The sequence below is a fragment of the Triturus cristatus genome, chromosome 2_2 (genome assembly GCF_964204655.1).
Source record: "Triturus cristatus chromosome 2_2, aTriCri1.1, whole genome shotgun sequence".
Lineage (NCBI taxonomy): Eukaryota > Metazoa > Chordata > Amphibia > Caudata > Salamandridae > Triturus > Triturus cristatus.
Genome location: NC_140582.1, coordinates 682,350,314 through 682,422,402, shown reverse-complemented (window position 1 = coordinate 682,422,402; position 72,089 = coordinate 682,350,314).

Below are 72,089 nucleotides of genomic sequence, written 5' to 3'. Positions count from 1 at the left end.
CAGAGGTCAGATTGGGGATACTGCACCATCTGCCCCCCAGGGGGCAGAAAGACTGACATTTCTCTCTGGGAGGGTCATTGCCATGCCCTTTTTGGGCAGCCCCCACCCCAATGTCAATAGAAAAATAAAATTCCTGGTTCCTAGTGGGCTTTCCGCCCCCCCAGGGGGGGTTGATTGGGGGCTTCTTCCCCATCTGCCCCCTAGGGAGGTAGGAAGACTTACATTTCTCTGGGGGGTGGGGGCAGTGCTGTGCCCTTTCGGGGCAGCCCCCACCCCACCCCAACATCAATAAAAAAAGAATCCCTGGTTTCTCATGGTTTACTGCCCCCATCTGCACCCCAGGGGGTGGAGAAAGACTGATATTTCTCTGGGGGGGGCATTGCCATGCACTTTTTTGGGCAGCCCCCACCCCAATGTCAATAAAAAAAAAAATCCCTGGTTTCTAGTGGGCTTACTGCCCCCCAGAGGGGCAGAAAGTCTGTAGCCTTCAAACAAATATGGGGGGAGTAAAGTCCCTTGCCCAAGGGGCTGCTCCCCCCTCCCTGTTGCTAGTGGGTGGATGCCTGCTTGGGGATTGCCCTCCTTGGGTGATTCTCCCCTTTCCAACAATACCCCTCCCATCTTTTTCGGTGCTCGGGGGCCGAGATAGCCCCACAAGCACCGAAACTGATGCCATGCGCGATCGTCATTGTAATGAAATAGCAAATAATGCCTGGGGAGGTTGGGGAAGCTCTTCCCCGCCTCCCCAGGCAAAAAAAATGGGAAATCCCTCTGCTGTCTGCAGCAGAGGGATGTCATGAGCATGTGCTCATGAAAGAATGGTTCCGTCATGAGTACACTAGAACTTGTGCTCATGACGGAACCATTCCATCATGGGCACTGAAAGGGTTAACAAGAAATGAAAGAGGAGGGAACCGTACTTTACAACTGAAAAGACTTGAGTCACGACTTATCATGAGCTTTAAAACAAAGACTCCGTTTGGCCTCAAAGGGGACGAAAAATTACATATACATTTATAACCAGATATCAGACAATGAGCCCCGAGGAGTGAAGCCGCGCTCAATCCATGCACCGTGCTCCACATTGGGCCCCACATATTCGGAGCTCGTGGCCCCCTTCACATGGGGTGGTGCTTGCTCAGAGGCAGGTCTACCGCTTATTACATCAAGGCTCAGTGGGGTGGCCAAAAAGGAAGCAGCACTTGAACACGGCACGAATAAGAGAACGTTTGTGACTGTGACTCCGGGCTCACTTGGCAGAAACACCCCCTGACCCTCCACCCACCCATCGCAAAATGTAATGCCCGTGAAAAGGGTAGGTGAACGCAGTGTTATATTGAACATAGTCCTGAGAGTACGTTTGAAAATGAAAACTAGATATAGTGTATGGTATAAACTATGCACCAAAAAGTGTGATATAAGATGAACCGGGGGGGGCGTGGCTTGGACGCCGAGGGAAGATGGCGGATCTCCGTTAGCTCCGCTTGGACGCGGTGCTATGTAGCTGTGTGGAAGGCTTCCCAGCGAGCTGCGGTTGCTGTCTCCAGAAGAATCTGCCAGCGGAACATGTCGTGATTCGGAATTGCCCTTCATCGGCTGTTTTCATCATTCTTATCACCCGGAGACGTGGCGGTCTGAATTCCTAAGGTAATCCTCGACGGCGGCCATTTTGTATCGAGGCGCCCATATCTTATTCCTGCAGCACCGCGCACGCATTTTCTGGATCCAGTCATGCCTTGATGCTTTAATGCTTCATTTTTCTCCGAGAGGGAGTCTGTTCTAAGTTCAACAGTTGCCAATATCCCCTGGCCATGCTTGTTCTGTACCGTTTTTCTCTCAGGTGAAGGTCTCATAATTTTGTCTTTTCTTCAGAGGAGCCGTGATTCCGGTATTTTCAGAGCTACAGGCTGGATGCGATACAGCTTTATTTATTTTATTTGTTCTAAGGTGATGCTGTAATGGCTTTATGAGACTCTTCGTCAAATTTTACAGCTTATGAGAGAATTCCGCATATTTTTTCCCGCCAAGAAGGTGTCTAGTCAAATTGCCAAGATGTCTAGTGACTCCCATCCTCCAAGTAAACCGTCTTTTTCTGGCGCAAAGCCCAAAAGGCAGAAGAATGACCCGCCTTCTCCTATTCTTTCATCACAAAGTCCAGTTCTAGATAATATACTAGAGGAAGTGCGTGGTCTTCAACCCTTTATGGTCGCCACGAACGAAAAATTGCAACAAATAGAGGACCGATGGATTGTCATGGAAGGTAGGGTGACTGAGTTAGAACAGCGCGTCAGTGACGTTCAGGATGTTGCCACAAAAATACCGTTATTGGAACAAGAGATTCACAAACTAAAGCTCCATACTGAGGACTTGGAGAATCGTAATCGAAGGAATAACCTCCGTCTTTTTGGCTTGCCAGAGAATATTGAGGGTCCTGATATGGTGCTTTTCCTTCGAAAATTCCTTCATGATCTCTTGGGCCTTCAGTCATCTACACCCTTGAATATACAGAGAGCTCACCGCTTAGGTCGCCTTCAACCGAATTCCACCAAACCCCGTGGTATTATCATGCTTTTTCTGGAGTTCACAAAACTTATGACTGTACTTAAGGCAGCTAAACTTAAACGTCACCTATCGTGGTCTGGTCACAATATCTTTATCTCACAAGATGTCTCCAATGCGACCAACGCTCGACGCAAGGAATTCCTTGCACTGCGTCCACAAATGAGACACTTGAACGTCCAGTATGGCATTCTCCATCCCTCCATCTGCAAGATCACCCACGACGGCCAGACGAGATCCTTTGATGACCCGGGAAAATTGAAACTGTTTCTTAATAACATCTCCTCTCGGAATATGGACACTAATCATTGAGTGCTTCTTCTTATTGCTGCTTTAGTGTGATGTTCTCAACAGCTTTTTTCTGGTTACCTTAGATACTTCGTATATATAGCTTTCCATATGCTCTATTACGTATTGTATGTTTGTTAATCACGTTTCTTCTTCTTCGTTATTGGCTCTTCCTGTTCAATTCTTTCTTCTTTCCCTCATATCGTCTTTTCTTTGCTCCTTTCTTACAAGTACCAAGTTTATTCCTGCTTCCAATCTTATCCATGTGGTTTATACCGCTGTCTTCTCTCCGGTCTCATCACGCTCCAACTTCACTTTTTTATTGATGTCTTTCAGGTCTGGACTCTTTTCCTTGACCTGTTTTCTTTCTCTGCTTTCCTATACTCTCTACGTCTGCTTACCTTCTTTCCTTCCCCTGTTCTTTCTCACACTTTCTTACTTCAGTCTTCCTTTGGTTGGTGCGTCACTCTTTTCCTCTTTCGAGATTTCCCATGTTTCCTCTTTGCTTTTTTCCCTTCATTTCTCCTCGTTTGTGAAGCTTTTAGACCTCTCTTTATTTATTACATTGCTAAAGGCTTGTTGATTTTTCTTAGTAATGTGGTTTTATGTTCTGTTGCTTCCTTTTGTAACCTCTATGCGCATTTTGTCTTCCAGTGTCGTTTTGTCTTTGAAGTATTTCCACACCATGTGTATCACATTCCCCTGACCCTCGCGTATGTGTAATTTTGTTACGTGGAACGTCCGTGGTCTTGGAAATCCTGTTAAAAGACAAAAGGTAATTTCTCATTTATCTAAACTCAACTCTCAAATTTCCTTTCTTCAAGAAACTCATTGTAATGATGTCGAGTCGCTGAAATTAAAAAGGCAGTGGGTAGGCCAAGTCGTTTTTTCCCCTGCTGTTAACAAAAAAGGGGGGGTTGCCATATTGTTCCATAGAACTTTACCTGTGCAAATTATTTCTTCTCAAAATGATGATGCAGGTCGATGGGTAATGGCCAAGATTGTTTTATACAATAAAACGCTAGTTTTGTTAAACATTTATGGCCCTGTGAAACCGGATCCAAAATTCTGGAATGATATCAAAATTCTCCTCTTCACCGCTGATTGTCCTAATATTATTGTAGCAGGCGACTTTAATCAGTGGTTGGATCCTTTTTCGGATCGCTTATCAAAGAACAAATTTCAACCGGATAAGACCCATAAATCCTTTCAATCGGCCATTGCCTCTCGCCCAATGTATGATGTCTGGAGAACCTGTAACCCTGATTTGTTGGAATATACGTTCTTTTCTAATGTTCACCAAACCCGATCCAGAATTGATTATATCTTGGTTAGCAAATCCCTTCTTCCATCTATCCAAAAATCTGAAATTGGCTCTATCTTTATCTCAGATCATGCCCCTGTCTATGCTGTTTTTGACCTTTCACTTACCGCCACCAAATTTAATCGCTGGAAGTTTAACACTCACCTGTTATCGGATACAGTTTTTCTTAAAGAAGTCACCTCCTTTATTAATGAATTTTTTACCTTTAACAACCCATCAGACACTTCCATTCCTAACAACTGGGATGCTTTTAAGGCGGCTCTCCGTGCTTTCACTATTTCCTTTGTGTCCCGGAAAAAGAAGGCCAATGTGAAAAAGTATGAGGACCAATTACAACAGCTGAAAAAATTAGAGCATGATTATTTCTCCTCCAAAAATGCTGACTCACTTAAGAATTTAATTACAGCCAAAACCAACCTTAACAAAATTGCGACTGTTGATGCCTGCAATGTTTTACTTCGAATTAAGTCTAAATTTCACGGAGGGCAAAATAAAGCAGGTAAAATGCTAGCGAATTACTTAAAAATTCGCTCTGAACGTAAGACCATTGGTCAGATCATGGATGAATCCACCAATAATCTGGTGTCCTCTGATGAAGAAATTGCAGCGGTCTTTCATGACTATTATCGATCTCTTTATTCAGATGACACATTCCCCTCCTCTCACAACCTTGATAAGTTTTTTTCCGGACTCCCTGCTCCCCCGTCTCTCAATGCTGAGTTTTCCGCTTTAGAGGCGGATATTACTTTACAAGAGATACTTACTGCTCTACAAGCTTTAAAGAAGTCAAAAGCCCCTGGTCCGGACGGATTACCGGTGGAGTTTTATTGTACTTTCAAATCTTTGTTTGCCCCTAAATTATTGCAGCTGTTTAATTCCTTCATTACTGATGCGAAAGCATCTGGCTCCTTTATGGATGCCTTGATCGTCATTATCCCTAAGCCTGATAAGGACCACTCTTTTTGTAAAAATTTTCGCCCAATCTCCCTAATCAATTACGACTGCAAGATCTTCGCTAAGATTATTGCGTCTCGGCTTGATTCTATCATACCCCTTCTGATCAAGACTGACCAGGTGGGTTTTGTCAAAGGTAGATTGGCTTCCGATAATGCTAGAATGTTCATGAACATCCTGTCCCATGGTAAAAATTATAAAGATCCTCTGGCTGCTTTGTCTCTGGATGCTGAAAAAGCATTCGATCGTATAAATTGGCAGTTTATGTATCATACACTACAATGGTTTGGTTTTGGCCCTAATTTTATTTCTTTTATCAAACTGTTATACTCTTGTCCGAGGGCTAGTATTTTTGTTAATAACCAATTTTCTCAATTTTTTCCCCTATCTAGAGGCACCAGACAAGGTTGTCCTCTCTCCCCATTACTTTTTATCCTGTGTTTGGAACCCTTCCTTGAGCGTATTAGAACCAATCCCAAAATTAAAGGTTTTGCCTCTGCTTCTGTTGAAACTAAATTATCTGCCTACGCGGATGATATATTGGTATACATGTCCAATCCTAGTGAATCCCTTCCCCCTTTTTTAGAGGAAGTCCGCCTTTACTCTTCCATTTCTGGGTACAAACTTAACCTATCTAAAACAGAGGTTCTCCCTTTAAACTCGATATGTTATCAATTTATGTTTGCGGATACTGCCTTTGCATGGTGTCCCTCCAAAATTAAATACCTTGGCATTTGGTTTGCCTCTAATATAGCGGATACTATTAAATTTACTTTTAACGCACTAATGAATAAATTAAAATCTCTTCTCCTCGTGTGGTCCCCTTTATTTTTATCATGGTGGGGTAGACTAGATACTATTAAGATGATGGTCACTCCTCATATCCTTTACACGGTTTCTATGCTCCCTGTCAAAATCCCTAACACATTCTTTTCCCAATTAAACTCTCTATGTATTAAATTTTTATGGAACAATAAGCACTCCCGCATTGCTTTGAACAAACTTATTCGCCCCAAAGAAGAGGGGGGAGTGCGCTTCCCTAATTTTAAAGTATACCACTCTGCTTTCTTGATTAAACAATCTTTCTCATTGGCCTTCGATTTCGGGGATACGCCTATTCCTCGTTGGATTATCTTTGAGCGGTCGCTTCTAAAAGAGTTTCAGTTTCAGCATGTTACATTTATGTCCAACTGCACCTTTTTGTCTAAAAGCCCTGTATTAAAATACTCCCGTGAATTGCTGTGCAATACATTTCTTAAAGACCTATCCCCTATCCAATGTTTTTTAACTTCTATCCTATTGTAGAACAAATTTCTTAAATTTAAAGGTAGATCTTTTTACTACAAATACTGGAAGGAAAAGGAGATTTTTTTTGTGCATCAGTTTTTGAATGGGTTTTCTATCATCTCCTTCCAAGAACTACAAATACGATATCAGCTCCCTGACTCCTTTTACAAGGAATACATTATTATCTCTAATGCTATACAAACCCAATTAGCTACTTACTCTCTCCCATCAGTTTCACCCCCTTTAATACCCTCTTCACCATTATATTCTCTATTCCCGGCGCATAAACTTAAAGCTGCCACTGTTTATAAGTTATTGTTATCTAATGCCAATGTTCGTTCTAAATCCAACATTGAGAGTGCATGGGAAATGGACCTATCCATCTCTCTTTCTATTGATAGTTGGGACAAATTATGGTCGAAATTATTTAAAGTTTCGGCTGCAGCCAGGATAACCCAATCTCTGTTTTTTCTGTATCATAGAGCCATTATTACTCCTGTTGCTATTTGTAAGTTTTCCCCTACATCCTCTCCCCTTTGCTGGTCCTGCTCTACCGAAACTGGTACATTAGTTCATCAGCTATATGAATGTGCATCTGTTCTATCTTTTTGGAATTCAATTTGGAATGTATGCATGTCAGTTTTCAACTTTAATGCAACCTTAACTTTTGTAAATATCTTTTTAGGTTCTTTAGCTCCTGATATGGAAACTGTTTTACCTAGTTCTAGGTTATTTGATCTTTTTATTGCATTAGCATTTAAAGTGATCCTGTCTGCATGGAAAGACAATTCTAAACTGTCGTCAATTACTTGGTGGAATTTTATTTGTGACGAACATAGGATTGCTTCCGTTTCCTCCTCTTCTGTTTCCCAAAAAATCAAAGCTGATCTTCTTTGGCTCCCTTTTACTACTTATCTCTCCTCGCACCCTCCCATGTGATAATTCATTTTCTTTTCATTTTCTTCTCTCTCTGGCTTTCTCTTTTCTCTTTCCCTCTCCTCTCTTTGGTCTTTTCTCTTTTCTTCCCCCCTTTTCCTCCTATCCCATTTATCAGTGCCTTTTCCTTAAATTGCCCTATTATTGATCCTTTTTTGTCTGCCCAGTTATTGTAAACCAACTTCGTTTATATACTATCTCTTTATGGCGCTATATTGGAATATTTGTTTATTGTATCATTTGTTTTTCTTTTTCTTTTTCTCTGAAAATTCAATAAAAACTTCTTAAACAAAAAAAAAAAGATGAACCGGGGCGTGAAATATAATATGCAATACATTGTGCACAATGACAGGTTCATTTGAGAGTGCGAGATAGCACAGGCACTAGCGCGTGCTATGCGATATGCACCTTGGAGTGTAATATGCACTGGGCAGTGTTGTGTAACCTAACTAGTCTCTAAAGTTGTAATATAAAATATGTGCTGGGGAGTGTAACGTTGCATATGCACTGTGACAAAGATATGGATCCCAGATTGTAATATGTATGGCATAGCACTGTGCATTAAAACATAGGCATCAAGGAAGGCACGTTAGATGGGGCAAAATAACCCGTGCGAAGGCAAGTGTGGCATGACATATTCACGGGGTGGTGTTACAGTGCATATGGGCTAGAGAGTGTCATAGCATATGCACTAGATGGTGGAATACAAGACAGAGGTGTGTGGCACTCGGCGGGCACTGGTGGGTGTAACACAGCATAGGGCTCTGCCAGGAGCGTGCTGTGACTCTCAAGTGAGGTTCGTCTCCTTTCCAGAGAGTAAAATAAAAAGTATTACACATCCGGCGGTGGATGTGTATTTTATTGACCGTGAGGGGAGTTTCTTGCATAGTTTTGGTTGGATTTTTGTTGAATCCCCTTTGAATGGCTTGGTGTGCGTGTGTATTAAATGTGCCCGTCAATAGCTACCCATGTTTGTATAAATAAACGACAAGGGTGTCTCCTTGGAAAGTACCCACCGGTGGGGGCGCCTGAATTAGGCACGGTAGGGCGTCAGACACGTCAGAGCTTCACTAGCGGTGTAAATACATTCCACATGGATTCATTGTATGCATAGTCGCCTTTTAATGAATATCACGCAAATCGTCATAGAGGGCTGTCTACTCCCCCTCCCCTAAGTGGCTATTGCCCAAGTATGCCTCCAGGGAGGGGCAGAAAGATTGTTGTAATTGTTTTTGTTGTGTGGGCATTATCATGGCCATTTTGGGCAGCCCCCTCCCCTACATTATAAAAAAAAATCCCTGGTGACTAGAGGGCTTTCTGCCCCCCTGAGTGGCAGATCAGGGGCTATTGCCCCCATCTGCCCCTGGGGAGCAGAAAGACTGTTGCGTTTTTGTGGGGGGTGGGGGCATTGCCATGCCCTTTTTGGGCAGCCCCCACCCCAACGTCAATAAAAAAAAATCCCTGTTTTCTAGTGGCCTTTCTGCCCCCCCGGGGGCAGATTGGGGGCTACTGCCCCATCTGCCCCCTGGGGGGCGGAAAGACTGACTTTATTCTGGGGGTGGGAGAATTGTCATGCCCTTTTTGGGCAGCCCCCAACCCAACGTCAATAAAAAAAATCCCTGGTTCCTGGAGGTCAGAGGTCAGATTGGGGATACTGCACCATCTGCCCCCCAGGGGGCAGAAAGACTGACATTTCTCTCTGGGAGGGTCATTGCCATGCCCTTTTTGGGCAGCCCCCACCCCAATGTCAATAGAAAAATAAAATTCCTGGTTCCTAGTGGGCTTTCCGCCCCCCCAGGGGGGGTTGATTGGGGGCTTCTTCCCCATCTGCCCCCTAGGGAGGTAGGAAGACTTACATTTCTCTGGGGGGTGGGGGCAGTGCTGTGCCCTTTCGGGGCAGCCCCCACCCCACCCCAACATCAATAAAAAAAGAATCCCTGGTTTCTCATGGTTTACTGCCCCCATCTGCACCCCAGGGGGTGGAGAAAGACTGATATTTCTCTGGGGGGGGGGCATTGCCATGCACTTTTTTGGGCAGCCCCCACCCCAATGTCAATAAAAAAAAAATCCCTGGTTTCTAGTGGGCTTACTGCCCCCCAGAGGGGCAGAAAGTCTGTAGCCTTCAAACAAATATGGGGGGAGTAAAGTCCCTTGCCCAAGGGGCTGCTCCCCCCTCCCTGTTGCTAGTGGGTGGATGCCTGCTTGGGGATTGCCCTCCTTGGGTGATTCTCCCCTTTCCAACAATACCCCTCCCATCTTTTTCGGTGCTCGGGGGCCGAGATAGCCCCACAAGCACCGAAACTGATGCCATGCGCGATCGTCATTGTAATGAAATAGCAAATAATGCCTGGGGAGGTTGGGGAAGCTCTTCCCCGCCTCCCCAGGCAAAAAAAATGGGAAATCCCTCTGCTGTCTGCAGCAGAGGGATGTCATGAGCATGTGCTCATGAAAGAATGGTTCCGTCATGAGTACACTAGAACTTGTGCTCATGACGGAACCATTCCATCATGGGCACTGAAAGGGTTAACAAGAAATGAAAGAGGAGGGAACCGTACTTTACAACTGAAAAGACTTGAGTCACGACTTATCATGAGCTTTAAAACAAAGACTCCGTTTGGCCTCAAAGGGGACGAAAAATTACATATACATTTATAACCAGATATCAGACAATGAGCCCCGAGGAGTGAAGCCGCGCTCAATCCATGCACCGTGCTCCACATTGGGCCCCACATATTCGGAGCTCGTGGCCCCCTTCACATGGGGTGGTGCTTGCTCAGAGGCAGGTCTACCGCTTATTACATCAAGGCTCAGTGGGGTGGCCAAAAAGGAAGCAGCACTTGAACACGGCACGAATAAGAGAACGTTTGTGACTGTGACTCCGGGCTCACTTGGCAGAAACACCCCCTGACCCTCCACCCACCCATCGCAAAATGTAATGCCCGTGAAAAGGGTAGGTGAACGCAGTGTTATATTGAACATAGTCCTGAGAGTACGTTTGAAAATGAAAACTAGATATAGTGTATGGTATAAACTATGCACCAAAAAGTGTGATATAAGATGAACCGGGGGGGGCGTGGCTTGGACGCCGAGGGAAGATGGCGGATCTCCGTTAGCTCCGCTTGGACGCGGTGCTATGTAGCTGTGTGGAAGGCTTCCCAGCGAGCTGCGGTTGCTGTCTCCAGAAGAATCTGCCAGCGGAACATGTCGTGATTCGGAATTGCCCTTCGTCGGCTGTTTTCATCATTCCTATCACCCGGAGACGTGGCGGTCTGAATTCCTGAGGTAATCCTCGACGGCGGCCATTTTGTATCGAGGCGCCCATATCTTATTCCTGCAGCACCGCGCACGCATTTTCTGGATCCAGTCATGCCTTGATGCTTTAATGCTTCATTTTTCTCCGAGAGGGAGTCTGTTCTAAGTTCAACAGTTGCCAATATCCCCTGGCCATGCTTGTTCTGTACCGTTTTTCTCTCAGGTGAAGGTCTCATAATTTTGTCTTTTCTTCAGAGGAGCCGTTATTCCGGTATTTTCAGAGCTACAGGCTGGATGCGATACAGCTTTATTTATTTTATTTGTTCTAAGGTGATGCTGTAATGGCTTTATGAGACTCTTCGTCAAATTTTACAGCTTATGAGAGAATTCCGCATATTTTTTCCCGCCAAGAAGGTGTCTAGTCAAATTGCCAAGATGTCTAGTGACTCCCATCCTCCAAGTAAACCGTCTTTTCCTGGCGCAAAGCCCAAAAGGCAGAAGAATGACCCGCCTTCTCCTATTCTTTCGTCACAAAGTCCAGTTCTAGATAATATACTAGAGGAAGTGCGTGGTCTTCAACCCTTTATGGTCGCCACGAACGAAAAATTGCAACAAATAGAGGACCGATGGATTGTCATGGAAGGTAGGGTGACTGAGTTAGAACAGCGCGTCAGTGACGTTCAGGATGTTGCCACAAAAATACCGTTATTGGAACAAGAGATTCACAAACTAAAGCTCCATACTGAGGACTTGGAGAATCGTAATCGAAGGAATAACCTCCGTCTTTTTGGCTTGCCAGAGAATATTGAGGGTCCTGATATGGTGCTTTTCCTTCGAAAATTCCTTCATGATCTCTTGGGCCTTCAGTCATCTACACCCTTGAATATACAGAGAGCTCACCGCTTAGGTCGCCTTCAACCGAATTCCACCAAACCCCGTGGTATTATCATGCTTTTTCTGGAGTTCACAGAACTTATGACTGTACTTAAGGCAGCTAAACTTAAACGTCACCTATCGTGGTCTGGTCACAATATCTTTATCTCACAAGATGTCTCCAATGCGACCAACGCTCGACGCAAGGAATTCCTTGCACTGCGTCCACAAATGAGACACTTGAACGTCCAGTATGGCATTCTCCATCCCTCCATCTGCAAGATCACCCACGACGGCCAGACGAGATCCTTTGATGACCCGGGAAAATTGAAACTGTTTCTTAATAACATCTCCTCTCGGAATATGGACACTAATCATTGAGTGCTTCTTCTTATTGCTGCTTTAGTGTGATGTTCTCAACAGCTTTTTTCTGGTTACCTTAGATACTTCGTATATATAGCTTTCCATATGCTCTATTACGTATTGTATGTTTGTTAATCACGTTTCTTCTTCTTCGTTATTGGCTCTTCCTGTTCAATTCTTTCTTCTTTCCCTCATATCGTCTTTTCTTTGCTCCTTTCTTACAAGTACCAAGTTTATTCCTGCTTCCAATCTTATCCATGTGGTTTATACCGCTGTCTTCTCTCCGGTCTCATCACGCTCCAACTTCACTTTTTTATTGATGTCTTTCAGGTCTGGACTCTTTTCCTTGACCTGTTTTCTTTCTCTGCTTTCCTATACTCTCTACGTCTGCTTACCTTCTTTCCTTCCCCTGTTCTTTCTCACACTTTCTTACTTCAGTCTTCCTTTGGTTGGTGCGTCACTCTTTTCCTCTTTCGAGATTTCCCTTGTTTCCTCTTTGCTTTTTTCCCTTCATTTCTCCTCGTTTGTGAAGCTTTTAGACCTCTCTTTATTTATTACATTGCTAAAGGCTTGTTGATTTTTCTTAGTAATGTGGTTTTATGTTCTGTTGCTTCCCTTTGTAACCTCTATGCGCATTTTGTCTTCCAGTGTCGTTTTGTCTTTGAAGTATTTCCACACCATGTGTATCACATTCCCCTGACCCTCGCGTATGTGTAATTTTGTTACGTGGAACGTCCGTGGTCTTGGAAATCCTGTTAAAAGACAAAAGGTAATTTCTCATTTATCTAAACTCAACTCTCAAATTTCCTTTCTTCAAGAAACTCATTGTAATGATGTCGAGTCGCTGAAATTAAAAAGGCAGTGGGTAGGCCAAGTCGTTTTTTCCCCTGCTGTTAACAAAAAAGGGGGGGTTGCCATATTGTTCCATAGAACTTTACCTGTGCAAATTATTTCTTCTCAAAATGATGATGCAGGTCGATGGGTAATGGCCAAGATTGTTTTATACAATAAAACGCTAGTTTTGTTAAACATTTATGGCCCTGTGAAACCGGATCCAAAATTCTGGAATGATATCAAAATTCTCCTCTTCACCGCTGATTGTCCTAATATTATTGTAGCAGGCGACTTTAATCAGTGGTTGGATCCTTTTTCGGATCGCTTATCAAAGAACAAATTTCAACCGGATATGACCCATAAATCCTTTCAATCGGCCATTGCCTCTCGCCCAATGTATGATGTCTGGAGAACCTGTAACCCTGATTTGTTGGAATATACGTTCTTTTCTAATGTTCACCAAACCCGATCCAGAATTGATTATATCTTGGTTAGCAAATCCCTTCTTCCATCTATCCAAAAATCTGAAATTGGCTCTATCTTTATCTCAGATCATGCCCCTGTCTATGCTGTTTTTGACCTTTCACTTACCGCCACCAAATTTAATCGCTGGAAGTTTAACACTCACCTGTTATCGGATACAGTTTTTCTTAAAGAAGTCACCTCCTTTATTAATGAATTTTTTACCTTTAACAACCCATCAGACACTTCCATTCCTAACAACTGGGATGCTTTTAAGGCGGCTCTCCGTGCTTTCACTATTTCCTTTGTGTCCCGGAAAAAGAAGGCCAATGTGAAAAAGTATGAGGACCAATTACAACAGCTGAAAAAATTAGAGCATGATTATTTCTCCTCCAAAAATGCTGACTCACTTAAGAATTTAATTACAGCCAAAACCAACCTTAACAAAATTGCGACTGTTGATGCCTGCAATGTTTTACTTCGAATTAAGTCTAAATTTCACGGAGGGCAAAATAAAGCAGGTAAAATGCTAGCGAATTACTTAAAAATTCGCTCTGAACGTAAGACCATTGGTCAGATCATGGATGAATCCACCAATAATCTGGTGTCCTCTGATGAAGAAATTGCAGCGGTCTTTCATGACTATTATCGATCTCTTTATTCAGATGACACATTCCCCTCCTCTCACAACCTTGATAAGTTTTTTTCCGGACTCCCTGCTCCCCCGTCTCTCAATGCTGAGTTTTCCGCTTTAGAGGCGGATATTACTTTACAAGAGATACTTACTGCTCTACAAGCTTTAAAGAAGTCAAAAGCCCCTGGTCCGGACGGATTACCGGTGGAGTTTTATTGTACTTTCAAATCTTTGTTTGCCCCTAAATTATTGCAGCTGTTTAATTCCTTCATTACTGATGCGAAAGCATCTGGCTCCTTTATGGATGCCTTGATCGTCATTATCCCTAAGCCTGATAAGGACCACTCTTTTTGTAAAAATTTTCGCCCAATCTCCCTAATCAATTACGACTGCAAGATCTTCGCTAAGATTATTGCGTCTCGGCTTGATTCTATCATACCCCTTCTGATCAAGACTGACCAGGTGGGTTTTGTCAAAGGTAGATTGGCTTCCGATAATGCTAGAATGTTCATGAACATCCTGTCCCATGGTAAAAATTATAAAGATCCTCTGGCTGCTTTGTCTCTGGATGCTGAAAAAGCATTCGATCGTATAAATTGGCAGTTTATGTTTCATACACTACAATGGTTTGGTTTTGGCCCTAATTTTATTTCTTTTATCAAACTGTTATACTCTTGTCCGAGGGCTAGTATTTTTGTTAATAACCAATTTTCTCAATTTTTTCCCCTATCTAGAGGCACCAGACAAGGTTGTCCTCTCTCCCCATTACTTTTTATCCTGTGTTTGGAACCCTTCCTTGAGCGTATTAGAACCAATCCCAAAATTAAAGGTTTTGCCTCTGCTTCTGTTGAAACTAAATTATCTGCCTACGCGGATGATATATTGGTATACATGTCCAATCCTAGTGAATCCCTTCCCCCTTTTTTAGAGGAAGTCCGCCTTTACTCTTCCATTTCTGGGTACAAACTTAACCTATCTAAAACAGAGGTTCTCCCTTTAAACTCGATATGTTATCAATTTATGTTTGCGGATACTGCCTTTGCATGGTGTCCCTCCAAAATTAAATACCTTGGCATTTGGTTTGCCTCTAATATAGCGGATACTATTAAATTTACTTTTAACGCACTAATGAATAAATTAAAATCTCTTCTCCTCGTGTGGTCCCCTTTATTTTTATCATGGTGGGGTAGACTAGATACTATTAAGATGATGGTCACTCCTCATATCCTTTACACGGTTTCTATGCTCCCTGTCAAAATCCCTAACACATTCTTTTCCCAATTAAACTCTCTATGTATTAAATTTTTATGGAACAATAAGCACTCCCGCATTGCTTTGAACAAACTTATTCGCCCCAAAGAAGAGGGGGGAGTGCGCTTCCCTAATTTTAAAGTATACCACTCTGCTTTCTTGATTAAACAATCTTTCTCATTGGCCTTCGATTTCGGGGATACGCCTATTCCTCGTTGGATTATCTTTGAGCGGTCGCTTCTAAAAGAGTTTCAGTTTCAGCATGTTACATTTATGTCCAACTGCACCTTTTTGTCTAAAAGCCCTGTATTAAAATACTCCCGTGAATTGCTGTGCAATACATTTCTTAAAGACCTATCCCCTATCCAATGTTTTTTAACTTCTATCCTATGGTAGAACAAATTTCTTAAATATAAAGGTAGATCTTTTTACTACAAATACTGGAAGGAAAAGGAGATTTTTTTTGTGCATCAGTTTTTGAATGGGTTTTCTATCATCTCCTTCCAAGAACTACAAATACGATATCAGCTCCCTGACTCCTTTTACAAGGAATACATTATTATCTCTAATGCTATACAAACCCAATTAGCTACTTACTCTCTCCCATCAGTTTCACCCCCTTTAATACCCTCTTCACCATTATATTCTCTATTCCCGGCGCATAAACTTAAAGCTGCCACTGTTTATAAGTTATTGTTATCTAATGCCAATGTTCGTTCTAAATCCAACATTGAGAGTGCATGGGAAATGGACCTATCCATCTCTCTTTCTATTGATAGTTGGGACAAATTATGGTCGAAATTATTTAAAGTTTCGGCTGCAGCCAGGATAACCCAATCTCTGTTTTTTCTGTATCATAGAGCCATTATTACTCCTGTTGCTATTTGTAAGTTTTCCCCTACATCCTCTCCCCTTTGCTGGTCCTGCTCTACCGAAACTGGTACATTAGTTCATCAGCTATATGAATGTGCATCTGTTCTATCTTTTTGGAATTCAATTTGGAATGTATGCATGTCAGTTTTCAACTTTAATGCAACCTTAACTTTTGTAAATATCTTTTTAGGTTCTTTAGCTCCTGATATGGAAACTGTTTTACCTAGTTCTAGGTTATTTGATCTTTTTATTGCATTAGCATTTAAAGTGATCCTGTCTGCATGGAAAGACAATTCTAAACTGTCGTCAATTATTTGGTGGAATTTTATTTGTGACGAACATAGGATTGCTTCCGTTTCCTCCTCTTCTGTTTCCCAAAAAATCAAAGCTGATCTTCTTTGGCTCCCTTTTACTACTTATCTCTCCTCGCACCCTCCCATGTGATAATTCATTTTCTTTTCATTTTCTTCTCTCTCTGGCTTTCTCTTTTCTCTTTCCCTCTCCTCTCTTTGGTCTTTTCTCTTTTCTTCCCCCCTTTTCCTCCTATCCCATTTATCAGTGCCTTTTCCTTAAATTGCCCTATTATTGATCCTTTTTTGTCTGCCCAGTTATTGTAAACCAACTTCGTTTATATACTATCTCTTTATGGCGCTATATTGGAATATTTGTTTATTGTATCATTTGTTTTTCTTTTTCTTTTTCTCTGAAAATTCAATAAAAACTTCTTAAACAAAAAAAAAAAGATGAACCGGGGCGTGAAATATAATATGCAATACATTGTGCACAATGACAGGTTCATTTGAGAGTGCGAGATAGCACAGGCACTAGCGCGTGCTATGCGATATGCACCTTGGAGTGTAATATGCACTGGGCAGTGTTGTGTAACCTAACTAGTCTCTAAAGTTGTAATATAAAATATGTGCTGGGGAGTGTAACGTTGCATATGCACTGTGACAAAGATATGGATCCCAGATTGTAATATGTATGGCATAGCGCTGTGCATTAAAACATAGGCATCAAGGAAGGCACGTTAGATGGGGCAAAATAACCCGTGCGAAGGCAAGTGTGGCATGACATATTCACGGGGTGGTGTTACAGTGCATATGGGCTAGAGAGTGTCATAGCATATGCACTAGATGGTGGAATACAAGACAGAGGTGTGTGGCACTCGGCGGGCACTGGTGGGTGTAACACAGCATAGGGCTCTGCCAGGAGCGTGCTGTGACTCTCAAGTGAGGTTCGTCTCCTTTCCAGAGAGTAAAATAAAAAGTATTACACATCCGGCGGTGGATGTGTATTTTATTGACTGTGAGGGGAGTTTCTTGCATAGTTTTGGTTGGATTTTTGTTGAATCCCCTTTGAATGGATTGGTGTGCGTGTGTATTAAATGTGCCCGTCAATAGCTACCCATGTTTGTATAAATAAACGACAAGGGTGTCTCCTTGGAAAGTACCCACCGGTGGGGGCACCTGAATTAGGCACGGTAGGGCGTCAGACACGTCAGAGCTTCACTAGCGGTGTAAATACATTCCACATAGATTCATTGTATGCATAGTCGCCTTTTAATGAATATCACGCAAATCGTCATAGAGGGCTGTATACTCCCCCTCCCCTAAGTGGCTATTGCCCAAGTATGCCTCCAGGGAGGGGCAGAAAGATTGTTGTAATTGTTTTTGTTGTGTGGGCATTATCATGGCCATTTTGGGCAGCCCCCTCCCCTACATTATAAAAAAAAATCCCTGGTGACTAGAGGGCTTTCTGCCCCCCTGAGTGGCAGATCAGGGGCTATTGCCCCCATCTGCCCCTGGGGAGCAGAAAGACTGTTGCGTTTTTGTGGGGGGTGGGGGCATTGCCATGCCCTTTTTGGGCAGCCCCCACCCCAACGTCAATAAAAAAAAATCCCTGTTTTCTAGTGGCCTTTCTGCCCCCCGGGGGCAGATTGGGGGCTACTGCCCCATCTGCCCCCTGGGGGGCGGAAAGACTGACTTTACTCTGGGGGTGGGAGAATTGTCATGCCCTTTTTGGGCAGCCCCCAACCCAACGTCAATAAAAAAAATCCCTGGTTCCTGGAGGTCAGAGGTCAGAGGTCAGATTGGGGATACTGCACCATCTGCCCCCCAGGGGGCAGAAAGACTGACATTTCTCTCTGGGAGGGTCATTGCCATGCCCTTTTTGGGCAGCCCCCACCCCAATGTCAATAGAAAAATAAAATTCCTGGTTCCTAGTGGGCTTTCCGCCCCCCCAGGGGGGGTTGATTGGGGGCTTCTTCCCCATCTGCCCCCTAGGGAGGTAGGAAGACTTACATTTCTCTGGGGGGTGGGGGCAGTGCTGTGCCCTTTCGGGGCAGCCCCCACCCCACCCCAACATCAATAAAAAAAGAATCCCTGGTTTCTCATGGTTTACTGCCCCCATCTGCACCCCAGGGGGTGGAGAAAGACTGATATTTCTCTGGGGGGGGGCATTGCCATGCACTTTTTTGGGCAGCCCCCACCCCAATGTCAATAAAAAAAAAATCCCTGGTTTCTAGTGGGCTTACTGCCCCCCAGAGGGGCAGAAAGTCTGTAGCCTTCAAACAAATATGGGGGGAGTAAAGTCCCTTGCCCAAGGGGCTGCTCCCCCCTCCCTGTTGCTAGTGGGTGGATGCCTGCTTGGGGATTGCCCTCCTTGGGTGATTCTCCCCTTTCCAACAATACCCCTCCCATCTTTTTCGGTGCTCGGGGGCCGAGATAGCCCCACAAGCACCGAAACTGATGCCATGCGCGATCGTCATTGTAATGAAATAGCAAATAATGCCTGGGGAGGTTGGGGAAGCTCTTCCCCGCCTCCCCAGGCAAAAAAAATGGGAAATCCCTCTGCTGTCTGCAGCAGAGGGATGTCATGAGCATGTGCTCATGAAAGAATGGTTCCGTCATGAGTACACTAGAACTTGTGCTCATGACGGAACCATTCCATCATGGGCACTGAAAGGGTTAACAAGAAATGAAAGAGGAGGGAACCGTACTTTACAACTGAAAAGACTTGAGTCACGACTTATGAGCTTTAAAACAAAGACTCCGTTTGGCCTCAAAGGGGACGAAAAATTACATATACATTTATAACCAGATATCAGACAATGAGCCCCGAGGAGTGAAGCCGCGCTCAATCCATGCACCGTGCTCCACATTGGGCCCCACATATTCGGAGCTCGTGGCCCCCTTCACATGGGGTGGTGCTTGCTCAGAGGCCGGTCTACCGCTTATTACATCAAGGCTCAGTGGGGTGGCCAAAAAGGAAGCAGCACTTGAACACGGCACGAATAAGAGAACGTTTGTGACTGTGACTCCGGGCTCACTTGGCAGAAACACCCCCTGACCCTCCACCCACCCATCGCAAAATGTAATGCCCGTGAAAAGGGTAGGTGAACGCAGTGTTATATTGAACATAGTCCTGAGAGTACGTTTGAAAATGAAAACTAGATATAGTGTATGGTATAAACTATGCACCAAAAAGTGTGATATAAGATGAACCGGGGGGGGCGTGGCTTGGACGCCGAGGGAAGATGGCGGATCTCCGTTAGCTCCGCTTGGACGCGGTGCTATGTAGCTGTGTGGAAGGCTTCCCAGCGAGCTGCGGTTGCTGTCTCCAGAAGAATCTGCCAGCGGAACATGTCGTGATTCGGAATTGCCCTTCGTCGGCTGTTTTCATCATTCCTATCACCCGGAGACGTGGCGGTCTGAATTCCTGAGGTAATCCTCGACGGCGGCCATTTTGTATCGAGGCGCCCATATCTTATTCCTGCAGCACCGCGCACGCATTTTCTGGATCCAGTCATGCCTTGATGCTTTAATGCTTCATTTTTCTCCGAGAGGGAGTCTGTTCTAAGTTCAACAGTTGCCAATATCCCCTGGCCATGCTTGTTCTGTACCGTTTTTCTCTCAGGTGAAGGTCTCATAATTTTGTCTTTTCTTCAGAGGAGCCGTGATTCCGGTATTTTCAGAGCTACAGGCTGGATGCGATACAGCTTTATTTATTTTATTTGTTCTAAGGTGATGCTGTAATGGCTTTATGAGACTCTTCGTCAAATTTTACAGCTTATGAGAGAATTCCGCATATTTTTTCCCGCCAAGAAGGTGTCTAGTCAAATTGCCAAGATGTCTAGTGACTCCCATCCTCCAAGTAAACCGTCTTTTCCTGGCGCAAAGCCCAAAAGGCAGAAGAATGACCCGCCTTCTCCTATTCTTTCGTCACAAAGTCCAGTTCTAGATAATATACTAGAGGAAGTGCGTGGTCTTCAACCCTTTATGGTCGCCACTAACGAAAAATTGCAACAAATAGAGGACCGATGGATTGTCATGGAAGGTAGGGTGACTGAGTTAGAACAGCGCGTCAGTGACGTTCAGGATGTTGCCACAAAAATACCGTTATTGGAACAAGAGATTCACAAACTAAAGCTCCATACTGAGGACTTGGAGAATCGTAATCGAAGGAATAACCTCCGTCTTTTTGGCTTGCCAGAGAATATTGAGGGTCCTGATATGGTGCTTTTCCTTCGAAAATTCCTTCATGATCTCTTGGGCCTTCAGTCATCTACACCCTTGAATATACAGAGAGCTCACCGCTTAGGTCGCCTTCAACCGAATTCCACCAAACCCCGTGGTATTATCATGCTTTTTCTGGAGTTCACAGAACTTATGACTGTACTTAAGGCAGCTAAACTTAAACGTCACCTATCGTGGTCTGGTCACAATATCTTTATCTCACAAGATGTCTCCAATGCGACCAACGCTCGACGCAAGGAATTCCTTGCACTGCGTCCACAAATGAGACACTTGAACGTCCAGTATGGCATTCTCCATCCCTCCATCTGCAAGATCACCCACGACGGCCAGACGAGATCCTTTGATGACCCGGGAAAATTGAAACTGTTTCTTAATAACATCTCCTCTCGGAATATGGACACTAATCATTGAGTGCTTCTTCTTATTGCTGCTTTAGTGTGATGTTCTCAACAGCTTTTTTCTGGTTACCTTAGATACTTCGTATATATAGCTTTCCATATGCTCTATTACGTATTGTATGTTTGTTAATCACTTTTCTTCTTCATCGTTATTGGCTCTTCCTGTTCAATTCATTCTTCTTTCCCTCATATCGTCTTTTCTTTGCTCCTTTCTTACAAGTACCAAGTTTATTCCTGCTTCCAATCTTATCCATGTGGTTTATATCGCTGTCTTCTCTCCGGTCTCATCACGCTCCAACTTCACTTTTTTATTGATGTCTTTCAGGTCTGGACTCTTTTCCTTGACCTGTTTTCTTTCTCTGCTTTCCTATACTCTCTACGTCTGCTTACCTTCTTTCCTTCCCCTGTTCTTTCTCACACTTTCTTACTTCAGTCTTCCTTTGGTTGGTGCGTCACTCTTTTCCTCTTTCGAGATTTCCCTTGTTTCCTCTTTGCTTTTTTTCCCTTCATTTCTCCTCGTTTGTGAAGCTTTTAGACCTCTCTTTATTTATTACATTGCTAAAGGCTTGTTGATTTTTCTTAGTAATGTGGTTTTATGTTCTGTTGCTTCCTTTTGTAACCTCTATGCGCATTTTGTCTTCCAGTGTCGTTTTGTCTTTGAAGTATTTCCACACCATGTGTATCACATTCCCCTGACCCTCGCGTATGTGTAATTTTGTTACGTGGAACGTCCGTGGTCTTGGAAATCCTGTTAAAAGACAAAAGGTAATTTCTCATTTATCTAAACTCAACTCTCAAATTTCCTTTCTTCAAGAAACTCATTGTAATGATGTCGAGTCGCTGAAATTAAAAAGGCAGTGGGTAGGCCAAGTCGTTTTTTCCCCTGCTGTTAACAAAAAAGGGGGGGTTGCCATATTGTTCCATAGAACTTTACCTGTGCAAATTATTTCTTCTCAAAATGATGATGCAGGTCGATGGGTAATGGCCAAGATTGTTTTATACAATAAAACGCTAGTTTTGTTAAACATTTATGGCCCTGTGAAACCGGATCCAAAATTCTGGAATGATATCAAAATTCTCCTCTTCACCGCTGATTGTCCTAATATTATTGTAGCAGGCGACTTTAATCAGTGGTTGGATCCTTTTTCGGATCGCTTATCAAAGAACAAATTTCAACCGGATAAGACCCATAAATCCTTTCAATCGGCCATTGCCTCTCGCCCAATGTATGATGTCTGGAGAACCTGTAACCCTGATTTGTTGGAATATACGTTCTTTTCTAATGTTCACCAAACCCGATCCAGAATTGATTATATCTTGGTTAGCAAATCCCTTCTTCCATCTATCCAAAAATCTGAAATTGGCTCTATCTTTATCTCAGATCATGCCCCTGTCTATGCTGTTTTTGACCTTTCACTTACCGCCACCAAATTTAATCGCTGGAAGTTTAACACTCACCTGTTATCGGATACAGTTTTTCTTAAAGAAGTCACCTCCTTTATTAATGAATTTTTTACCTTTAACAACCCATCAGACACTTCCATTCCTAACAACTGGGATGCTTTTAAGGCGGCTCTCCGTGCTTTCACTATTTCCTTTGTGTCCCGGAAAAAGAAGGCCAATGTGAAAAAGTATGAGGACCAATTACAACAGCTGAAAAAATTAGAGCATGATTATTTCTCCTCCAAAAATGCTGACTCACTTAAGAATTTAATTACAGCCAAAACCAACCTTAACAAAATTGCGACTGTTGATGCCTGCAATGTTTTACTTCGAATTAAGTCTAAATTTCACGGAGGGCAAAATAAAGCAGGTAAAACGCTAGCGAATTACTTAAAAATTCGCTCTGAACGTAAGACCATTGGTCAGATCATGGATGAATCCACCAATAATCTGGTGTCCTCTGATGAAGAAATTGCAGCGGTCTTTCATGACTATTATCGATCTCTTTATTCAGATGACACATTCCCCTCCTCTCACAACCTTGATAAGTTTTTTTCCGGACTCCCTGCTCCCCCGTCTCTCAATGCTGAGTTTTCCGCTTTAGAGGCGGATATTACTTTACAAGAGATACTTACTGCTCTACAAGCTTTAAAGAAGTCAAAAGCCCCTGGTCCGGACGGATTACCAGTGGAGTTTTATTGTACTTTCAAATCTTTGTTTGCCCCTAAATTATTGCAGCTGTTTAATTCCTTCATTACTGATGCGAAAGCATCTGGCTCCTTTATGGATGCCTTGATCGTCATTATCCCTAAGCCTGATAAGGACCACTCTTTTTGTAAAAATTTTCGCCCAATCTCCCTAATCAATTACGACTGCAAGATCTTCGCTAAGATTATTGCGTCTCGGCTTGATTCTATCATACCCCTTCTGATCAAGACTGACCAGGTGGGTTTTGTCAAAGGTAGATTGGCTTCCGATAATGCTAGAATGTTCATGAACATCCTGTCCCATGGTAAAAATTATAAAGATCCTCTGGCTGCTTTGTCTCTGGATGCTGAAAAAGCATTCGATCGTATAAATTGGCAGTTTATGTTTCATACACTACAATGGTTTGGTTTTGGCCCTAATTTTATTTCTTTTATCAAACTGTTATACTCTTGTCCGAGGGCTAGTATTTTTGTTAATAACCAATTTTCTCAATTTTTTCCCCTATCTAGAGGCACCAGACAAGGTTGTCCTCTCTCCCCATTACTTTTTATCCTGTGTTTGGAACCCTTCCTTGAGCGTATTAGAACCAATCCCAAAATTAAAGGTTTTGCCTCTGCTTCTGTTGAAACTAAATTATCTGCCTACGCGGATGATATATTGGTATACATGTCCAATCCTAGTGAATCCCTTCCCCCTTTTTTAGAGGAAGTCCGCCTTTACTCTTCCATTTCTGGGTACAAACTTAACCTATCTAAAACAGAGGTTCTCCCTTTAAACTCGATATGTTATCAATTTATGTTTGCGGATACTGCCTTTGCATGGTGTCCCTCCAAAATTAAATACCTTGGCATTTGGTTTGCCTCTAATATAGCGGATACTATTAAATTTACTTTTAACGCACTAATGAATAAATTAAAATCTCTTCTCCTCGTGTGGTCCCCTTTATTTTTATCATGGTGGGGTAGACTAGATACTATTAAGATGATGGTCACTCCTCATATCCTTTACACGGTTTCTATGCTCCCTGTCAAAATCCCTAACACATTCTTTTCCCAATTAAACTCTCTATGTATTATATTTTTATGGAACAATAAGCACTCCCGCATTGCTTTGAACAAACTTATTCGCCCCAAAGAAGAGGGGGGAGTGCGCTTCCCTAATTTTAAAGTATACCACTCTGCTTTCTTGATTAAACAATCTTTCTCATTGGCCTTCGATTTCGGGGATACGCCTATTCCTCGTTGGATTATCTTTGAGCGGTCGCTTCTAAAAGAGTTTCAGTTTCAGCATGTTACATTTATGTCCAACTGCACCTTTTTGTCTAAAAGCCCTGTATTAAAATACTCCCGTGAATTGCTGTGCAATACATTTCTTAAAGACCTATCCCCTATCCAATGTTTTTTAACTTCTATCCTATGGTAGAACAAATTTCTTAAATATAAAGGTAGATCTTTTTACTACAAATACTGGAAGGAAAAGGAGATTTTTTTTGTGCATCAGTTTTTGAATGGGTTTTCTATCATCTCCTTCCAAGAACTACAAATACGATATCAGCTCCCTGACTCCTTTTACAAGGAATACATTATTATCTCTAATGCTATACAAACCCAATTAGCTACTTACTCTCTCCCATCAGTTTCACCCCCTTTAATACCCTCTTCACCATTATATTCTCTATTCCCGGCGCATAAACTTAAAGCTGCCACTGTTTATAAGTTATTGTTATCTAATGCCAATGTTCGTTCTAAATCCAACATTGAGAGTGCATGGGAAATGGACCTATCCATCTCTCTTTCTATTGATAGTTGGGACAAATTATGGTCGAAATTATTTAAAGTTTCGGCTGCAGCCAGGATAACCCAATCTCTGTTTTTTCTGTATCATAGAGCCATTATTACTCCTGTTGCTATTTGTAAGTTTTCCCCTACATCCTCTCCCCTTTGCTGGTCCTGCTCTACCGAAACTGGTACATTAGTTCATCAGCTATATGAATGTGCATCTGTTCTATCTTTTTGGAATTCAATTTGGAATGTATGCATGTCAGTTTTCAACTTTAATGCAACCTTAACTTTTGTAAATATCTTTTTAGGTTCTTTAGCTCCTGATATGGAAACTGTTTTACCTAGTTCTAGGTTATTTGATCTTTTTATTGCATTAGCATTTAAAGTGATCCTGTCTGCATGGAAAGACAATTCTAAACTGTCGTCAATTATTTGGTGGAATTTTATTTGTGACGAACATAGGATTGCTTCCGTTTCCTCCTCTTCTGTTTCCCAAAAAATCAAAGCTGATCTTCTTTGGCTCCCTTTTACTACTTATCTCTCCTCGCACCCTCCCATGTGATAATTCATTTTCTTTTCATTTTCTTCTCTCTCTGGCTTTCTCTTTTCTCTTTCCCTCTCCTCTCTTTGGTCTTTTCTCTTTTCTTCCCCCCTTTTCCTCCTATCCCATTTATCAGTGCCTTTTCCTTAAATTGCCCTATTATTGATCCTTTTTTGTCTGCCCAGTTATTGTAAACCAACTTCGTTTATATACTATCTCTTTATGGCGCTATATTGGAATATTTGTTTATTGTATCATTTGTTTTTCTTTTTCTTTTTCTCTGAAAATTCAATAAAAACTTCTTAAACAAAAAAAAAAAGATGAACCGGGGCGTGAAATATAATATGCAATACATTGTGCACAATAACAGGTTCATTTGAGAGTGCGAGATAGCACAGGCACTAGCGCGTGCTATGCGATATGCACCTTGGAGTGTAATATGCACTGGGCAGTGTTGTGTAACCTAACTAGTCTCTAAAGTTGTAATATAAAATATGTGCTGGGGAGTGTAACGTTGCATATGCACTGTGACAAAGATATGGATCCCAGATTGTAATATGTATGGCATAGCGCTGTGCATTAAAACATAGGCATCAAGGAAGGCACGTTAGATGGGGCAAAATAACCCGTGCGAAGGCAAGTGTGGCATGACATATTCACGGGGTGGTGTTACAGTGCATATGGGCTAGAGAGTGTCATAGCATATGCACTAGATGGTGGAATACAAGACAGAGGTGTGTGGCACTCGGCGGGCACTGGTGGGTGTAACACAGCATAGGGCTCTGCCAGGAGCGTGCTGTGACTCTCAAGTGAGGTTCGTCTCCTTTCCAGAGAGTAAAATAAAAAGTATTACACATCCGGCGGTGGATGTGTATTTTATTGACCGTGAGGGGAGTTTCTTGCATAGTTTTGGTTGGATTTTTGTTGAATCCCCTTTGAATGGCTTGGTGTGCGTGTGTATTAAATGTGCCCGTCAATAGCTACCCATGTTTGTATAAATAAACGACAAGGGTGTCTCCTTGGAAAGTACCCACCGGTGGGGGCACCTGAATTAGGCACGGTAGGGCGTCAGACACGTCAGAGCTTCACTAGCGGTGTAAATACATTCCACATGGATTCATTGTATGCATAGTCGCCTTTTAATGAATATCACGCAAATCGTCATAGAGGGCTGTATACTCCCCCTCCCCTAAGTGGCTATTGCCCAAGTATGCCTCCAGGGAGGGGCAGAAAGATTGTTGTAATTGTTTTTGTTGTGTGGGCATTATCATGGCCATTTTGGGCAGCCCCCTCCCCTACATTATAAAAAAAAATCCCTGGTGACTAGAGGGCTTTCTGCCCCCCTGAGTGGCAGATCAGGGGCTATTGCCCCCATCTGCCCCTGGGGAGCAGAAAGACTGTTGCGTTTTTGTGGGGGGTGGGGGCATTGCCATGCCCTTTTTGGGCAGCCCCCACCCCAACGTCAATAAAAAAAAATCCCTGTTTTCTAGTGGCCTTTCTGCCCCCCGGGGGCAGATTGGGGGCTACTGCCCCATCTGCCCCCTGGGGGGCGGAAAGACTGACTTTACTCTGGGGGTGGGAGAATTGTCATGCCCTTTTTGGGCAGCCCCCAACCCAACGTCAATAAAAAAAATCCCTGGTTCCTGGAGGTCAGAGGTCAGAGGTCAGATTGGGGATACTGCACCATCTGCCCCCCAGGGGGCAGAAAGACTGACATTTCTCTCTGGGAGGGTCATTGCCATGCCCTTTTTGGGCAGCCCCCACCCCAATGTCAATAGAAAAATAAAATTCCTGGTTCCTAGTGGGCTTTCCGCCCCCCCAGGGGGGGTTGATTGGGGGCTTCTTCCCCATCTGCCCCCTAGGGAGGTAGGAAGACTTACATTTCTCTGGGGGGTGGGGGCAGTGCTGTGCCCTTTCGAGGCAGCCCCCACCCCACCCCAACATCAATAAAAAAAGAATCCCTGGTTTCTCATGGTTTACTGCCCCCATCTGCACCCCAGGGGGTGGAGAAAGACTGATATTTCTCTGGGGGGGGGCATTGCCATGCACTTTTTTGGGCAGCCCCCACCCCAATGTCAATAAAAAAAAAATCCCTGGTTTCTAGTGGGCTTACTGCCCCCCAGAGGGGCAGAAAGTCTGTAGCCTTCAAACAAATATGGGGGGAGTAAAGTCCCTTGCCCAAGGGGCTGCTCCCCCCTCCCTGTTGCTAGTGGGTGGATGCCTGCTTGGGGATTGCCCTCCTTGGGTGATTCTCCCCTTTCCAACAATACCCCTCCCATCTTTTTCGGTGCTCGGGGGCCGAGATAGCCCCACAAGCACCGAAACTGATGCCATGCGCGATCGTCATTGTAATGAAATAGCAAATAATGCCTGGGGAGGTTGGGGAAGCTCTTCCCCGCCTCCCCAGGCAAAAAAAATGGGAAATCCCTCTGCTGTCTGCAGCAGAGGGATGTCATGAGCATGTGCTCATGAAAGAATGGTTCCGTCATGAGTACACTAGAACTTGTGCTCATGACGGAACCATTCCATCATGGGCACTGAAAGGGTTAACAAGAAATGAAAGAGGAGGGAACCGTACTTTACAACTGAAAAGACTTGAGTCACGACTTATCATGAGCTTTAAAACAAAGACTCCGTTTGGCCTCAAAGGGGACGAAAAATTACATATACATTTATAACCAGATATCAGACAATGAGCCCCGAGGAGTGAAGCCGCGCTCAATCCATGCACCGTGCTCCACATTGGGCCCCACATATTCGAGGCTCGTGGCCCCCTTCACATGGGGTGGTGCTTGCTCAGAGGCAGGTCTACCGCTTATTACATCAAGGCTCAGTGGGGTGGCCAAAAAGGAAGCAGCACTTGAACACGGCACGAATAAGAGAACGTTTGTGACTGTGACTCCGGGCTCACTTGGCAGAAACACCCCCTGACCCTCCACCCACCCATCGCAAAATGTAATGCCCGTGAAAAGGGTAGGTGAACGCAGTGTTATATTGAACATAGTCCTGAGAGTACGTTTGAAAATGAAAACTAGATATAGTGTATGGTATAAACTATGCACCAAAAAGTGTGATATAAGATGAACCGGGGGGGGCGTGGCTTGGACGCCGAGGGAAGATGGCGGATCTCCGTTAGCTCCGCTTGGACGCGGTGCTATGTAGCTGTGTGGAAGGCTTCCCAGCGAGCTGCGGTTGCTGTCTCCAGAAGAATCTGCCAGCGGAACATGTCATGATTCGGAATTGCCCTTCGTCGGCTGTTTTCATCATTCCTATCACCCGGAGACGTGGCGGTCTGAATTCCTGAGGTAATCCTCGACGGCGGCCATTTTGTATCGAGGCGCCCATATCTTATTCCTGCAGCACCGCGCACGCATTTTCTGGATCCAGTCATGCCTTGATGCTTTAATGCTTCATTTTTCTCCGAGAGGGAGTCTGTTCTAAGTTCAACAGTTGCCAATATCCCCTGGCCATGCTTGTTCTGTACCGTTTTTCTCTCAGGTGAAGGTCTCATAATTTTGTCTTTTCTTCAGAGGAGCCGTGATTCCGGTATTTTCAGAGCTACAGGCTGGATGCGATACAGCTTTATTTATTTTATTTGTTCTAAGGTGATGCTGTAATGGCTTTATGAAACTCTTCGTCAAATTTTACAGCTTATGAGAGAATTCCGCATATTTTTTCCCGCCAAGAAGGTGTCTAGTCAAATTGCCAAGATGTCTAGTGACTCCCATCCTCCAAGTAAACCGTCTTTTCCTGGCGCAAAGCCCAAAAGGCAGAAGAATGACCCGCCTTCTCCTATTCTTTCGTCACAAAGTCCAGTTCTAGATAATATACTAGAGGAAGTGCGTGGTCTTCAACCCTTTATGGTCGCCACGAACGAAAAATTGCAACAAATAGAGGACCGATGGATTGTCATGGAAGGTAGGGTGACTGAGTTAGAACAGCGCGTCAGTGACGTTCAGGATGTTGCCACAAAAATACCGTTATTGGAACAAGAGATTCACAAACTAAAGCTCCATACTGAGGACTTGGAGAATCGTAATCGAAGGAATAACCTCCGTCTTTTTGGCTTGCCAGAGAATATTGAGGGTCCTGATATGGTGCTTTTCCTTCGAAAATTCCTTCATGATCTCTTGGGCCTTCAGTCATCTACACCCTTGAATATACAGAGAGCTCACCGCTTAGGTCGCCTTCAACCGAATTCCACCAAACCCCGTGGTATTATCATGCTTTTTCTGGAGTTCACAGAACTTATGACTGTACTTAAGGCAGCTAAACTTAAACGTCACCTATCGTGGTCTGGTCACAATATCTTTATCTCACAAGATGTCTCCAATGCGACCAACGCTCGACGCAAGGAATTCCTTGCACTGCGTCCACAAATGAGACACTTGAACGTCCAGTATGGCATTCTCCATCCCTCCATCTGCAAGATCACCCACGACGGCCAGACGAGATCCTTTGATGACCCGGGAAAATTGAAACTGTTTCTTAATAACATCTCCTCTCGGAATATGGACACTAATCATTGAGTGCTTCTTCTTATTGCTGCTTTAGTGTGATGTTCTCAACAGCTTTTTTCTGGTTACCTTAGATACTTCGTATATATAGCTTTCCATATGCTCTATTACGTATTGTATGTTTGTTAATCATGTTTCTTCTTCTTCGTTATTGGCTCTTCCTGTTCAATTCTTTCTTCTTTCCCTCATATCGTCTTTTCTTTGCTCCTTTCTTACAAGTACCAAGTTTATTCCTGCTTCCAATCTTATCCATGTGGTTTATACCGCTGTCTTCTCTCCGGTCTCATCACGCTCCAACTTCACTTTTTTATTGATGTCTTTCAGGTCTGGACTCTTTTCCTTGACCTGTTTTCTTTCTCTGCTTTCCTATACTCTCTACGTCTGCTTACCTTCTTTCCTTCCCCTGTTCTTTCTCACACTTTCTTACTTCAGTCTTCCTTTGGTTGGTGCGTCACTCTTTTCCTCTTTCGAGATTTCCCTTGTTTCCTCTTTGCTTTTTTCCCTTCATTTCTCCTCGTTTGTGAAGCTTTTAGACCTCTCTTTATTTATTACATTGCTAAAGGCTTGTTGATTTTTCTTAGTAATGTGGTTTTATGTTCTGTTGCTTCCTTTTGTAACCTCTATGCGCATTTTGTCTTCCAGTGTCGTTTTGTCTTTGAAGTATTTCCACACCATGTGTATCACATTCCCCTGACCCTCGCGTATGTGTAATTTTGTTACGTGGAACGTCCGTGGTCTTGGAAATCCTGTTAAAAGACAAAAGGTAATTTCTCATTTATCTAAACTCAACTCTCAAATTTCCTTTCTTCAAGAAACTCATTGTAATGATGTCGAGTCGCTGAAATTAAAAAGGCAGTGGGTAGGCCAAGTCGTTTTTTCCCCTGCTGTTAACAAAAAAGGGGGGGTTGCCATATTGTTCCATAGAACATTACCTGTGCAAATTATTTCTTCTCAAAATGATGATGCAGGTCGATGGGTAATGGCCAAGATTGTTTTATACAATAAAACGCTAGTTTTGTTAAACATTTATGGCCCTGTGAAACCGGATCCAAAATTCTGGAATGATATCAAAATTCTCCTCTTCACCGCTGATTGTCCTAATATTATTGTAGCAGGCGACTTTAATCAGTGTTTGGATCCTTTTTCGGATCGCTTATCAAAGAACAAATTTCAACCGGATAAGACCCATAAATCCTTTCAATCGGCCATTGCCTCTCGCCCAATGTATGATGTCTGGAGAACCTGTAACCCTGATTTGTTGGAATATACGTTCTTTTCTAATGTTCACCAAACCCGATCCAGAATTGATTATATCTTGGTTAGCAAATCCCTTCTTCCATCTATCCAAAAATCTGAAATTGGCTCTATCTTTATCTCAGATCATGCCCCTGTCTATGCTGTTTTTGACCTTTCACTTACCGCCACCAAATTTAATCGCTGGAAGTTTAACACTCACCTGTTATCGGATACAGTTTTTCTTAAAGAAGTCACCTCCTTTATTAATGAATTTTTTACCTTTAACAACCCATCAGACACTTCCATTCCTAACAACTGGGATGCTTTTAAGGCGGCTCTCCGTGCTTTCACTATTTCCTTTGTGTCCCGGAAAAAGAAGGCCAATGTGAAAAAGTATGAAGACCAATTACAACAGCTGAAAAAATTAGAGCATGATTATTTCTCCTCCAAAAATGCTGACTCACTTAAGAATTTAATTACAGCCAAAACCAACCTTAACAAAATTGCGACTGTTGATGCCTGCAATGTTTTACTTCGAATTAAGTCTAAATTTCACGGAGGGCAAAATAAAGCAGGTAAAATGCTAGCGAATTACTTAAAAATTCGCTCTGAACATAAGACCATTGGTCAGATCATGGATGAATCCACCAATAATCTGGTGTCCTCTGATGAAGAAATTGCAGCGGTCTTTCATGACTATTATCGATCTCTTTATTCAGATGACACATTCCCCTCCTCTCACAACCTTGATAAGTTTTTTTCCGGACTCCCTGCTCCCCCGTCTCTCAATGCTGAGTTTTCCGCTTTAGAGGCGGATATTACTTTACAAGAGATACTTACTGCTCTACAAGCTTTAAAGAAGTCAAAAGCCCCTGGTCCGGACGGATTACCGGTGGAGTTTTATTGTACTTTCAAATCTTTGTTTGCCCCTAAATTATTGCAGCTGTTTAATTCCTTCATTACTGATGCGAAAGCATCTGGCTCCTTTATGGATGCCTTGATCGTCATTATCCCTAAGCCTGATAAGGACCACTCTTTTTGTAAAAATTTTCGCCCAATCTCCCTAATCAATTACGACTGCAAGATCTTCGCTAAGATTATTGCGTCTCGGCTTGATTCTATCATACCCCTTCTGATCAAGACTGACCAGGTGGGTTTTGTCAAAGGTAGATTGGCTTCCGATAATGCTAGAATGTTCATGAACATCCTGTCCCATGGTAAAAATTATAAAGATCCTCTGGCTGCTTTGTCTCTGGATGCTGAAAAAGCATTCGATCGTATAAATTGGCAGTTTATGTTTCATACACTACAATGGTTTGGTTTTGGCCCTAATTTTATTTCTTTTATCAAACTGTTATACTCTTGTCCGAGGGCTAGTATTTTTGTTAATAACCAATTTTCTCAATTTTTTCCCCTATCTAGAGGCACCAGACAAGGTTGTCCTCTCTCCCCATTACTTTTTATCCTGTGTTTGGAACCCTTCCTTGAGCGTATTAGAACCAATCCCAAAATTAAAGGTTTTGCCTCTGCTTCTGTTGAAACTAAATTATCTGCCTACGCGGATGATATATTGGTATACATGTCCAATCCTAGTGAATCCCTTCCCCCTTTTTTAGAGGAAGTCCGCCTTTACTCTTCCATTTCTGGGTACAAACTTAACCTATCTAAAACAGAGGTTCTCCCTTTAAACTCGATATGTTATCAATTTATGTTTGCGGATACTGCCTTTGCATGGTGTCCCTCCAAAATTAAATACCTTGGCATTTGGTTTGCCTCTAATATAGCGGATACTATTAAATTTACTTTTAACGCACTAATGAATAAATTAAAATCTCTTCTCCTCGTGTGGTCCCCTTTATTTTTATCATGGTGGGGTAGACTAGATACTATTAAGATGATGGTCACTCCTCATATCCTTTACACGGTTTCTATGCTCCCTGTCAAAATCCCTAACACATTCTTTTCCCAATTAAACTCTCTATGTATTAAATTTTTATGGAACAATAAGCACTCCCGCATTGCTTTGAACAAACTTATTCGCCCCAAAGAAGAGGGGGGAGTGCGCTTCCCTAATTTTAAAGTATACCACTCTGCTTTCTTGATTAAACAATCTTTCTCATTGGCCTTCGATTTCGGGGATACGCCTATTCCTCGTTGGATTATCTTTGAGCGGTCGCTTCTAAAAGAGTTTCAGTTTCAGCATGTTACATTTATGTCCAACTGCACCTTTTTGTCTAAAAGCCCTGTATTAAAATACTCCCGTGAATTGCTGTGCAATACATTTCTTAAAGACCTATCCCCTATCCAATGTTTTTTAACTTCTATCCTATGGTAGAACAAATTTCTTAAATATAAAGGTAGATCTTTTTACTACAAATACTGGAAGGAAAAGGAGATTTTTTTTGTGCATCAGTTTTTGAATGGGTTTTCTATCATCTCCTTCCAAGAACTACAAATACGATATCAGCTCCCTGACTCCTTTTACAAGGAATACATTATTATCTCTAATGCTATACAAACCCAATTAGCTACTTACTCTCTCCCATCAGTTTCACCCCCTTTAATACCCTCTTCACCATTATATTCTCTATTCCCGGCGCATAAACTTAAAGCTGCCACTGTTTATAAGTTATTGTTATCTAATGCCAATGTTCGTTCTAAATCCAACATTGAGAGTGCATGGGAAATGGACCTATCCATCTCTCTTTCTATTGATAGTTGGGACAAATTATGGTCGAAATTATTTAAAGTTTCGGCTGCAGCCAGGATAACCCAATCTCTGTTTTTTCTGTATCATAGAGCCATTATTACTCCTGTTGCTATTTGTAAGTTTTCCCCTACATCCTCTCCCCTTTGCTGGTCCTGCTCTACCGAAACTGGTACATTAGTTCATCAGCTATATGAATGTGCATCTGTTCTATCTTTTTGGAATTCAATTTGGAATGTATGCATGTCAGTTTTCAACTTTAATGCAACCTTAACTTTTGTAAATATCTTTTTAGGTTCTTTAGCTCCTGATATGGAAACTGTTTTACCTAGTTCTAGGTTATTTGATCTTTTTATTGCATTAGCATTTAAAGTGATCCTGTCTGCATGGAAAGACAATTCTAAACTGTCGTCAATTACTTGGTGGAATTTTATCTGTGACGAACATAGGATTGCTTCCGTTTCCTCCTCTTCTGTTTCCCAAAAAATCAAAGCTGATCTTCTTTGGCTCCCTTTTACTACTTATCTCTCCTCGCACCCTCCCATGTGATAATTCATTTTCTTTTCATTTTCTTCTCTCTCTGGCTTTCTCTTTTCTCTTTCCCTCTCCTCTCTTTGGTCTTTTCTCTTTTCTTCCCCCCTTTTCCTCCTATCCCATTTATCAGTGCCTTTTCCTTAAATTGCCCTATTATTGATCCTTTTTTGTCTGCCCAGTTATTGTAAACCAACTTCGTTTATATACTATCTCTTTATGGCGCTATATTGGAATATTTGTTTATTGTATCATTTGTTTTTCTTTTTCTTTTTCTCTGAAAATTCAATAAAAACTTCTTAAACAAAAAAAAAAAGATGAACCGGGGCGTGAAATATAATATGCAATACATTGTGCACAATGACAGGTTCATTTGAGAGTGCGAGATAGCACAGGCACTAGCGCGTGCTATGCGATATGCACCTTGGAGTGTAATATGCACTGGGCAGTGTTGTGTAACCTAACTAGTCTCTAAAGTTGTAATATAAAATATGTGCTGGGGAGTGTAACGTTGCATATGCACTGTGACAAAGATATGGATCCCAGATTGTAATATGTATGGTATAGCGCTGTGCATTAAAACATAGGCATCAAGGAAGGCACGTTAGATGGGGCAAAATAACCCGTGCGAAGGCAAGTGTGGCATGACATATTCACGGGGTGGTGTTACAGTGCATATGGGCTAGAGAGTGTCATAGCATATGCACTAGATGGTGGAATACAAGACAGAGGTGTGTGGCACTCGGCGGGCACTGGTGGGTGTAACACAGCATAGGGCTCAGCCAGGAGCGTGCTGTGACTCTCAAGTGAGGTTCGTCTCCTTTCCAGAGAGTAAAATAAAAAGTATTACACATCCGGCGGTGGATGTGTATTTTATTGACCGTGAGGGGAGTTTCTTGCATAGTTTTGGTTGGATTTTTGTTGAATCCCCTTTGAATGGCTTGGTGTGCGTGTGTATTAAATGTGCCCGTCAATAGCTACCCATGTTTGTATAAATAAACGACAAGGGTGTCTCCTTGGAAAGTACCCACCGGTGGGGGCACCTGAATTAGGCACGGTAGGGCGTCAGACACGTCAGAGCTTCACTAGCGGTGTAAATACATTCCACATGGATTCATTGTATGCATAGTCGCCTTTTAATGAATATCACGCAAATCGTCATGGTGATAGGTACATACGGTATGTCCAGCATGTCCTAGATGTTTCTATAAATATATTAAAAAAATAAAAAATAAAAAACAAAGGCCGGCCCCGGGGGATGGGTCCCCGGGGCCATAATTGGCCTGAGGAGGGGGACAACGCAGCCCCCTCCTAAAGAATTTAAAAAAAAAAAGGCCATGACCCGGGGGTTGGGGTTCCCGGGGCCGATTAACCTCTTCAGTGCCCATGACGAGATAGTCTCTTCATGGAGCACGGTTGCGCTGTGCCAATGACGAGACTATCTCGTCATGAACCCCACCCACTAGTGCAACGCCCGGCACAGGAGGGGGAAAGGGCGTTGCACTGAAGGGGTTAAGGCCTTGGGAGGGGGGCCACATGGCCCCCTTCCAAAAAATTGTTTTCGAAAAAAAAAATTAGGGGGCGGGCCCTGGGGGATGAGGTCCCCAGGGAGAATAAATTAAAAAACAGAAGCGGGACCACACAAACCTCTTCTGAAAAAAATAAAATAAATAAAAGACCGGCATTGCACCGGAGGCCACGCCGAGTTGTAGGTTGGGGAATTAATTCCCCTTCAATACTGAGGGTCCCTGAGGGCCAACTAGCCCAACAGGTATCTCCAGTATGCGCCAGGGAGCTGCGTTGCTGACAGGTGTTCTGAAGCCAGGCCCCTTTTTACACCTCTCTGCAACACAGCTCTGTGGCACTTACTGGAGGTACCTAGTGGGCTAGTTTGACCCTAGGGACCCTTCGGATTCAAGGGGACTTAATCTCTCGACTTAGAATGGCCACAGGGCGCATTTACACAGTGGTGAAGGGAGGAGACGGGGCCTGAGGTGACGTGTGCAAACACGCCCTGTGGCGTGTTTTAAGTTGGGGAAATAATTCCCTTTCAATCCTGAGGGACCCTGGGGGCCAACTAGCCCACCAGGTGCTTCCAGTGAGCACCACTGTGCTGCGTTGCAGAGATGTGGAGCAGGCCGTGCCCTTTTTTACATCTTTCTGCAATGGCGCTTACTGGACGTACCTAGTGGGCTATTTTGCTCCTAGGGACCCTTAGGAGTCAAGGGGACTTAATCTCCCAATCTAAAACGGCCACAGGGCGTGTATACACAGTGGCGAAGTGAGGGGACGGGGCCTGAGGTGATGTGTACAAACACGACCTATGGCGCGTTTTAAGTTGGGGAAATAATTCCCCTTCAATCCTGAGGGCCCCTGGGGGCCAACTAGCCCACCAGGTGCTTCCAGTAAGCGGCACTGAGCTGCGTTGCAGAGAGGTGGTCTAGACATGCCCCTTTTTACATTTCTCTGCAACGCAGCTCTGTGGCGCTTACTGGAGGTACCTAGTGGGCTAGTTAGACCATAGGGACCCTCAGGATTCAAATGAACTTAATCTTCCAACTAAAAATAGCCACAGGTCGTGTTCACACAGTGGTGAAGGGAGGGGACGGGGCCTGAGTTAATGTGTGCAAACACACCCTGTGGCACGTTTTAAGTTGGGGAAATAATTCACCTTCAATCCTGAGGGCCCCTGGGGGCCAACTAGCCCACCAGGTGCTTCCAGTAAGCTCCACTGCGCTGCGTTGCAGAGAGGTGGTCTAGACATGCCCCTTTTTACATTTCTCTGCAACGCAGCTCTGTCACGCTTACTGGAGGTACCTAGTGGTCTAGTTGGACCCTAGGGAGCCTCAGGATTCAAGGGGACTTAATCTGCCAACATAAAACAGCCACAGGGCGTGTTTACACAGTGGGGAAGGGAGGGTACGGGGCCTGAGGTGATGTGTGCAAACACGCCCTGTGGTGCGTTTTATGAGGTAGTTTTAATCCCCCTGCCCTATTATATACTAGGGGCTTACAGAGGAGGTCATGCTAATCACAGGGGGAACCCCAACACATAGTCTTCCCTAGTGTATGTAGGTGTTTTCACTGTATTCTGAGAGTCTTTTAACATAGCACTAGCTCTAGGACTGGTTAGTCGCACTCAGTTACCACCAGTATCCGTCTGAAAAAGTTGAGGGTACAGGATGATTTTGCAACAAGGCTTCTTTCTGCTCTTCTGTTTGTTCTTTCTGCAAGTTATCCTTCTTCCTGCACTTTTCTTCGTCTTTGAGGACTTCTGTTGCTTCTTTCTGCACTTCTTTTTTTTCGTTCTGTGCGTTTTTTCTCCTTTCTTCACATGTCCTATCTCTGTAGGCATAGTTAGAAATTTGCATTTAAAAAACCTTTGAAATTCACAGAAAAAACCATAGGTTTCAGATCCAGGCACGTTATAGTTAGGAATTAGCATTTAAAAAACCTTAGAAATTCACTGAAAAAAACATAAGTTTCAGGGGCGTTATAGTTAGCTGGACTTTTGACTCATACTAAACCATTGAAATTCACACGTTATAGTTAGTTCAGCTAACTATAGCTCGCGCACCTGCAATGCACTGCTGATGACGTCACATATTACATCACTCATGACATGGTCAGTGACATCACTCATGATGTCACTGATGACATCTTAAATGACATCACTGATGGCATCATTGATGACATCATCCTTGTGATAGAGTGGCAGACCTCCTCTCACCCTAATATAACCTTTGATACACACATTCAAAAATAGAAACACAAATTTTCAAAACAAGGGCCATACCAATACCAGTTACAACTAAGCCTGGGCAAAGCACTACGCTACGCTCGCGTAGTTTGCGAAGTTCGCGCTACTTTGCACTACGCGAACTGCACGTAGCACAGTGCGAACACATGTAGCATAATGTTGCGTAGTGCTGCGGTCATTTTTTGCTTGCTCGCGGTCCTCAACGTCAAGTTGGCGACCGCGAGAAAGTAAAATGACATCCCGACGAGACTTTTTCCTTGTTCGCGATCAGCAACATCAAGTTGGCGATCGCAAGCATGGAAAATAAACCTCCCGGCGAGATTCCCAAAAATCTACTCGAGCAGCAGAAAACTACAGCTCGCACTGTGCAAGATGCCATTTTCAATGACTGCACAGTGCCGGTTGCTTGTCCGCACTGTGCAATCATTGAAAACGACATCTGGCACAGTGCGAACAAGGTACTACGCAGTTCACGAAGTGCTACGCGTAGCTCGCGTAGTGCGAACTGCACTTTGCGTAGCTTCGCGAAGTGCTACTTCGCGAACTACGCCCAGGGTTAGTTACAACAATCTATTCAGTAATTCTAAGATCCACATACACATCTACTCATTCACCAACAGTCCTATACAGTCACTCATACATGTACTCACTCATCATATGTACTCATACACCTATACATCCTGTTACACAACACCACTCATCCATAGAGTTACTCACACACATAGTCACTCATGCTAATAAAGAATCAAACAGCCATTTACTTGCATATACAGCTATACACACACCACCACACTTACTTCTACAGAAACTTACACATACTTAGTCTTTTAAACAATCACTTATAGAAAAACATACTTATTCATACAGGAACTCTTCCAATCTCTCACTCTCACATATACTCACTTATATACACCAATAGTCACATATACTAGTTAAAAACATATGTAGTTACTCATAAATACACTATTGAGACAGTCATTCACTCACTAACACACCCATGCACACACTCATCCACCCATACAGTCCTGCACACATGCTGTCTTCAACACATACAAACAGTGAGTCATTCATTCATGCACCTATGCACTATGTAATACCCCCCATCGAACCATACAGACACTCAGACACTCATACTGATACTCAAAAAAACAACTAATAACCTATATAGACACTCATGTAGCTACTCACCAACCATGCAGCCACTTATACACAAAGTGAGAGACTGATACAGATATTTACATATTTAAACATTACTCACTAAGCCATGTATTCACTAAGATACACTTAATCAGTCACTTATACAATCAATTTTTCAAAAACAAATCATCCATTTAGACACTTATATACCCATTTATTCTTCCATCGACCTTGAGATATACATATATAAAACATATTTAATTTTCAGAAAAACACACATTCACTGGATCGTGTCATCAGTAATGTCATCAGTGATGTAATTTGAGATGTCATCAGTGATGTCATCAGTGATGTCACTGACCATGTCATGAGTGATATAATATATGACATCATCAGCAGTGCATTGTGGGCACGCGAGTTATAGTTAGCTGAACTAACTATAACGGGGGAATTTCAATGGTTTTGTACAAGGGAAAAAGTCCAGCTAACTATATCGCCCCTGAAACCTATGGTTTTTTCAGTGAAGATAAATATATTAAAATAAAAAATGAAAACAAGAAAATTAATCAATATTTCAGTTTGATTTATTTTTAATTTTTTTGTGTGCAATTTTCAGAAAAATATATGTTATTTAATGAATAAAATATTTATAAATAAACAGTTAAAAAACTGTACAAAAGCAGTACAAAAAAATAGGTATAACTGCTATCACGCTTGAAAATTGGCATTTAAAAAACCTTTGAAATTCACTGAAAAAAAGCATAGGTCTCAGAGACGTTATAGTTAGAAATTAGCATTCAAAAAACCTTTGAAATTCACTGAAAAAAAACATGGGTTTCAGAGACGTTATAGTTAGAAATTAGCATTTAAAAAACCTTAGAAATTCACAAAAAAAACCAAAGGTTTCAGGGGTGTTATAGTTAGCTGGTCATTTCACTCGTACTAAACCATAGAAATTACTCCGTTATAGTTAGTTCTGCTAACTATAACTCACGCGCCCGCAATGCACTGCTGATGATGTCACATATTACATCATTCATGACATGGTCAGTGACATCACTGATGACATCACTGATGACATCTCAAATGACATCACTGATGATATCATCCACGTGACAATCTGATACACCTCATCATACACTAGTATAACCTTTCATCACTCACTGTAAAATACAGAGTACCATATTTGAAACCATTGACACAACAATACCAGTTACTACATACCCACTCACTGATTCCTAATTCTACACACACAACTACCCATTCAACAACAGAATTATTTATACATGCAGTCACTAATTAATAGAACACTATCAAATGCACTTATACACATATATAGACATTGACACATCAGCAGTCATCTTAGTCGGTTATGCAGTCATCCTACTCCCTCATGAAAAAAATGAATCACACTTACATTTACTCACTTACCCAATTATCCAACAACACCTCATTTATTCAAACACATAGTAACTCATAGTTAATATGTTAAAAAATCACCATTACAATTATACACTCATTCATATAGTTACTCTCACAATCACTGACTCTTATGCATACTTATTTATATACACCAACTCTCACATACAATGCCTTTTATTTTTTTACTTTGTTGAAGATGTACAACTAAAACATATATTCGCTCACCAACACACAAATACATATGCTCAGTCACCCAAACAACTGTTTCCACATGCACTCTTAAACCTATACACCGAGTCAATCAACCATTCACACATCTATGCATAGTTACACACACCCCATCCAACCACACACAAACTCAGTGTCCCATACAAATACTCATCCAACTAATCAATAACTAATATACACACTCATGTAGTTAGTGACCAACTGATGCAGCATGTTATACAACAACAGAGACAGTGCTGCACAAATTCACATAGTTTAGTTACTAATCCATGTATTAAGTGAGACACTTTTAATTACTCACTTAAACAGACAGTCAGCCAGCTACTAAATCCACCATCCAGACAGTTATATATCCACTCAATCTTCAATACAGATTGGTATATATATAATACATATTTAAATTTCAAACTAAACCGCATTCACTGGATGATGTCATCAGTGATGTAATCAGTGATGTCATTTGAGATGTCATCAGTTATGTCATCAGTGATGTCACTGACCATGTCATGAATAATGCAATATGTGATATCATCAGCCATGCATTGCGGGCGTGTGAGTTATAGTTAGCAGAACTAACTATAACCTAGGAATTTCTACGAGTGAAATGCCAGCTAACTATAACACCCCTGAAACCTATGTTTTTTCTGTGAATGTTTATATATATATATATATATAAGTAATATATATATATATATATATATATATATATATATATATATATATATATATATATATATATATATATATATATATATATATATATATATATATATATATATATATATATATATATATATATATATATATATATATATTACCTACTGGCGGTCTCCAGTGGGTATTTATAGTTAGGACCAAGTTTCCATAGGTAGAGCATTTTTTGTTTTGCTTATACCTTTGGCATCGTTTGATGAGTCTTCATGAACTTTTCCAAAGTAATTCTTTGTTCATATCAGCTCCTATGTTGAAAGTTTGGGGGTGATTCATCAAGGGGGGGCCGAGAAAAAAGGGCAGTCCCAAAACGTGCTTTCTCCATGTTAATTTCCATAGGAAACTTTAGACAAGGCTACAGGTCGAACGGGTGAAAGGAATTACCCAAAATTTGGCAGGGATAAGGGTCTTGGACTAGAAAGCACGCTTTTGTTTATTTGGTGTAAATCCGTTCAGTAGTTTTTGAGAAATATGTGAAATTTACAGATATCGATATTTGGGAATTCTGCCATCTGATTGGCTGAGGCGTTACGAGCACAAGCTTGCTGCTTATTGGCTGCGAGCGATGCGAGCGGTTGCAACTAGGAAGTGTTGGCCGCCATTTTGGGATTCTGTCGGATCGAGTAAGGGGAAAAAGGGCAAAAAAAGTAGGAAAGAGGAGGGTAGGAGCACTGTAACCTCTTCGGGGTGTTTAGGGTGTGCTATAGAGGGGGTGCGAATGCTCAATGCACAATCTTGAGGTCAGGGTGTGGAAGATGCATTTTAACCAAAGGAAGCAATTGGTGCCACTTAATTCTTCTCTGTATAAACCATTTAATGTCCACATTTTGTAAACCTAGGTCTAAGTCAATACGTCTGTGTTCTGCATACCTCTTGCACCTGAAAATATAGCTATGTCCTAGGATCCACACTAGCATTTTGAAGGTATGGCTGGAAGGTATGGAAAGATGTCTGTGGCTCATGCAGTTCCTTGGTAGAATAAGAGATATGTTTAAAGATGGGGAAGTACTTTTTTTTGCCATGCAAAAGAATACGTGATCGGGAGATGAAAAGCATTCTCTTTTAAAAGTTGGGTGCACATTCGTTTTGTGGAAAAGCATCTTTGTGATTTGTTAAGAAAAAGCAGTTTCAACGTGGAGTACATATCATAGGATAAAATTTGCTCAACTGAACCACAGATGCTACTTGCATTTGGAAGGCACTGTTCGAACTTAAAACAATCGTGAACTTTTAACCGGCACGTGCCGTTAAATGTTCGAGAAAATGTTGCAAAAAATATCGTTAAGTTTAAAAAAATGTATGAACTTTTAACCTGCACGCGTTGTAGAATGTTCTAGAAAGTGTGTTGATAGAATACGTTGAAGTTCTGACTTCTATGTGTTGTTGAATAATAAAAAAACGGTTTATATGGAAAATTCAAAAGAAACCAATAGAGAGAAGTGTTAAAACCTAAAAGAATCAAGGAACTAATCTAATTTGTTCTTCACATGTGTTTATGTGTGGAGCAACAAAATTATAGACACAGTAGCACCAGAAAGAGGAAGAAGCAGGGAGTGGAGGGACGGGGGAGATGGGCAGAAGGGCACACATGCACAATTAAGTACAGCACAAGTATAGAGAAACAATGGCCAAAATGAAACACACCAACAAGGAGCACAAGTCATACAACCCGCCAACATCACACCACTGAATGAGCATAGAAGTGAATACCACGCTGCATTCATACAGGATGTGTACAAAGGCCGGTCGTTGGTGTTGTGGGATGGCAGCGACCGTGGTCATCATAGATGAGATGCCCAGGACGTGGCACATGGGTGAGTTTCCTGTGTGTTATGCTGCCAAACAGCTGCTCCTCCCTCCCACGAGCCCCCACACTTTTGGATTGCACACTGTTGTATCTTGTGCAATCGTACGGCACACCATTGTAATGCCTATTCGCGCATGTCCTTCTACATTGAAACTACACCATCACAGTGCCGTTTGGAGGTGGTGCATGCCACTGTACAACATCGAGTGGCAGGCAACACTAAAACACAGAGACACACTTACCGCACTTCCTGCACATGTACATGTCCGAGACACCCCATTCCCCTTGCCGCATAGGCACACCCCTGCGCTGACCTGTGTACTCCGGACCAGCACACGCCAGTTGTGCATGCAGGAGGATGTGTGCGTAGCTACATGTCCAGGCTCACTGCCGACGCTGCGGTGACAGCACACTGTGACGTTGCAGGGCGCGTGTCTATCATGCTAAGACAATGACCACAGGGACACACTTGCTCAGATGTGGGTTTGGGGGATGTTGGCAGTCCTGGAGTTGTTGCAATGAGTCTTGTGGCCCTCATGGGAATCCCTGTATCATGCTTATTGACTCTATGGCACCTGTGGGTGTTCTGGTGTGGCACTTGGCTGTGTTCCATTTCATGTTGTAGGTAGTCCTCCTGCTTAACACCAGCAGAAAGCAGGTGTAAAATCCCTGGTGCTAACGTGACTTATCACCGGAATTTGTTTTGCATTGCAGTTGGTGTGAAAGTTGTGATGTGATTTTTTTCGTGTGCAGAACAATATACGAACTGAGCAGTGTATCTTGTCAAGATCCAGCACCTGATGCACTATTCCTAATCAATATAAATATAAGAAGATTTCTTCATTGATTTTGTGTGTACACTGTAAGTGCAGCCACTCCCTCAGTGCAATTCAATACAGGATTTTAGTATTTAGAATAAATCGCAAAGGTGCACCTCGTGTCTTTTTGTACGGGAAAGGCTAGTCTGCATTTCATTATCAGCACTTTGATGGAAGTAAAGTTGAGATAAATCTAACACACTATTCAGAAGTTGGTGCAAACTGCAGACATCACTAGTATTCCCGCGATAAGTGCCCCAAAATTTAACACCATGGTGGACTCCATCAAATAACAGTAATAAGAGCAAGAAAGAGTCACACAGCAGTTAAGAGAACAACCAAAAACGTTATTAATTTTTTTTCAAACTTTATTTTTTTATAAACATAAATGTAAACGATAAACGAAAAACTATTTTCAAACTTTATTTATTTATTAACATATATATATGAATGATAAACTAATAAACAAAATTTAACAAAAATAATAGAAAACAACAAGGCGGAACACTCCTTTGGGTACCATGGATGTCGACAACAGAGCCTGGAAAATAAAGCACAAAAGTCGACAACAGAGCCTGGAAAATAAAGCACAAAATAAGGACGTGTGTAATGGGCATATGAAAGGAGAGAGACACAGAGAAACAGAAAAGGAAAAAAAAGCCAGAGAGTAAAAGAGAGGGAAGGAAAGAAAGGGAGTGAGTAAGGGAGAAGGAAGAGAGAGAGTTAGAGAGATAGAAGGAAGAGAGGGAGTTAGAGAGATAGAAGGAAAGGAAGAGAGAGAGAGAGAGAGAGAGAGACAGACAGACAGACAGACAGACAGACAGATAGACACTGCTGCCCCTGCGCATCCATGAGCAAATAATTACCTGGTGCCACCAGAGTGTGCAGCAGTGGGCACTCCACGTGCCCGTCAAAACTCCGCACATCCCAGATATGTCGCTGAGTCCTGAGTTATGAATGGCGGAGACCACATCAGCTTCTCCGCGGATCTCACAGATGTCGCTGAGTCCTGAGTCATGAATGGCGGAGACCACATCATCTTCTCCATGGCCTGGCAGATCTCACACATGTCACTGAGTCCTGAGTCATCAATGGCGGAGACCACATCAGCTTCTCCATGGCCCGGCATATCTCATTCATGTAGCTGAGTCCTGAGTCATCAATGGCGGGGACCACATCAGCTTTTGGGGCCGCTAAGCCTGTGGAACTCAAGTCCATGCCACATGGTGGTAGGCCCATGATGGCCATATGAGCTTCGGGTGGCACTAACCCTGTGCATCTGAAGTCCACGCCAAGGGTGTGGTAGGCCCCTGACGGCTATTCAGATCAGGGTGCGACTAACCTTCTGCACAAGTTTTCAAAGACTCTTTATGGTTGAGACACTTGGAGTGTCCACCATCTAGTCAGCACCGCCAACAAAGGATGTGACGTTGTCAATCAATTGTATTTGCGTGGTCATATGGTGTGTGATGAATGTGCCATATGGTTGTGATGTGTGTGCAAACCTGCCCTCAGGGAGTGGCCAAGAGATGTTGAGAACTAGACCACTGACCTGCACACCAACAGCGAGTACGCCTGCATCAGGTAGCTATGTGGGGCCAACGTCGGAACGTAATCGGAGCGGCGTGGCGTATGACAGAGCAGGGCAGGGATAGCTGAAATGACACGTACTGCGTCTGTGAGCCGAGCGGATGGGCCGCAGCTGTCCCTCTGCGAGCCTGGGTGCGAACTGTTCATAACTCACACTACGCAAGCATTGAAAAACCATTTTGTGATTCAGTCTGTCAGCTGGCATTTGTCCGAGGCATTTTTGAAAACATATCAGAGTTCTTTCTGTGATAGATACCCCTTTGACGCTGCCTCTCCCCACATCAGCAGGTAACTCACCCTATTCCCACATTACCATCATACCCCCAACAACCTTCTTGGGCCTGGAAGTGTCCCTGTGCGGTTGGATAAAGAAGAATCTTAGTCATGTATAGATGTACATATAAAAAAAGATTATTTAAAGAAAAGAACAACAAATAAGACTGAAGGAAGTCTGGTGCTGTGGTCGCTGCCACGATGTTGGGGTCACTTCCATTCAGGACTCAGGACACAGTTACACATGTGGGATTAGCTTGTGTTAAAAAGGGTTAGTGGGACTATGTGTCACCGGCCTTCCATATCGAAATATGCCTTACTGATTGAGGGAGTGTGGTGCTGTGGTCGGTGTCATGGACTTGGGGTCACTGCCATTCAGGACTCAGGCCACAGTTACACATGTGGGATCGGCTTGTATTTAAGAGGGTTAGTGGCACCAGAAGTATTGAGACTGTATGAACCTGTGATGAAGCTTGGTGTGGACGGGCCGCACTGGGAGCAATGTGTCTTGGCTACTGGACTGCGTCATGTGGAATTAGGACTCTATCTGAATTGTGAGCGCTGCTGACCATAGTGTAGGCCAGAGGTAGCGGTGAGCAAGGGCCCACAGTCATGTGCATACGTTGGCGGCCCCACCGGCCTGCGTAGTCAGGACACAGTTACACATGTGGGATCGGGTTGTGTTAAAGAAGGTTACTGGGACTATGTGTCGCCTGCCTTGCACATGGAAATATGCATCACTGATTGAAGGGAGTCTGGTGCTGTGGTTGTCTCACGGAGTTGGGGTTACTGCCATTCAGGACTCAGGACACAGTTCCACCTGTGGGATCGGCTTGTGATGAAGACGGTTAGTGGCACCATTTGTCGCCAGGCTTCCACAGTGTAGGACAGAGGTAGCGGTGAGCAAGGGCCCACAGCCACGTGCATACGTTGGTGGCCCCACTGGCCTGCGTAGTGCATGTTAAGTGGCACCACGTGTCGCCGGCCTCCCATAAGGAAATACCCCTCACTGATCGAAGGGAGTCTGGTGCTGTGGTCGCTGCCATTCAGGACTCAGGACACAGTTACACATGTGGGATCGGCTTGTGTTGAACACGGTTAGTTGGCACCACGTATCGCCAGTCTTCCACAGTGTAGGCCAGAGGCAGTAGTCAGAAAAGGCCCACAGGCAGGTGTCATTGAGTAGGGCTGCCAAGTTTGGGAGCATTTGGTCTTCTTAACCAATTATAGTGTCTTACACAATTTGTGTCGCTAATAATCTTGAATTGTGAACCGTGTAACCCCAGTGTAGGGCAGAATCAGCAGTCAGGATGGGCGCACAGCCATGTGGCATTGAGTTGAGCTGCACAGTTAGTGGCACCTGGAGTAGGCCTGGGCTAAAATTCCATTTCACTCGCGGAAATTGCGATAATTTGACATTTTTGCGTTCCGCGGAGAGCGCGAAAATGTCAAAATTTCCGCAATCCGCATTTTACCGAAAATGTTTCACTTCCTCGCGCTGTAAAATAATACATTCTCGCGTGCGTGCGATCACCTTACCTGAGTCCCCGCGTTCGATGACAAGTTTTCCCGATCTGGTCGCGTTCTCCACGAGATGTTGGATTGTTGGTAGCCATATGCGCTGTCTCGCTACAGTTCGCGCCCACAGTAACGTCATTCGTCACGCGATCATGTCTTTCTACTCGCGATCATGCACCGCGAGACAAGTGAAAACAAGATGGCCGCGTCTGTGAGCAACCGCATGGGTAAGTTGGCGAGCCGCAACCACGCAGAAAATACCGCGAACGGGCGAGAAAAAAACTTCCGCGTCTTCGCGATATTTCCGCGTGTTTGCGGAGATTTTTAACATTTTCGCGATAATTTGCAAAAGTGAATTTCGCAAAATTCCGGCCACCCCTAACCTGGAGTACTCTGCATGTGCGCACTCAGCGATTGTCTAATGAATTCTGGCTTGATGAGGCCACGTGGTGATGACTTATGGTGCAGTGAATTAGTAGCACCTGAAGCACACAGTGTGTGTGCAGCCTGCGATCATGCGTGGTCCTTGCAGGCCACAGTGGGAGAAATGTGTCTTGCGAACTGGACTGCGACATCTGCAATCGCCACTGCATCTGAATTGTGAGTGATGCTGTCCACAGTGTAGATCGAAGGCAGTAGTCGGTACAGACATAAGTCTGCGGTGCTGTGCCGCTGGGTTCGCAGGGGGCCTGTGTTAAGGAGGCCCGCGGTTATGGCGGCAGCCATGTGCCAGGGTGAGGGCTGCCGCTGTGACAGACTCGTTGGTCTTCCTACAAGTGAACCACGCCTAGGGCCTGGCCTATTTATTCATACTCCTTCGCTGGAGTGGCGTACGTTGGAGCAGCCCACTCCGTTTCTGCTTCCAGGGGGAGGACAACACAGCTACATGACTGAGATCTTCCCCACTGCCTGAGGTAACATGGTTGCATCTACTGTGCACTACACTACAAGTATAAATAGTATATCTCCACATGGAGAGGTTTGTTACACTTGGCATTGTGTGCTTAATTGTTGTTTGTTGACCTGCCTCCATCATATATAGTTGGTTACCACATCTCCCAACATTCAGCTATTGTGTGGCTGAGGGGCATGGTGTTTTGGGAAGGGCCATTGTCCTGTTTTGCGCTGCCTCGGTGGTAGTAGGGGGGTGGTATGGGGGATTTTCTGGTGGTGGTGGCGCTGGGTGGTGTGGCATTGTTGGGTGTCGGAGCTGCATGATCAGTAGGTCTATCACGTGTTGGTCTTTAGATGTGGCTGCGAGATGGGTCCAATTCACAGAATAGATAGTAGACCTCCTTACAGCAGTTAAAGGTTGATGTTAATTTATTACTGCTAACTCAGCTTATCGCCTGCTTTTTGGATCGCATTGCAGATTTGGCTGGTCATTGAAAATATGGGGAAGTTGTGTTTTCATGGGTTTTTTTGCACGGGAACGCCTACTTTGCATTTCATTAGCGTTCGTAGTGGCTCTCGTTTGTGACGATTTTGTTGGCGTAAGGTATCGATGGAAGAGTGGTGAGATTTACAGTTTTCACCAAGTTGAGAATGGGATGATAATTAAAAAACACAGAAAAAAAGATAGGTTTAAAGCACATTATAATTAGAAATTAGCATTTAAAAAACCTTAGAAATTCAATGAAAAAACCATAGGTTCCAGGGATGTTATAGTTAGTTGGACATTTCACTCATAGAAAACCATAGAAATTCCCCTGTTATAGTTAGTTGAACTATCTATAACTCGCGCCCCTGCAATGCACTGCTGATAACGTCACATATTACATCATTCATGACATGGTCAGTGAATCACTGATGACATTACTGATGACATCTCAAATGACATCACTGATGACATCACTGATGACATCATCCAGTGAATGTGTGCTTCTATAAAATGTAAATATGTTTTATATATATTTATATATGCCAAGTTGTATTGAAGAATGAATGATTGTGTAAAAGTCAGGATGGATGATTAAGTACATGTGTGACTGACTGTATAAGTGAGTGATTAATTGTGGCCTCCCTTCTCTTGCTTTTTTTTGGTCCATGGGGATCCCATCCCCCTGGGCCTGGCCCCCTTTTTTTTTTAGATGTAAATGGGAGGGGTGCCGTGTGGGCCCCCCTCCCGTGGCCAATTCTGGCCCTGGCGACCCCATCCCCCGGGGCATGGCCGCATATGTTTTTTTATAGGAGGGGGGCTGTATGGCCCTCCTCCTGAGGCCTCTATTGACCCCGTGGACCACATCCCCCAGGTCTGGCCTATATTTAATAATTATTTATTTGTGGAGGGGGCTGCGTGGCCCCCTCCCCGGCCACTTCTGGCACGGAGAATCCATCCCCCGGGCCTGGCCTCTCTGTTTTTTTCTCAAATTTTTATACACAGGGGAGGGGGCCTTGTGGCCCCCCTCCTGAGCCACTTCTGGCCCTGGGGACCCCATCCCCCAGGACCTGGCCTCTTTGTTGAAGACCGTGGGGGAGCCCCAATGCCCCCACGGTCCCTGCCTGCTCCCAGCATCCTGCGGGAGCCAGCATTGCTTTTCCAAATGGGGAGCTGCTAACATGCAGCTCCCCATGTGGAAAAGCAATGTGGTTTGAATTTTGTAAGCGAGAGCAGGAAACCTCAAAATCCAAACCACAGTTTGCTATGACAGGGAGGGAGTTGCACAGCTCCCGTCCTGGCAGAGCAAACAGCAATGTCCCAGGGGTGGGCACCCTGGGACACTGCAGGAGCCGGCACTGGGGGGTTGCGGTCCCCATGGCCATGAAGGGCTCCAGGAGGAGGGCCGCGCCTCCCCCCTCTCAACATCAGTGAAGCCCCAGGGAGATGGGGGTCCCCGGGGCAGAGGGGGGCTGTGTGCCCCCGCAAATAATTAATAAAAGCCCCTGGGGGAGGCGGGCCCCAGGGCTGTGGGGGCCTTGGAGGCCCCCCACACATTTAAAAATTAGCCCCAGGAGGTGGCGGTCCCCAGGATTCGGGGGGCTGCGTGCCCCTGCAACACTTTAATCAAGCCCCGGGGAGGTGGCGGACCTTGGTGCAGTGTGGGGGGGATTGGGGCCCCCCACTCATTTTTTCAGTGCCCCTGGGACCTGGCCCACCCGGGGCATCAATGCAACATAGCGCAGGAGTCTGCGTTTTGTTTTTTTAAATTTTCTTGCCTGGATTCGCACACCCAGCGCGAATTCGGTTGATTTAAAGCAGGCCTAGGGGGTCAGGGTGTTTTTACCCTGCCCCCCTTTACTTGTTTTTTGCGTTTGTTTTTCTTTTTTCTTGTGACTCGGTTCAACCGAGTCACAAGGTGGCTGCCAACACTTCCTGGTTTGGAGTGTTGGCAGCCAATTAAAATGAAGCTCGTGGTCGGGAGGGTCCGCAGATCCACCACGCCTCTTGATATCGAAACTTTTAGTTTTTGATTTTCTCAGCAACTACTGACCAGATTTACACCAAAATAAGGGCACTTTCTGAGCCAAGCACTACCTTTTTGCCAAATTTGGTGTAATTTCGTTCTGCAGTTCGAGCTATCGCCGTGTCTAAAGTTTCCTATGGGAAATTGATTTTCTGGCCTCTTTTATTTTTATTTTTCAGGAACTACTGAACGGATTTACACCATTTAACAAACAGGGCTCTTTCTGAACCAAGGGCTACCTTTTTGCCAAATTTGGTGTAATTCCGTTCAGCAGTTCGGGCTGTAGCCTTGTCTAAAGTTTACTATGGAAAATAACATGGAGTAAACACTTTTTGGGACCCCCCCTTTTTTCTTGGCCCCCGCTTGGCAAATCACCCTGAAACTTTCAGGATAGGAGTTGACCGGAACCGCCACTAGTTTTGAAAATTTCACGAAGTGTCGTCAACCGGCACCAAATTTATTGGGAAAAGAAAAAACGCTTTTCCTATGGAAACTAGGTCCTAACTAGAACTATCTACTGGCGGCTGCCAGTAGATAATATATATGTGTATATATATATTCAGTGAAAAAACCATACGTTTCACACATGTTATAGTTAGCTGGACATTTTACTCGTAAAAAACCAATGAAATTGCCCCGTTATAGTTAGTTCAGCTAACTATAACTCGCGCGCCCGCAATGCACTGCTGATGACGTCACATATTACATCACTCATGACATGGTCAGTGACATCACTCATGACATCACTGATGACATCTCAAATGACATCACTGATGACATCACTGATGACATCATCCAGTGAATGTGGGTTTTTCTGAAAATTAAATATGTTTTATATATGTATATCTCAAGGTCAATGGAAGAATAAATGGGTATATAAGTGTCTAAATGGATGATTTGTTTTTGAAAAATTGATTGTTTAACTGACTGATTAAGTGTATCATAGTGAATACATGTTTTAGTGAGTAATGTTTAAATATGTATATATCTGTATCAGTCTCTCACTTTGTGTATAAGTGGCTGCATGGGTTGGTGAGTAGATACATGGGTGTCTATATAGGTTATTAGTTGGTTTTTTGAGTATCAGTCTGAGTGTCTGCATGGTTCGGTGGGGGGTATTACGTAGTGCATAGGTGTATGAATGAGTGACTCACTGTTTGTATGTGTTGAACACAGCATGTGTGCAGGACTGTATGGGTGGATGAGTGTGTGCATGGATGTGTTATTGAGTGAATGACTGTCTCAATAGTGTCTTTATGAGTAACTACATATGTTTTAAACTAGTATATGTGACTATTGGTGTATATATGTGAGTATATGTGAGAGTGAGAGATTGAAAGAGTTCTTGTATGAATAAGTATGTGTTTCTATAAGTGATTGTTTAAAAGACTAAGTATGTGTAAGTTTCCGTAGAAGTAAGTGTGGTGGTGTGTGTATAACTGTATATGCAAGTAAATGTATGTTTGATTCTTTGTTAGCATGAGTGACTATGTGTGTGAGTAACTCTATGGATGAGTGGCATTGTGTAACAGGATGTATAGGTGTATGAGTACATATGATGAGTGAGTACATGTATGAGTGACTGAATTGGACTGTTGGTGAATGAGTGGATGTGTATGTGGATCTTAGAATTACTGAAAAGGTTGTTTTAACTGGTATTGGTATGTCCATTGTTTTGAACATTGTAGTTTCTATTTTTGAATGTGTGTGTCAAAGGTTATATTAGGGGAAGAGGAGGTCTGCCACTCTATCACAAGGATGATGTCATCAGTGATGTCATCAGTGATGTCATTTGAGATGTCATCAGTGATGTCATGAGTGATGTCACTGACCATGTCATGAGTGATGTATTCATTTTTCATTTTTCAATCTTTATTTCGACCATTTGGTCATAAAAGATACACATACGTTAAAATCACAAAAATTCTGTCACATTTGATAAAACATCAGTGCGTGATTTAAAAATCCATTTCAAACATTATTAACAATGTTAAAAATAGAGCAATCTACAAACTACCCAGCATTTTTTAAAAGACGATTACGCGTATGCCATACATTTGTAAAAAAATTTGGCAAGCGCAAAAACGATTGGGCCGGAAACATCACATTTTAAAATCCTGTACATAGGTATATATTCCCTGCCACCCAAGTTCTTAATCAGAGGCAGCAGCCAGTACTTTCTGGCTGCCTTATATGCTGGGCAGAAAAAGATCACATGTAAGTCATTTTCCTCTTTGTCAGCGCAGAGGGGGCAATACTTAGTGGAAGGGACTTGCGACCAGGTGCTAGAAAAGGAGCGCAAATGCAATGTTCCGTATCTCCCCTGGACAAATAACTTTCTAGTGAATACGGGATATATGGGATAAAAGCCTTTTCAAGTGCATAGAGATCCTTTTTTTGCAGGAATTTAGAAGAAAGGGACCCCTCTGTCTGGGTAGCTAAAGCCCTTACCCTTTTGTGTTCATGATACAGATTCGCCAAAAATCTCTTAGAGATTCTAGGTGCTGTATCTGCTGGTTTAGTCCACAGTTCGGGGAGCCCCAGATCTGTGCAGGTTGACTGGATATTTTGGACCCAGGGGATACTGAGCGCCTTGGGGTGTTTTAATAGTTCGACCAGTTCCGCCCTATAGTCGGCGAGATCGTCGCTGCTCCAAAGCCTGCGCCAGAAGGCAATGGGTCTTAGACTTATCTCGTCGGCAAGAGGCCGTAGCCCTAGATCAAGCCTCAAAGGGAGAAGTGGGGTGCTAGAAGGAAGTGCGGTAATTTGTCTTATGAATCTGTTTTCCGTGGATGACAGATTCCGACATGGGGTATGGCCCCACAATTCAGCCCCATACAGGATCGCCCCCCTGGCCTGTGGTTTATATATATGAATTAGGGCCCCCAATGGGCGATAGGTCGAACCGGTCATCATCCGGGAGATACCCCCGGTAATTTGTACTAGTTTAAGGTTAGCCCTGGTTTGATGAGTCCCCCAGGTCATTTTTTCGTTGAGTGTCACGCCGAGATATTCAAACGTGGCTACTCTTTCCAGCCGTGCTGCTTCCAGCAGGGGATTCGGGCGCTGTTTGGGGCTTGGATTCAATACCATATATTTGGTTTTTGTGGCATTGATTTCCAGTCCTCTGTCCTGACAGAAGGCCACAAAGGCATCAAGTATCCTTTGGATGCCCATGGGAGTTTTAGATACCAACAGTGTGTCGTCCGCAAACATTATTGCGGGCACACTGTTGCCATTTAGTTTGGGGGCATCTGTGTAGTCGGTGGCGTTCAGATGAACGATTACCCCGTTGACGAAGAGGCAAAACAGGGTCGGCGCCAGCACACAGCCCTGTCTTACCCCTCTGCCCACGGGGAATCTATCAGTCAGCTCCCCCGACCTCCCACACCTCACCTGGGCATAGTTGTTATGGTGCAGCCTCTGCAAGGTCAATAAGATGTCTGGTGGTACGCCCATCCCTGCCAGAATGACCCAGAGTTTTCCCCTGGGCACGAGGTCGAAGGCGGCTCGTAGGTCCACGAAAATCGTGTACAAACTGCCACCCTCGAACCTCACTGTCTTCCAGTACACCAGGTTCAATCTAAAGACCTGGTCCACAGTCGATACCCCTTTCCTAAAACCTGCCTGGTATGGACTGAGGGCGCCTGCCTCCTCAATCCATTCCTGAAGCCTATTCAGGAGAACCCTGCCGAACAACTTCTGCGCTACATCTATCAGGCTAATCGGTCTGTAGTTGGCTGGGAGGAGGGGGGATCCCTTTTTGAAAATCGGGACCACCTCAGCCCCCAGCCAAGTACTAGGGATTTCCTTCCCACCGAGGATACCATTAAAAAGAGCAGCGAGGTAGGGCGCCCAGACGGTGGGCTCCTGCTTGTACAGGTCTCCCGGTAGCCCATCCAGCCCAGGGGCCTTCCCCGAAGCCAGGCCTGAAATGGCAGCAGTGACCTCACTCAGTGTTATTTGGTCCACCTGAGAGCCCTGCCTTTCTGGTTCAATTGACACAGGAAGTTCTCCGGACTCAGCGCTGTATAAGGACTGGAAGTGGGCCTGCCACACTCCAGGAGCTATGTTAGGCTCCACTGCCGAATGTAAACTCCCTGATCCCCCGTTCACCATTCTCCAGAACAGGCGTTGATCTTGCACTGCTAGGGCCTTAGTGAGTTCTTCCCACTGGTTTTCCTCCCATTCTATTTTAGCCTGAGCGAGAAGTTTCTTATAGGCTTGCCTATATTGCTTAAGGCGTTCCCCTCCTTTGCCCTCCTTTATTACTCCGAGGAGTTCTGTTTTGGCCCGTCTACAGGCCACATTGTACCATTGGGTTTTGCCTTGGCACCTCTCTCTTAGCTTTCGTACCTTACATGTGAAATGGGGTGCCGCAACTTTTATAAGTTCCTTGTGGGCATCAGACAATTTGCTCCTTATGTCTATTTTTCTTGCTACACTATCAAGGTCCCCAACAATTTCCAGGATAGGGGTAATCTCTGCATAGAGCAGTGGGAGTTTGTCCTTTTTTGTGACCAGATGCTCCCACCTAATTCTTCTCCTACTGTTGTCTATAAGGAGCGTGGGGTAGTTCCCTTCTTCCTGGGTCACTAAGCCCTGAGGTGCTGGATGAACAAGATCTAACTCGAGGGCATTATGGTCACTATCCAACCTATCTATTACCCTAAAATCCTGTATAGTTGACCACCTCGCTAGTTGGACCAGAATGTAGTCCAAGTGTGACTCTCTTCCCCGGCGGTTGTAGGTATTTTTGCCTGGTGTGTCCGATTTAACTCTCCCATTACACGCTCTAAGTCCATACCTTAAGGTAAGAGCAGTGATTTGCAACGCTAATGGGGTCCAAGCTTTCGGAGATGGAACATCAACCCCTGGTACTGCCCACCTAGCTTCTTCATCTGATAAAAACCCTTCCTGAAGGCCGGGGAGTGGCTCAAAGTGAGAATTAAAATCCCCACCCACCACATAGTATGAATCAGTCGACAGTTCAGATAAAAAGTTCGAGAGTTCATTAAAAGTCGGTGATTCTTTTGCCTTTCCCATCGGCCTGGAATAGATGTTAACCAACAAGAGGTTTGCTTTGTTTGGCCATGTTAATGAGACCACCAGGATGTCATCAGAGTTACATGGGAGCCGTGATGCCACACAGCCCAGATGGACAGCAACCCATATCACAAGGCCCCCTGAAGGGCGGCCTTTACCTTCCCACCTAGCTGGAATAAAGAATGATATGTAGCCTTGGTGTCCATGGTCCTCTCTAGCCCAGGTTTCCTGGAACATGCATATGTCGCCAGTTTCTATATACTTTTCCCAAGTCGGCTCTTCCAATTTGTTTACTAATCCCGCGATGTTCCAGGAGATTATCCTCAGATGTTCAGAAGTGGGAGGTGTCAAAACGCAAGGGTTGGAAGAGGTAGGTCCTGGCTCCTCTTGTGTTGCAAAGCCTGGAGCGAGAGCAGCGTAAGTTTCATATGGCACCATGGCTCCCCTCTCCCCCTCACCAACAGGGAGGGGAACCAAAGTTATCCCCTCGGCAGCAACTACTCCATCAGTGGCTAGGTGAGAGAATTCGATTCTGCCATGATCTATGGCAGGTGGGTCATTCAATAGGCCAACACTTGGGCCGGAGGACAAAGTGAAATGCTCCAACGACCCACGAGAACCCAAAACCCCTGACGCTGTCTTACAGGCAGTAAGTCAATCAACCCCATCCAAGCCGTCCAGACAGTTAAAGCGATTGAAATCGCAAAAAGGTGTATCCGGTGGTTGAAAATACAGGGGTTGTACAGAGCCTTTGTGATTACGTCTATGTTCCACCCTTGTCCAGTCATCGTATATTGGGGCCTGACGCTTAGGAATCGGGGGAAAGAAAAAAGATACTGGGAGGGTCTGTATGGTGGAGTCCAGGGAACGGTTCATTCCTCTGCAAATATGTCGAACCGTGCCTGGATCCTTAAAGGTTACCATGATACAGTCCCCCACTATAGTTTTCCTGGTCTTCCCTAGCCATGGGACCCTTCTCACCATAATGATTTCGTTATTATACTGGGGAGGCAAAGGTCGGTTCCAATTGAGCCATTTGATTACCTTTTTCTTAAGTGACTGGTAATCCTCGTTTTCCCCTGATCTTAAGTGAGGGGCACCCGCTAGAACCACCATTAATCTGTTGGCCTCAGGTGGAAGGTCTGGCCTCTGGGGTCTGGGAGTTGGACAAACGGGCGTGAGTGGGGGAACATTGACCTGGCCTTGATGCATTCCAGAGGACTCTATTTGTGAGCTATGTGAGATTAAAGCCACATGATGAGTAGGTCTGGGGCTTTGGTTGTTGTGCCGTGCCTGAATTTGAATGGCCATAGGGGGTTGCAGAGGGGGAGCAGATGGCATGCTTCTGGGGGGGGCTCTATTGGCATTAATTGCGGCATCTTCTTTGGAAGGCTCCTCAGCCGGGGGAGGGATTTCCACTAACTTTGTCTGCTTACTTACTAGAGTGCTCAGGGTGGTAAGAAAAGTTTCTAGTAAGGTGAGCCTAATCTCGACCTTTTTTAAGCTGTCGGTGATGGGCTGTAGAAGGGAGCGGAGTAGGAATTCAATGTTCCCCTTAGCAGAGAGTGGATTATTTGGATTTGGCGTAGTACCCTCTTGTTCTTTGGTGGTGGCAGTGGTTCCGGTGTTTGAGAGCTTAGAAGGAGGCACTATCTCCGTGTGCTTCCCCGGTAAAGCAATATTTGGCCGTTTCTTGCCAAAATCCAGATGGGATATTTTGGGTTTCCCCCGCCCCCCCGTTGATTTCCGAGCACGTTTACTGGGTGGGGGCCTATGTAACTCCACCACTACGTTTATTTTGGGCTTACTCTTATTGGCCAATTGGATAGGTGGAATTTGGGTTACCAGGTTGACCGGGGAATGAGAGGTCTCTGGGGGGACTGGCTCTATGTTTTGTACAAGCGCTATCCCTGGGGTGGGGGGGATTTCCCTTAATAGGACAGGGAAGTCCTCTAGTGTCGAAATATTTAGACTGCTGGATAGCACGCCTCCCTCTTGAGTGGTGGGGAAGGGGCTGATGTCGATCAAGGGCCTGTTTTTTATAGATTCAATGGAGCGCCTGCGGTCCGCCCTGCGTTTCTCAAGTGAACCGTCCATGTCCGCCTCACCTTTATTGGGTTTGAAATAGTTATCCAAAGTCCCGGATCTGGAGGCTCCATCCCTTGAGGGGGTTTCCCGGTGTGTAGGCGAGGGCATTTCCTTGGTTTTGGCACGGGCAGGAATCAAGAGAGAGGGCCCAGCCCGGCCTCCTTCGGCCACTGACGGCCTAGGACGGTCCCGCCCTTGTCCCGGGCTTCTCCCGGCGCCCTCCCGCACGCTCCCGCGCCGCGGGAGAACTGGCCTCCAGATATGGTAATCACTGACTAGGGGGGGGAGGGGTCGGGGAGAGCAGCCCAGGTGGTCACAATCAGGCAGGCGGGTGCTCCTGGGAAACAGAGTCCCAGCACCCGCGCTCGCAGGCCCGCCTCGCTCAGTCCACTCCGCCTTGCACGTCCCTCAGCAGTGGCCCCCGGTGTTGGTCAAACTCCCCTTGCGATGCGGGACCCGCGGAGCGGGTACCGCGAGGGGTGGAGGAGAAAGGTGATCAGCCAGAAAGGTAATCTGCAAGGTCCCAAATGCAGCGTCCGTTCTGCAATACGTCCCGCTGGGCAATCCAGGCACAAAAGTTTATAAAGGCTCGAGGGCGGGGGGGAGGGGTCGGGGAGAGCAGCCCAGGTGGTCACAATCAGGCAGGCGGGTGCTCCTGGGAAACAGAGTCCCAGCACCCGCGCTCGCAGCCCCGCCTCGCTCAGTCCACTCCGCCTTGCACGTCCCTCAGCAGTGGCCCCCGGTGTTGGTCAAACTCCCCTTGCGATGCGGGACCCGCGGAGCGGGTACCGCGAGGGGTGGAGGAGAAAGGTGATCAGCCAGAAAGGTAATCTGCAAGGTCCCAAATGCAGCGTCCGTTCTGCAATACGTCAGCCGAGAAAGAAGGGAAACCTCCAGTCGGAGCACAGGCAGCAGACGAGTCAGTTCTCTGCTCTGACTGTAACATGAACCATGATGTAATATGTGACGTCATCAGCAGTGCATTGCGGGCGCGCGAGTTATAGTTAGCTGAACTAACTATAACGGGGCAATTTCATTGGTTTTTTACGAGTAAAATGTCCAGCTAACTATAACATGTGTGAAACCTATGGTTTTTTCACTGAATTTCTAAGGTTTTTTAAATGCTAATTCCTAACTATAACGTGTGTGAAACCTATGGTTTTTTCACTGAATTTCAAAGGTTTTTTAAATGCTAATTCCTAACTATAACGTGTGTGAAACCCATGGTTTTTTCAGTGAATTTGCAAGGTTTTTTAAATGCTAATTTTTTTTTTATTCTTCAATTTTTTCAAACATATTTTTTATTTAATTTTCTTACCTTTTATAAAGACTATGCTTTAATTTTTAAAATCCTTAAATATTTTTTTTTAATATATTTTTTAAAATAAACATGTAAAATTTATTTCCAGTTCTTTTTTTTTTTTTTTTTTTTTTTTTGGTACGCGTACCGTAAGCTCACGGTAAGCGTACGGTTTACGCAACGTCCGTAATCTATCTACGCTGCTTGCGTATAGTTACGCACTTTGCGTAGCCGCGCGGACTGCGCTTGGGACGCGTGCGCGCTTACGCCACACGCGCACGTTACGCGGAAGTGCCGGGGAGTGACTGTTATGCGCATGCGCGCAAGCGCGTGTCTTTTTTACGCGCACGCGTACTTTTTGCCGTAAGCGTACCGTAAGCGTACCGTAAGCGTACGGTAGGTCATGTGATCTTGAAACACAACTTTTGATTGGTTGAAACTACTTTCAGTTCTAGAACTCTCCTACACCACACCCATTCCCCTCATTTCTGCTTGTGATCCCTTGGGAGAAGGAGCTGGTTTGTCTTTGGGATACGATGGCAGAACAGCAGAGCTCTTCTGAGAGTGAGGCTAGCACTAGCAGCACTGTCTTGAGGCAGAGATCGAGGAAACAAAAGCCTTCTTATGTTTGGGATTATTTTACTTTTCCAGAAGGCCAGCAAAAGGTGAATGCACCCTTAGTTACTTGCAAGCTGTGTCAGCGTGTACTTTCTAGAGGTAATCCTAACAGGAAGTATTCCTTTGGGAATCACACCATGAAGAGACACCTCCAGGATGTACACAGAAGGACACATGGTCATCTTTTTGGAGGTAACTCTTCAGAAAGACGAGCCAGTACATCCACAGCAGCTCAGCCTGGACCATCACCTGCAGGGCTTACTCCTTCTTCTGCAGGTCAGGTGAGCCCTTCATCTGTGGGGGGAGAATCTCCTTTTGCTGGCCCTCTGGAAATGAACCCTCGATTTCGGAAGGTTGATATTCATTGCACATTTTGTAAAGATCTAATTTGCCATAGGGAGACCAGTGTTTCCCTAGTGAACAACAAAATAGATCAGCACATTTGTCGCTTTGAATAATTTTCCCATGTTTCCATTCCTCTGTCCCTGCATGAACACAACGGTTCTTTTAAGAGCCAACCTTATCTTTCATCTTTTTTTTACATATGTTTTTAAAAACTTTTTTTTATTTTTTTTTACCGTACGCGTACGGTGCGCGTACTTTTTTTTTTTTTTTTAAAAAACACTAAAAATCAATAAACACATTACAAGGTCCTTGAGAGACTACAATTATTATTATTGACTTACCATACTCACTGAAAAAATATTTATTCATTTGTTTTTTTTAAAAATAGTTTTAAAAATGTTTGTAGTTTTCGAAAATTTTCTATATCTATCTGGAAAAAAAAAACAAAGTATTAATATTTTTAAAACATTTTATAATACAGTACACATATTTACATTTTTTTCCATAAAATATTTTTGCGTTATTTTTGCTGTTTTCAGAATATATTGCATTTCACTTTGCCAATTTGAAAGCACACTTACTGCTCTTTTTTTTTCGGGGCAAGTGAAAATCACTTTTACAGACTGACACATTATAAAACCACTTTTTTTGATTTATTTAAATGCACATGTCCAAGCTGTTTTTTCAGACCACCACCATGTGTATTCTCTGTGACTGCCTACACTCCAGCAAGGGCAACCAGCCTTAGTGATGCTGAATGTATTTGCATTACAGACTTAAACCTGAAAACCCCACTCGCTTCTAAATACTGTGCATGTCTATACATGGCAAGCACATGGGTGTGTGCTAAGACTCTGCTTCTTCCCCCAAAAATTCGCTCCCCCTTTCCATCTAATGCAACTGTGAAATCACCAGAGCAAGACACAATAAATCTCTGCCTATAATTCTTCTATGCACACAGAGTCATGTTTTCACATTAGTCCCAAAACGAAATTTCTTTGCCAATTTGAAAGCACACTTACTGCTCTTTTTTTTTCGGGGCAAGTGTAAATCACTTTTACAGACTGACACATTATGAAACCACCATGTGTAACTACAACAAAAACAATTCCCATTTCTATTATTCATTTCTTAAGTTACCACATACATCCCCTCTCAAACTGTAAACTCACCTTTAAAATTAGTTAGTTGTGAAAGAAATGTGACACTCAAACAGCAGATTATCAGAGCCAGGATCTCTGTTGTGTTCACCTCTCTCCTCTCAGCAGAACCAGATAATGGCAAACTTTCCCTCTATTTTTCCACACATATACATGTAAGTTTCAAATCTCAGTGCTTCCCCCTTTTTTTCAAATGTAATCACACATTTCTATTGGTTGAAAACCAACCCTTTTCCAAAAGTACCCTTCCCCCAACTTGACTTCTGCCTAGTACCCTTCCCCCAACTTGACTTCTGCCTGCTACCATAGCAACAGCTCATGGAACACTGCTGTGTAGAGTTAGGTCAGAAGTTCGACACACAATGTTTCAATTCCACAGAGCAAGAGTGCTTGACTTTTCAAACCTTACAGCAAATCCATAGTACTGTTCTTTGGTTACACATTTTTTTGTACCAATACAAAACATGCTTCTATTAATTTACACATACAGCCTAGTTTTTATTCTAGAATGGTATGAAACAGCCAATCAGTTCTTTTTGTTTTGAAAAAAATATGTATGGCTCCATTTCCAAACTGTCTTTCTTTTCATATTGCCATTCTACTGAAAGACACCTCCTGAGTGCATCCAGTTCTCCTTTGAAGATGTTCACAGTGTGGATTGTAGGGCACAGCTATGTCTTCTGGAGTGAAAAGTTTGCAGAGAAAACAGGTATGGTGAGAGACCTTGCTTTGCCAAATGTAGACATTAAATGGATTGGTCAGAGAGGGTTAAAGTGGCACCAATTGATGCCATTGGTGAAATCCTTCATTCAAATCCAACACCCTGACCTCATAATAGTGCACTGTGGTGGCAATGACCTAGGCACTTTGACTGGGGTAGGTCTGGAAATGCTTATGAAGGACACCTTTGCACAACTGTTTACACTTTTCCCTAAAACTGCCTTTGTGTTTTCCAACATATGCCAAAGGCAAAAATGGAACTGGTCCAATCATTTCTGTCCGCAGATTGACAAAGCAAGAAAGCACGTCAACAAATCTGTTTCTGCTTTCCTCCGTGACTATGGTATGGGTGCCATTTACCACAACAACTTGCGTTATGACATGCAAGACATTTATAGAGGAGATGGTGTGCACTTCAATGATGAAGGGAACAGAGTCTTCCTCTTGAACCTTAGACTCTGCATCGGTACTTACTTGTAGGTACCACTAAAAAAATGACTTCATAAACACAACAGCTCTTTTTAGAGCTCCCTAATTTCTAAACTCTTAAATCTGCTTTTCATTTATTTTTTTTATTTTTTTTTACCGTACGCTTACCGTAAGCTTACGGTACGCGTACCCCGTGATTTTTTTTAAAATCAATAAATGTTTTTTTTGTACTTTTCTGTCCTTCTTTGACCCCCTTACAAATGTTAGGGGGTCTGTAACTCTCCTCATTGCCCCCTTTCCTTGTTTTCTCTGTTTTTTTTCTGAGTGAAACACACAAAATGGCGGCCGCCGCTTCCTGGTTTCGGCCGATTCGAATGTTTACTATGATCTATGGGCCAATCAGAATCTCCTTCGCGCACGCCATGTTTCTTCCGTACGCTTACCGTAAGCTTACCGTACGCGTACCCCGTGATTTTTTTTAAAAATCAATAAATGTTTGTTTTGTACTTTACAGTCCTTCTTTGACCCCCTCACAAATGTAAGGGGGTCTGTAACTCTCCTCATTGCCCCCTTTTCTTGTTTTCACTCTTTTTTTTCCAGAGTGAAACACAGAAAATGGCGGCCGCCGCTTCCTGGTTTCTGCCGATTCGAATGTTTACTAAGATCTAAGAGCCAATCAGAATCGCGCTCGCGCACGCCACCGTACGCTTACCGTAAGCCTACGGTAAGCATACCGTAAGCGGGCTCAGATATATATATTGATTTAAAGGCTATTTTCTCAGAATCTACTGAACAGATTTACACCAAACCTACAAAAGGCACTTCCTTGACCTAGGGACTACCTCTCTGCCAAATTTTGAGTAATTCTGTTCAGCCGTTCGGGCTGTAGCTCGTTCTAAAGGTCCTATGGAAAAATGCATGGGAAAAACGCGTTTTGGGACCCCCCTTTTATCTCAGCCCCCGCTTGACGGATCCCCCCGAGACTTTCAGGGTAGGAGCGGAGCGTAGCGCCCCACCGGCGCCAAAGTTATTCAAAATAGAATGTTGAGATTTTCCTATGGAAACGTGGTCCTAACTATAACTACCTACTGGCGACCGCCAGTAGGTAATATATATATATATATATATATATATATATATATATATATATATATATATATATATAAATTCACTGAAAAAACCATAGGTTTCAGGGACGTTATAGTTAGTTGGACATTTCACTCATACAAAACCATAGAAATTCAGCCATTATAGTTAGTTGAGCTAACTATAACTTGCACCCCCACAATGCACTGCTGATGGCGTCACATATTACATCATTCATGACATGGTCAGTGACATCACTGAAGACATCACTGATGATATCTAAAATGACTAGGGGTGGGCGGAATTTGCGAAATTAACTTTTGCAAATTATCGCGAAAATCCTGAAGATCTCCGCAAACAGGCCGGAAATATCGCGAAGACGCAGAAGTTTCTTCCCGCCTGTTCGCGGTATTTTTTGCGTGATCGTGGGCCGCCAACTTACCCATGCGGTTGCTCACGGGCGCTGCCATCTTGTTTTCACTTGTCCCGCCCTCTCGCGATGCTCACTTCCTGTTCCGGGTCGCGAAATGCATGTTCGCGCCCGTTCGCGGTCGATATTTCCTGTTCGCGACCGCTTTTACTTGATCGCATTGCTTTTTGCTTGCTCGGGGAGAAAATATCGCGCGAACTTGTGCACGTGGTCGCAATGGGCACGGCCATCTTGTTTTTCACTCTAGTGCATGGTTCTGGGGCCTGATTTTGAATCCTCCCAAAATCTTTTCAATCCTTTGTTTATAGCCACTTTTTTTGGATCTTTATTACTTAATATTTCTCTAACTATTTTCCTGCTTCTATATTTTTGGTTTTTGTCTACTTTTTTTTTGTTTTTTAGCTACTTTTTCTCTTTCTATTGCCTGCTATTTATTTCCTTTACTCCTTTATTTATTTTACCTCTTCTTTCCCGCCCCGTCCCCAGAACCATGTCCAAGGGTAGGGCTGTTCGCCGGCGCAGCTGGAATTCACTGCCGACACCGCAGGGGAAAACCTCCCGCCATCCCTGTAGAAAATATTCAGACCCCCGACATGTCGACCAGGCGGAAAAGGGTTCAATATGCCGGTGGTGTCTCTCTGAACACACCGCCAGCCATATAATCTGCATTTTAGAATGCCTTTGCGTGGCGGCATTGCCGTCCGCCACGGAAAGGCATGCAGACATTGCAGAGTATGCTTGGGTGCCCCCATGGAGGGTACCTACCTATGCTATGGTACCCCCCTGCCTTTCAAAGCAAAACGTGACAGGCTCCGTGCGGGGCCCGTCATGTTGTGCTTGGAAAAGCAGCACAATATTTTAGCATTGCTTTCAGCAAAGCCAACCAGAATGTAAAAAAAAACAGGATGCGCCCGCCACTGTGCCGGGCGCATCATCCTAATTAATTGTCCCCACGGGACCCCCACCCTTTTTAGCATGAGGATGGCGGGCGGACAAAGTCTGCCCGCTATCCGATGTCGTAAGTAAGTATGAGTTGTTGGGGACGTTTGAAGAGTGAACTAGAAGACTAGAATTCCCTTTAATTGGCATAGGAGCGGGAGTATTGAGTAACCAATGGCCTCATCTATCTGATTTCAACTCCGCTTTGAAAGTTTTATGGAGAAGAGCACCTGGTGCACTGTTCAACTAAAAAGTGAAAGACGGGTGTAAGGAAGAAGGACGGGCGACATTTAAAATGTTATGTACTACTGTGCTTTATTTTATAATGCTACTCTACCATGCCACTATGTGTATAAATAATTACCTTGTCCTACTGTTTTTCTAAGAGTATATTTTACAATTGTCTTGTTATTTCCTTTTTGATACACAGCTACTCCGAAACAAAATCGGAAGGAGTTGGCCGCCAAGGCACGGCGCCGGAAGCTGGAGGCAATCCAGCGAGAATAGCGGCGGCTGGTGGTCTTAGCCGAGGAGGAGGAGGAGACTGCGGCTGCAATTGTTGAAGCCTCCTCCAGTGGCCCGGGCCCCAGCCACCGCCCTCCAGCGGTACGGCGCCACCGTCTGGTGGCTGCCTGCCGCCACCGTGCCATCTCTGGTGCCCCCCCCACTGTGGCTGCAACTGCCGCACCCTTAGATGCCGCGTCGCCGGTTTAGAGGGCGAGATGCGCCAGATGCATGTCCTCCTTGTGTCCCGCCCCACCACTTAGTCCCTGTCATCCTGTTCTGCCCCTTTTTTAATTCTTGTTTGGGTGGGTGGGTGGGAACTTGTTTGGGCGTTACGGACTTCTATGGACATTGGTTGGGGTTAGGGAGGGGGGTGGGTCAGCTTTTGTGGGTTTAGTTTATTTTTGTTAGGGTAAATTAAATATATTTTTCTATGTTAAATGCAATGTTGTTAATGTTTTGTAGGTGGGGTAACTGTTTTACATCACACTGTTTCCTTGCTGGTGCATGGCCGCCCATAGCCTGTGTTTGATTTCAATAATTGGCTGACTGTATAAGACACGAACAAATAGATGCGACACACCTCACTCATTGACTGGTCCTTCTAGTACTTTCAGTCTGTTCTCTAGTCTATGCATTCTTTGTACTGGTGTGTGAAAATGAAATCATTGACAACATGTCCATTATTAATTCTGCCTCCCCAAAACTTCTCTCTTACCGGTGCTTGATGTTTATGTCCAACTGTGGCACAGCACTGGCTGCATGGTGAAGATGGTTTCCTTTTTCATACATGCCATGATTGGGGTGGTGGTGGTGGTAGCATAGTAGTAGTAGTAGACACTGGCAGGGCGGCAGCATTTGCAAAAAAAGAAAAGGAGACAGTCAATCGCCTTTGAGAGACTGTTAGAGGAGTAGTTGAATGAAGTACAGTACAGAACTTACCGAGCAACAGTAATATGCTCAAATATTTGACAAAAAAACAGAATGGTGGTTAGGATAGCCTACTAGACAGAGTTACAAACTATAGTTGTGTCGAGTCACTTGACTAGGCCTACAGCTAGTGCTGTATATGAGGAATGACAACAAACAAATCCAATCAATGTCGGCAATTCATGCTGAGGTATATGTTCCTTTGTTAAAAAAAATAACCTCTGAAATATCCTACTCATGGGTGGCCAAGCAGAAGAAGATCATCTCTCTGCCTTGAAATTGAAATAGTGTTGCTTTCACCACATCCGCCCCAGCAAGTGTGTGATTAAGTATTGGTGTACATTTAATTTAGTTACACCTCGACAATAAGTCACACAGCCCGGGGGAAGAGGGTTAGGGTTTGTTGAATGGATGGGAAGGGGGGTTTTGGGAAAGGTTTGACAAAGAAAAACAGTATGCATACATAGACAAACAAACGACAATCATTGAAGACTACCATATCCATATGTTAAGGGAGAAAAAGGCAATGCATGCATGATGATGAGACACGGATTACATACACTTCTAGTTCTTGTTCTGTTGTTCCGGCCTTAATACTTTTACAGATAGCAAATAGAAATTTTAAATATTGGTAGGGAAGAATCGTAAACACAGAGCAAACCTAATGATGATAATAACAACTCCAGGAACACACTGTTGTAAAGATTGTATACAAAATATTAATCAAATTATTTAAAAGATGATTAAAGTGGATACTGTTACTGTGTTATCCTGGTAAAAAAAGTGGACTGGATTTGCATCTCGGCATTCCTCTTGCTCCTCTCGTCCATCAATCTTGGGTGTGTCGCCTCGCCACTCACCACTGCCTGGCTGGAAAAAAAATGTTGATTTATTGGTAAGGTAAGAATGCATTGTAATGTTTTCCAAAGTATAGGGCAAGGCCCGGCCTGTAATTGTAGATGGGAAAACCAAAGGGGATATTGAGAAACAAAGTTGAAACAAATGCACAAGTTATGGTGTAGTGCAACAAGAACACTTTCCGAGGTGGCATGTATGCATCATCTCTACTCTAGTCTGTTTCCAGCATTGACCTTCAACAGTAACAGGAGAGAGCAGGCCCACAGTGCTTAGCAGTAGCACATCCTACGTTAACACTTTAGAGTCCTTTTTTTTTCTCTCAAAGAGTTGGACAAACGCAAAGCACATTATCCATTCCAAACATAGCATTTTACAGTTTAAGTTAGTAAAATCAATGCACTGCAGTCATCCCACCTCTACACTCTATTCAACTTCTACACAGACATTTGGGTCTGCTGTGGTTGTTGTTGACGTGTTTACCTTTAGGCTTTTTTTCATTTTATGCCACTCATGAAACGTCCTCCTGACTTCATCATCATCTCTGATACTTTTACTGACTGACTGTGAAGATTGGCCTGCAGTATAAGTAAAATTTTTATGACACAACACAACAAGAGTAGAAATATACATATTACTGACTTGAGTCATTCTTTATTGTGTACAGAAAGATAGATTACTAGTACACTTTGACATCACTTTGTGCACAACAAACAAACAACGGAAACACAAAGACCAATCGCTCAGAGTCAGGTGTCCAATGCATGCCATTAATTGTCATCATTACCTGTTCCTTCTCATCTTAAGTTAACGGGCCGTCTATTTCGCCATCATTATGATGGACGGTGCTGTTGTGTCAATCATACTAATTGCGCAGATTGAGTGAGTCCCCTTCCTGTATTGAATTAAAAGCAATGTATCACCAAGCTGCCGGAGAAGTACAAATTTCTTATTTGCAAGAAGGGGAAAATTGAATTCACCTTGAGTTAAGTTTAGTGTGTTCTGTAGAAAGTTGATTAGTGGCAGTGCACAATTACATAAATTCATGCACAACAAACACAACAAAATCTAAATCATTCAGTCTGCGACTCTGCGTCCAAAGCATGGCATCAATCATTACCTGTTCCATCTTATTTTCAGTTAATGGCTAGTCTCTCTCGGCTCTGAAAGGAGGATAGCTATAGTAGTCATCTGATTCATGCTCCACTTCTTTTGGAAGAACTAGGAAAATTTGAATTTGTTGTTACCATCATCCAATCATCATTCATGAGGGAAATGGAATTGAGCAGGAGATTCAGTATGATGGAGCGGAGGAGCTGGATTCGGAGGACTGTACTGTCAAATAGCAGACACCTGAAACTTGTATATTAAATTAGAAGAGTAGAAGACGGTGGTAATGGATTTGTTGTGATTCACAAGTTTATAACCGGAACGACAGACACATAAACAAAGGGGGAAAAAAGGGAGGAAGACAGTAAGTGCGAGCCTAATTGTCAGGGAAGTATAGCTCGTCCTCAAACTCTGGGGGTTCAGCCAGTAGTAGGTAATTATCTGACACAATACTTCCGTCACCTGAGCCGCTGTCCTCATCTTCCTCCGTTGATTCATGTATTGTGTAATTCGGTGGTATGAAGTGCTGATTCATTTTGATCATTGTTAACCGCTCCACGTTTTTTGGAGATAGACTGGTCCTTCTCAATGTTACAATGGAACCAGCAGCACTGAAAACACGTTCAGAAGAGACACTTGTGACAGGGCAAGCCAGATAGCTTATCGCCAGCCTGCTGAGCTGTGGCCATTCAGACCTTTTCCTATACCAATACTGCAATGGGTTTTGATCAACGTACACCTCTGTTGGGTCGTCCAGATAGGCCAGGACCATCCGCTCAATGTTCAGGGTTGCTGCTGGTAAGCTTTTGTGCTGTTTTTTCTGTGCATCAGCACTGTGCTTACAAAGGCCCATCTTTACATACCAATCCTGTAATGATAATGATTGTACTCGGCCTAATGATCCAGTTATTGTTTCTGTAGCCGATAGTGATGGTGAGTGTTGTGATTGTGAGCCAAACGCACTGCCCTCAGCCGACGAAGTTGCACTTGATTCTGCATGGCCTGCTTCAGTACTTGTTGTGGGTTGATCTTGCGGGCTTTTAATTAGCAGCCCTTCATTTTCCAACTTACTGGCTGCTTCAGCTATACAACTTTTGTAGCGGGCAACATCAATGTCGGAAAAAGCAAGGAATGTCTTCAGTAGTCCTAATTTTGCACGTGGATCCAGAATTGTGGCACAAATGTAATGTTCTTGTGACAAAATTTTATTTTGTATCCTTACATTTTCAGCTAAGCGCCGGGATAAGCTCTCCACCAAGTCATGGGCTTGCCTTCTGTTCTCTACACCTTTGTATGATTCAGACACATTATTCAGCTCATGCTCTAGCATTTGCAATAATGGGATAGCTTGGCCCATTGTACAGTCCTCCTTGCTGACTCACGTTTGAAGACCTCAAAAGGAGACAGCATCTTAGTCAGGCATTTAATTAGGCTCGATTGCTCCATGTCAAGGTTCATGCCTTTAACAGTAGCATCCCCTCTTCTGTTCCAGACATATTCATGGAGTGACCTGTACTGCTCATACAGACGATCAAGCATGTAATACGTTGAGTTCCAACGTGTTGCCACCTCCTGGATGAGTGCCTTGAGTGCCTTGACTGGCATCCAATGTTCACGTTGGATGATCCTCAGCTGCTTCCGAGCTTTAAAAGAATGGCTGAAATGAGTGCATATTCTTCGGCAGATGGCCAGTAAATTGCTGACTATGGGTTATTTTTTGAGCTATAATGTTTATGCAGTACGCCAAACATGGAACCCTAAAATAGGAACCAAGTTCCATGGCCTTAAGTACATTACTGCCATTGTCTGTGGCAACAAAACCAATAGCAGGCCCTCTGGGCCGCAGCCATTCCAAAACCTTGGTGCGAAACTCTTCTAAAATGTTTTCAGCCGTATGAGATTTCTCCAAGGCGAACATGGCTACAGTTGCATGTTTCCGAGTACCTTCAAAAATCGCAGCTGTGTCAACAACACCTCGCGCAGATAGTTTATCTCTAACCCCCACAAAAGAGATCCAGTGTGCAGTGATGCACATGTAATCTGTGGCTTGGCAACTGCTCCACATGTCTGTTGTCAGGTGGATATTGTGCACAGCACTCTGCTGCAAAGCATGTCCAACCAATTCCAGCACATCATGATGTAGTGCCGGAACAGCAATTCTTGCGAAATAGGACCGGCTCATTACTTTCCATTTTGGGCAGAAGGCAGACATAAATTCAAGGAAACCCACCCCTTCCACAAATGAAAAAGGAAGAAGGTCCAGCGCTAACATTTTAGCCAGCTTCGCATTGTACAATCGTGCCATTGGGTGGTTGCGTTGGAACTGCCCCTCCAACCTAAACATGCTCTCAATGGTAGGCTGGCTTACTTTCCTTAGTGGTGCGGTTTTCATTAACCCACTAAGGCTCAACGACAAGGATTGTCTCATTGAGGTACTCGCCGGTCGCCTTGGTGTCTCACCCAGACTCTGAGTATGGCTCTTACCGTGGTGCCACTCTGATGTTACTGAGGAGGATGTGGGCGTTACCACTGCACTACTGGGGACAGGGCTAGAAATGCCTCCCTCTTCTTCACCTGCCACCACAATGATATCGCTCTCTGATTCATCCTGACCAACTTCAATGGGTTGAGTTTTTCTACTTTCTTTTAACTTAAGTAGGTGATCATCCCACACGATTGTGTGGTGTATTCTTAGATGACTTGCTTGTCCTCCGGTACCATAGTTTTTACCAAGCTTACCACGCCGAACACCTTGCCGACAAATTGAGCATATAGCAATGTTCTCCTTCTTGGCGCTAACAGAAAAGAAATCCCAAACTGGGGAGGAGAACTTTTTGGCACTGCTGGATGTGCCACTTCCAACACCAGATGAACTGGAGGGGGTGCTTGAAATGTGACCCTGTGCACCTAGACTGTGACTTTTACTACCACTACCTACTGAGATGGTTGAGCTGGATGTAGGTCCCTGCCGGGCCTTGGAAAATATGGCAGCTGGAGGTAGTGGTGGTGTAACCTGTGTTGGTGATATCCGTGCCACATCCCGCTCAGTAGCAGCCTTTCTGGATAGGGTGAGAATGTTGGTCTCCAATCCCTTTGGGGCGGGAGTAATGTGCGTGATGACTGGCTCGTCTTCATCAACATCATCACCCCCCTCTTCTACATCTACCTCCATAACTCTAAGTTTTTCTGGGACCTTCCTTTTCAGAAGCATTGTCTTGTGGCGTATATCACTCTCAGACTGAGCTGGTGGGAGCCAAGTGGCATCACGATCATCAGAAGCGGGGCTTGAAGAAGAAGATGATGTTCTAAGCCTCCTTTTCCTTGCTGGTGGTCTGGAAGACAATAGATCTTCTGAAACAGTGGTTTCACTTTGCTCCACTTTGTCTGCAGGAAGCTCGATTTCCTGAAATGCCCCTACGTCAGGAGAAACAACTACTATGGTGGGCTGTGGTGGCCACTGCTGTTCTTGTTGCGGCAGCCGCTGCTGTTCCTGTTGCGGCGGCCGCTGCTGTTCTTGTTGCGGTGGCCGCTGCTGTTCTTGTTGCGGTGGCTGCTGCTGTTCTTGTTGCGG